At 31.2% G+C, this 72,089-nt stretch overlaps 3 protein-coding genes and 1 pseudogene across 3 annotated transcripts; 2 read left to right on the top strand and 2 right to left on the bottom strand.

Moving 5' to 3' along the window:
• The first annotated feature begins 13,878 nt into the window (after positions 1-13,878).
• Positions 13,879-15,215, top strand: LOC124943255. The gene is made up of 6 exons (XM_047483794.1): positions 13,879-13,972; positions 14,224-14,286; positions 14,521-14,699; positions 14,765-14,853; positions 14,965-15,073; positions 15,168-15,215. Exons 1-6 carry the CDS (start codon positions 13,879-13,881, stop codon positions 15,213-15,215), a joined length of 582 nt encoding a protein of 193 aa, XP_047339750.1.
• A 16,426-nt stretch (positions 15,216-31,641) lies between these two features.
• LOC124943254 (RNA-binding protein 39-like) lies at positions 31,642-33,015 on the top strand. Its single transcript, XM_047483793.1, has 7 exons — positions 31,642-31,768; positions 31,839-31,897; positions 31,968-32,082; positions 32,315-32,493; positions 32,565-32,653; positions 32,765-32,873; positions 32,968-33,015. Exons 1-7 carry the CDS (start codon positions 31,642-31,644, stop codon positions 33,013-33,015), a joined length of 726 nt encoding a protein of 241 aa, XP_047339749.1.
• Positions 33,016-33,954: 939 nt separating this feature from the next.
• LOC124943253 lies at positions 33,955-35,385 on the bottom strand (annotated as a pseudogene).
• A 2,061-nt stretch (positions 35,386-37,446) lies between these two features.
• Positions 37,447-40,106, bottom strand: LOC124943252 (pollen receptor-like kinase 4). Its single transcript, XM_047483792.1, has 2 exons — positions 38,129-40,106; positions 37,447-38,039 (listed from the first exon to the last, which is right to left on the bottom strand). The coding sequence occupies exons 1-2, from the start codon at positions 39,201-39,203 to the stop codon at positions 37,447-37,449; spliced, it is 1,668 nt and encodes a 555-aa protein (XP_047339748.1). The 5' UTR covers positions 39,204-40,106.
• Between the last annotated feature and the right edge of the window lie 31,983 nt (positions 40,107-72,089).

Here is a 72,089-nt window from a genome sequence, read left to right as displayed (position 1 = left end):
CTAGTCTATAGTAAATCACCCACTTACCCTTTTTGCCAACTAATCCAACACTAGCTGTTTCATTAAAAAACTGCAGGAATACTGACCATGACATTGTTAATGGGATGGGGTCAATGTACATGGCCATAATGTTCATGGGAACACATGCCTGTTCATCGGTTTTCCCTGTCGTGACAGCTTGAAGGGAAGTTTTTTTCATCGAGAAAGAGCTGCTGAAATGTATTCATCGTTCCCTTACGCGGTTGCTCAGGTAATGAGTATGTTTTGATTTGGATAATTGAAATTAGAATTAGAATTAAAATTAGAACTCCAATTTGAATTAGTTGTTTTTGAAAATCAGGTGGCAATAGAAATCCCTTACACAATGGCACAAGCCATAATATATGGTATAATAGTGTATGCAATGATGGGGTTTGAATGGACAATTGGCAAGTTCTTGCTCTACTTGTTCTTTTTCTTCTTCTCAATTCTCTACTTCATTTATTTCGGGATGATGGTTGGCGGTTAGTCCAAACCAAGGTGTATCAGCAACCCTTTGCAGCGTGTTCTTCACAATGTGGAATTTGTTCTCGGGGTTTTTCATTCCTTTATCGAGAGTACCCGAGTGGTGGAAATGGTACCAATGGGCGTGCCCCGTTTCTTGGAGTTTATAAGGTTTGTTTGTGTCTTAGTATGGAGAAATGTCGGAAGGGGGAGAGTTTTTGAGGAACTATTTTGGGTACAAGAGAGAATTTTTAGGACTTGTTTCTGTTGGGGTCATGGCTTTTGTTGTGTTTTTTCCTTCTGTTTTTGTAATATCTACTAAATTCTTGAATTTCCAAAGGAGATGGCCAATTGAGAATATGTATAAACGTTAGAGTGAAGCTTATTAGAAATTTGGAAGGTTTCAATAATCATGATCGGTTCGGTTATAGAAAGTTTTCTTTGATAAAATTATATAAAATATTTTTATATAATATATATTTAATTGTGTTTATTATTGTTCGGGAATGAAATATATCATTTTTGCTAGTATAATTTGGATGAGAAACCACACCAAAAATGACAATTGAGATAAAGAACCGCGTTTCTATGATAAAATTATATAAAATGTTTTTATATAATAGATATTTATTGTGTTTAGTATTAATGACCCCATTTTTTAAAATATATTAACACTATATTTTATAAAAACATGATTTTATCTTAAAAATTTTGATTGGTTAGAAGGATTTTATGAAACCAACAAAGATGGTAGTAAACAATCTTCAAAATAGAACAAAATGAGAATAGTAAGTCCACCCGCCTTAATTCTCCCTATTATCATCCTTAGGCGTACTCGCTTGAATGTAAATATATATTGTTTTTGCCATGTTCAATAATACTTGCAATATTTCATGTCAATTTGAGAATGTATTTTGTTCCCTTTTCAGTTCAGAGGTATTAAAATATATGGTGCAAATTCATGGGTTGTTTTGAATCGATCAATAAAAATCTTAGCAATAGCGAGTAGTTTAATGGTAAAAGTCGAAATAAGAGTCCAAAATGTCACGGTTCGATTTGAAATGGAATCGCTTTAAGTTGAGGTAAGGAGCCATGATATAAAAAATATATTATATAAATCTTAGATTGACATTTTAGTTTCCATGAACTTCCAAAATTTAGATCAACCAACACATGTAGATGATGATGCTTGTTAAGTCAAATATTTTATGTAATTAATAATTGGAAAGAATGTCAATTTTATCATTAAACTATAATGGAATATTTATGTTTATCAATGAACTAATTTTTGTTCGTTCATACCACTGTAGTTGAACTTAATATTCATTTATGTCATTACTCCACAAAATTTTTAACCCCGTTAAGTTTATGTTAAATGAGATGACAGGTGGGATTGACATATCATCTTTTTTAATTAATATATGGTAGGATTGACATGTAATCTTTATTAATTAATATATTATATATATTTATTTATTTATTTATAATTCTAAATAATAAAACATTTATAGAAGTGGTAATAATTTTACTCCTGCCATAATTAACTAAGCCCATTATTCTTCTAATTCTCTTATTCTTTTTCTTTTTTAATTTATGATATTATATGAATTTTTATTATTGTTATTTATGTATGTTTTTAATTTATTTTTTTGACTACTTAGTGAATTAGGGTAACAAAAAATGAGAAATGTAAAAGTGATTTATTTTATTATTTAAAAATATTAATAAAAATAAGTGTTGAAAATATATTAATTTAAAAAAAAATGAATTATTGTTAATGTCTCTCAAAATGTCTAAATTTTTTGGTTAATGAATCTAAAATATAAGCATTTTATTATTTAAAAATATGAATAAAAAAATATATAATATATATTAATTTTTAAAAAATGACATGTCAATCAAATGTGTCATTTTTTAACGGAAAACATAACAGATTTGGATGTTTTGTTAACAAATGATATATATGAACATTAAGATCAACTACAATGGTATGAGCGAACAAAAATTAGTTCAGTGATATACGTGAATATTTCATTATAGTTCAGTGATAAATTTGACATTCTTCTCATTAATAATTTCTCATGATTTATCTTCTAACCTATTTGAAAAAATAACATACACATTATCAAAATCCTTCGGATCGAACAGAATATTGAAAATGGTTGGTCATTCAAATCGAGAATTACTTCTAAATCGTAAAAATTAAATTTAAAATAATATAGTTATCAATTATTGTTATTTATACTCTTATGAATAAAATTAAAATAAATAAATTATAATAATAATAATAAATTATATTATATTATAGTTAATCCATTAAAATAATTAATTTATTTTTAAGAATTTATAAATATAAACTCACTTTAATTTTATAAAATTTTATTAAATCAATCAAAATAATTTTTAAACTCAAGAACTCCAATTTTGACAAATTATTATAATATATTATAGTTAATCCATTCAAATAATTAATTTATTTTTATAAATAATATTTTTAAGAATTTATCACTTTATTTTTCTAAAATTTTATTAAATTAGTCAAAATAATTTATAAACTACGAAACTCCTCAATTTTAACGTAGTTTTTATGTTATACTTTTTAAAGTTGATTTAAAGATTTGATAATAGATCCGGTTAAAATTGACTTAGTTTGAAGATTTTATTTTTGATAAGATACCATTTGGAGGTTTTATGATAGATAATTATTAAATAATCAAAGATCTGGAATTTTTTAATCTGAATTTCATATATCATCTAAATTCAAATGATTTCAAAATTTGTCAAATTCTATTTGTTTTTTTTTTTTGTCATTTAGGAAACAAAATCAAAACAAATTGAAACTCAATTTGAGGTAAATGCAAATTGCAACATAATTTTTGAATCTCTCAAGTCTCAATAATAATGAAAAATACACATAGCATTGAATTGGTTGCTAACATAAACTTTTCTCTAGTATTTTTTTTTTAATTTGTGCATTGTTCAATGTGAATCATAATTTGCTGGAATTAAAAAGTGTAAACTTGGTGGTTGAAGTTAAATATATATAAGATTTGCAAATAAATAAAGTCACATTGAGTTGTATTACTCAATATAATTTTTTTAATAAATATTCTGATAGGAATGGATGCAACAATAGAGACTAGGTCGGACTATTGTTGAACACTTACGATAAACTCTTCGATAATAATCATGTGAGTGATTAATATTTATTTTTATTCTTCGCAAACATTCACAAACTCTTGAAATGATTCAATTGCAGAACTGTTTGTTTAGATTTTAAGCATTAGACAAATGAATACAAATGACAGAAAGTAAAGAACACAGGGTTTGTTTATGGATGTTCGGAATAAACTCTCTTACGTCACCCTTCTTCCTCAACATGAAAGATATTCACTAGAAGGCTTTGATTTGTGTTGGGTCAAATTATTTTGACTAAGGGTCAAATCATTTTGACTAACAGTATTTTGATGATGAACTTGTGTAAAACTTAAATTAGAAGGAAACTAAGTCGTTTAAGTGTTTTTGTGCAGGTGCATCAAAAAATGCTAAGTTAGACTTAACCTGAATCAGGTTCATTAGACGTATTAATTAATAGATGTAGTTAGATGTGCAGTCTAAAATATACGTAGTTAGACGTATAGTCTAACAGATACGTAGTTAGACGTGTAGTCTAACGGATACGTAGTTAGACGTGCAGTCTAACCGACGTAGTTAGACGTGCAGTCTAACCGACGTAGTTAGACGTGCAGTCTAACAGCTACGTAGTTAGACGTGCAGTCTAACAGATACGTAGTTAGACGTGTAGTCTAACAAATACGTAGTTAGACGTGCAGTCTAACAGATACGTAGTTAGACGTGCACTCTAACAGATACGTAGTTAGACGTGCAGTCTAACAGATACGTAGTTAGACATACAGTCTAACAGATACGTAGTTAGCATCCGTCTACCAACGATCAACTAGCCGTACCCTACTCCTGCTCCACTAATCTGTGCAAATCAGTACGACAACAAGTTGCACCCAATGACTTGCGAACTTACAATCGTTTTTACGAATGACTTTCTTGCTATGTTTTGTACATCAAGAGAGAGATAGAATCAAATTATTGTCTAGTTGAGTGATATTCTTCAATATACTCTAAGTTGAATAGAGTCTGTTCTGTTCAACAGTGAGCTAGCTTTGAAACTGTATTTGATTCTAAGAAAAAGTATAGTGAATCCTTCCGGTGGTTGGAAGAAGGGGTGACGTAGGAGAGTTTTGCTCCCAATATCCATAAACAACCATTTGTGTCATTTACATTTTGTCATCTTCTCCTTCATCGGTTTGTCAAATCTGAGCAAACGTTTTCGTACTTGAATCGTTTCAAGAGTTTGCAAGGGTTTGTGAAGAATAGAAAGTGATATAAATCCCTAACATAATTTCTATCAAACTATTTTTTAAAAGTTGTCATCAATAGTTAGACCCCCGTCTCTATTGGTGTTTCCGATCCTTTCAATATGTATAGAACAACACCACACAAACCCAGTCAGAAACACATGACTTAATTGACCGCCTATTGTGAACTCCTAGCACAAACACTGTTGAACAGAACACCCTCTGTTCAACTTACAATACTAAAATTTCACACCGAAAGAACCGTGAATGAATTATAAAATAATATTCAGCTTAGCAAGCTTGTTCACGTATTGAGTATATATAGAGAGAGAAAGCTTCGTCTTTTGTCTTATGATTCCAGCAATTCGTCTGTACTTAGGCAGCTAATTATACTTGAAAAGTACCAACGGTCGAATCCTCCTTTTGGACACATGTCCTCTTTCCGTTGGATGTACTATCCATGAGGTACTAGGTAGTACAACAGACGTACATGGCAGTTGTTCATTTGTGGCGTACGTGGTAGTTGTTCATTTATTAAGCTCTACTTCCATCTGTCTAGAGAACCATCTGCTTTGCTTAGACGCCATCTACTCTGCTTAGATGCCATATGTTCATCTAAGACATCCATTTGCTCATCTGATCATCTTAGACACCATTTGCTCATCTTGGACGTCCATCTTCTTAGACGCCTCATCTTGGACGTTCATCTGATTTTCTTAGACGCCATCTACTCTTCTTAGATGCCATATGTTCATATGAGACGTCCATCTTCTCATCTTAGATGCCCCTATCTAACAGCCTTTAGACGCCCCCGTCTAACTACACGCTCAGCCTTTAGACGCCCTCGTCTAACTACGTGTTGACTTTGAGACGTCTGCTCACGCGCGTTGACTTTGAGTTGTGCCTGCAAATTAATAAAACTATAATTATTAATTTTGCGATTGGTAAAACTACGCGTTGACTTTGAGACGTATGTGTGACAAGTAAGCATACTTACCACTATACCACTTAAGATATTGATATCTAAATATATATTTATATATTTTTTATGACTAGCAATTATTGAACTTAGTTTTATCCATTTATTATCAAAAACCATTTCATCAATCATCGAAATCAAAATTGTTAAATTATTTTAAATCAATTAAAAATCTTAACCCAACATATTCCATTGATGAAGAAATAGATTCTCTAAAAAATACAATGAAGATGACCAATAAATACAACAAGGAAGGTGTTTGTGTAACAAGAAAAATTAACTATAGATTTTAAGATATAATTCTTGTTTTACATCTTGTAATGAATAAATTCTCTAAATGGTTATCTTCTTGTGGCATTTTGCCAATGTTATTATATTGTTCTATTTTATGAACAAAAATACCTTGTGGAGTTGATTTGCTGTTTCTGGTTGCATCTAGGAAGACCATGAACTTACAAATGAACAAAGCATGTTATACTTAAAACAACTTCATTTCTTACTACTTATATTTATTAATTCATTTTTTTCATCATATCTTACAACCTTCTTACAATCTATACTTAATGCATTCTTTCATCATATCTTACAACACTAACATGTCATTTTCTATGAAACTCAATCCTCCTACATATATCTTTCGCCATATAAGCAAACATTTGATTTAGATTTGTAGTTTCTATTTGAAGAAAACTTGAAACAAATAGTTTTTCGACACATACATTATATAAGACTACAATCTTCATTATGTTTTTTTTTAAATTTACTAATTACCCATCAAAACAACCATTTTTTCTCTTTTGAATTGTTTTATATTTTTGAATTTCTTCTTTTTCAGTATACATATCATATAAATATTAATTTCTTGAATTCGATTATTTTGAATTTTTTTTCATTAGGTGTTAATAATGAATAAAAAGGGCTGTTATCAAGAATTAATATTTCAAACTTAGACCTTCGACATGTTTGATCTTGGTTAAGAATGACAATTATAATTTGCACCTTCTTTATGTCGATCCATTTTTTCCTGATATATTTGTATTTCCGTCAGATAAGTATATAACATCACTAATATATTTATTTATTATTCATATTTTATAAGAGTTTTAAACTTATATTTTTATAATAATATGAATTTTTAATATATTACATTATATATTATATAAAAACATAATTTTATTATATAAAATTTTGATTTGTTAGAAAATATGGTAAAACAAGCATGCGCGGAAATTTTTCAAAACCGAACAAGACATATATGGTAGTAAAAACTATTCTAATAAAGCATAATGAGAATGGTAAGTCCCCGCCCTCAAATCGTCATATTATCATCCCTAGGGCTTGTTCACTTGAATGTATCGAGGTGATTCATGTTTTTTTTTTCAAGTTCAACAATACTCACAATATTTCGTGCCATTTCGATGGTATCTTTTGTTCCCTTTTCAGTTCAAATATATAATTAAATATATTGTGCAAATTCATAGGTTGTTTTAAAATTTATTTCAAAAAATTCTCAATCTTAACATTTTAGTTTCTATGAACTTCCAAAAATCCACATACACACAAGACTCACAAGGTGGTTAAGCCAAAGATTCATGTAATCTTATCAATTATCTTATACCTATTTGAAAAAATAAAAAATAGACATAAAACAAAATTGTTAAAATTAAGAGTTTTATTGAAAATTGTTGGTTATTTAGATCGAAAATTACTTTTAAATCGTAAAAGCTTAATTTAAAATAATATTTGTTATAAATTATTGTTATTTATATATAATTAAGAATATAATTAAAATAAATAAGAATTAAATTATAAAAAATATTATAGTTACACAATCAATTAAAATAATTAATTTATTTTTATTAAAATATTTGTTAAGATTTTATAAATATAAACTCACTTTTTTTTATAAAATTTTATTAAATCAAACAATTAAAATAATTTATAAATTCAAAAACTCCTAATATTTGACATAGTTTTATGTTGTACTTATTTACTAATAAAATATTACATTATGTTTAACATTAAATATATAACCATGTCGACTAAAAAAATAAAACAACTTGATATGTTGAATCACAAATATCAAATTAAATCTCACAATCATAACATCTATTAATCTTCAAAGTATTAAAAGCACATTCTTCCACAATAGATATGATCCTTAACCACCTCTATGATACATGTTTTATCTTTAAAGACTAATGATCAGATCATGACGTTTTACTGAGTTCTTCCGTGAGAATCCCAAGATTGACAATCAATGTATCACTACTTAGCCTAGTCTTCAATCGGCTAAACCATATGCCTTCAACATAGCTATTGATTAGTTCTTCATTTTCACGCATATTTGAAACCAAAACTTGTTCGGTTTCCTCGTGAGAAAATTCAAGTTCTTCAAAAGGTGGTGCTTGTTTTTGAGTTCCAGATTTCTGACTTGATATTTGTTGCATTTGCTTCTTGTAACCTATATAGATCTTTTATTGCTTTAGAATAAAATCAAAGAAAAGAGAGTCTTATAATATATATATATACAAAAATATAAAGAATTGAAAACAAAATAGTAAATCTTCGTACCTTTTGAAGAACTAGCTAACCAAGAAATCGTGCAAAGTTTTGGTTTCAAAATAACGTAAAAATGCAAACTAATCAATGCCATTGATGAAGGAAGCGAGACTAATTAACTATTCAAAGATTATGCTTAATGGCAATGAACTGATGGTCCATCTAGGATTCTCACCGAAGAACTTTATACAAACCACATGATTTAATATGTAGACATCGAAGAGGAGGAAATGAATGGGAGTTAAACTCCTAGACTATGAGATCAAAAATAAAATGAAAAAGAAACTGAAGAAGAACTTTCGATAGAAAAATACTGCCAATAATAAAACGATGCGACTACGGTGAGAAATGAGGGAATTGGGTGAGGGCGGCGCCCCCAACCTTAGGGTTATCTAGCATTATGTTCTTTATGCATTTATTTATAGATGAAATTTTGATAATTTTAAAAAGATATTTGTGTGACGCCCTAAAAAAAATATATATGTAATATGAATTAAGCCCATTTGTGACCGTATTTTAGAAAATAAGTCCATATATATATATATATATATATATACGAAGAGTGATAGAGAGGGGGAATTTGGTGAGGGAATGACTTGGCATCACCTTCATTGGTTTGGAAAATGTAAAAGTGGGAGGAAAGAGAGAAAAGAGAGAAATTATTTGATTTTTTAACGAATAAAATTATGCCAAGTCATTCCCTCACCAAATTTCTTCATCTAATCATTTATATATATATATATATATATATATATATATATATATATATATATATATATATATATATATATATATATATATATATATATATATATTTTAAAATAAAATTGAGAGACAAGTTCATCATACTCTGAATATGGGCATATATACGGGTTATCGGGTTACTAAGCCAATTGCAGCAACTTCTTTTCCCGTCGATGACAGTTACGAATTTTATGTGTTTTGACCATTGCTTGTGTTAGGATTTATGTACGATTTCCTCGCATTTAACAATTGCTTAACATTTCTATAAACAGTGTGAAGATTCTTTACAAAAATTCTATCCATACTTCAATTTAAGCTTCTTCAACATTTTTGAGATGGATAATATTATAATAGGCACAGCGTTATATATATATATATATATATATATATATATATATATATATATATATATATATATATATATATATATATATTTCTCGTATTGGCTATATATGTCTTCAGGAAAGTCTATCATTTATAAGAAGTTGGTCATTCTCATAAATCATTATAAAAAAAAGTTTATGAATGTATTAATAAAAAATATTAATATTATCTATATATATATATATATATATATATATATAATGATGCTTAAATTTTAAAGTGTCCGGATTGCTGGGTCGAGAGCTGTGGTTAATTTGGATATATATGTAAGAGTAAATGGAAACTTGAGTCGGATTGTGGGTTGACCCGTCCATAAACTTAAAACGGTTAAAAATAAAATTAAAAATGCTATTTGTATGTTTCGAACTTGCAACCTAACAAAAGAAGTACAACCCTTTAATCAACTAGGCTAACAACACTTTATATTTAAGATTTAATACAAAATTTGATGAACGCGAGACATTTTAACAATAAAAGTTCAAATTTTTAACTAACTAATCTATATATATAATGGTGTTTAATTTTTAAAGTGTCCGGATTGCCGGGTTGAGAACTGTGGTTAATTTGGATATATATGTGAAAGTAAATGAATACTTTGGTCGAAATGTGGGTTAACCCGCCCATAAAATTAAAAATGATATTTGTATGTTTGAACTTACAACCTAACAAAATAAGTACAACCTTTTATCAAGTGTGATTGAGATGTGGTTTGCCGAGGGATAATAGACTGATATCATTTGAAAGGGTTAAACAAATATGAATTAAATATTTGATTGACCAAAATGTGATGTCCCGATGCTAATTATTATAAAAATATGAATCAAATTTTTAATTGACAAAGTGAAAGTGTAAAGTCACAAGGTGAGAGATTTATTCGGAAAAAAAATATGTGAGAAAATAAGTTGTTTTACCGAAGTGAATAAAATATGGAATGAGAACGGTTATATTTTTTATTTTAATATATTATTCGTGATTTATTAAGAATTTTAAACATTGAATAGATATTATTATAATTTTGTAATTTATTTTGTTTTTATTCTTATACGGTGCATCGCACGAAAATTTTGCTAGTTTATATAAAATCAAGCATCCCTCAAATTATTTAGTAAATTAAAAAAAATAAAAACGGAAATTAATTATGCGTTATCATATATAGTGTATATATATATATATATTATTATTTATGTATATATAATAAAGAAAAAATTAAAAGTAATTAATTAGAAGAGAATATATATATATATATATATATTCTATCATAATTACATATTTATAATTACTAATTTATTTTTTCTATTATAATTATTAATTTATTTTTTCTAATTAGTTTTTATTTTATTTTATCTCTCATATAAATATATTCTTTTTCTTCCTTAATTTTATATATATATATATATTTTTAACACAAATTATAAAAAAAATATATTATCTTATTAATAAATAAATATTGATTTTATATTATTTTTATATATAAATATTTATAATATACCTAATGAAGAAAAATAATATATATATATATATGAAAGATAAAATAATAAAAATATTAATTAGGAAAGAAAAATTAATAATTATGAAAGGAGAGATAAATTAATAATTATTATAAGAGAGAATTTAAGTATTATTATTATTATGTATATTATAAATATTTATACATAAAAACTATATAAAAGACATAGATGTTGCAAACTTGCATTATGCTATTTTTTTATATAATGATATCTAAAAAAACTGTAATGAAGAAAAATTATTGAGGTAAAAATCTTTTACCATTTGATTTACAAAATTGTCACAAATATTTAACCTTTTTAATCTCGCCAAATTTACTAACTATTCTAAAAAAGTCTTTATAGAAATTTTAAAACCAAAACACTCAAAAAAAAAAAATATGAAAACCATGAGCCATATTAGAGCAATATATAAGTTATAAATATTTGCATGATTCTTCACTAAGGTAACGAAGATTAAAAACGTTGACTTATATTATAGGAGGAAAAATTATTGTAATCTCGTTAAATACGTTAAATCAAGTGACATATTAAAATGTAATCAAACACATGAAACTGATAATCTTTTAATGTTTTGTAATCTTCATACAATCATACCTCATAATAATGACAATTCAATAGAAAAGAAAAATGAATGATCTTAAATTTTACCATTTTAGTAATGTATTCAAGATTTACAGATGTGAATCGAATGAGTTCATTACAAAAAATATTTTATTGTCATCATATATTTCTCACTCCCTTATAAATTACAATTTAGTACAACACCTTATATTGTAGGAAAAACAATATATTTATATTATATAATTTTAGACCCATGGGACGATAATAATTTTGTCTAATTCAAGCTATTTTATAAATAAACTGAAGAAGAAAACCAAATAAAGATAATTTGATCCAAAATTTTTTTTTTTAATGATTTTACTAAGCAAAAACACATTTTATCAAATTCTTATATACAACCACTATTATCATTCTAGTCTTATATCACCATATCTCCTTTAATTTTTTATCCCCATATATATACCACCACCCATGACCATTGTTATATACCAACAATAATGATCATTGTCATTTTAGTCTTATACTAAGAAATTTTAATATCATATATATACCACCACCATTTTTAAATTCGCATTAGGAGAGATTCGAAATCATGGTCTCATATATGGAATGTGAACCCCGTATATATACCACCACCAATAACCATTATCATTTTAGTCTTATATCAAGATATTTTAATCTCATATATATATACTACCACCATTTTAAAATTCGTATTAGGAGAGATTCAAACTCATGGTCTTATATATGAAATGTAAACACTTTGATCGCTAGACCAATAATGATTGTTGATTTCAATTTAAAAGTTTATATATATATATATATATTTTAGTTATGTCTTAACCATTTGTTTTAAATATATGGTTATATATATAATATATAATTATATAAATTATAAAATAATTAATAAAAATATAAAATAAAGAAATATTAATAATAATAAACAATCTTTAATAAATATGAAATGTATTATATATATATATATATATATATATATATATAAAAGGAGAGAAAATAAAATAAAATTATATAAAAAATAAATTAATTATGAGAGAAAAAAAGATAAGAGAAAATAAAAAAAAATAAAAAAATTAGGAAAGAAAATTAATATATAAATGATGAGTGATAACATATAAAATAAATTAATTATTAGAAATACAAAATTAATTAATTATATATATATATATATATTGAGAAAAAAATACAAACGGAAATTAATTAAAAAATATATTATATATATACGAGAGATAAATGTATATTAAGCGTTATCATATATATATTATATATTTTACATGAGTTTCTCTTTCCTATCATAATTACATATTTATAATTACTAATTTTTTTTTATCATAATTATTAATTTATGTTTTAATTTTTATTTTATTTTATTTCTCATATAAATATTTTTTTCCTTAATTTTATATAAATATATTTTTTTAACACAAATTATATAAAATATATATTATCTTATTAATAAATAAATATTAATTTTTATATATAAATATTTATAATATACAAAGAAAAAAATATATACTTGAATGAAAGATAAAATAATAAAAATATTAATTAGAAATAAATGAATAATTATAAAAGGAAAGGTAAATTAGTAAATATGGAAGGAGAGATAAATTAGTAATTATTATAAGAGAGAATTTAATTATTATTATTATTATTAAAAATATTTATACATAAAAATAATATAAAAATAATTATATTAATAAGATAATATATATTTTATATAATTTGTGTTAAAAAAATATATTTATATAAAATTAAGGAAGAAAAAGAATATATATTTATATTAGAGAATAAAATAAAAAAACTAAATTGAAAAGATAAATTAATGATAGGAAAGATAAATTAGTAATTATGGAGGGAAATTTGATGAAATGGTCCTCATAAGTGCCTTAATTCTAAAAAAGGTCTTTGCAAAATGGGTCTTTTTGCACTGCGAAAAGTTTGAAATACCCTCGCGCGCCTGATTTATCGCTCATTTACGAGAAATTTCATTAACGCGTTTTAGATGAAAATGCGTGAATGAAATTTCTCGCATTTGATATTTTAGAAGTTATCATATTCTGTTTTCATATATTTTACACAATTCTCGTATATACGACTGAATGGACTACGAAAGAAGACAACTAGGGTTTCATATCGATCTACAATAGACTACGAAATAAGACGATTGAAGAATCTCTACGACTGCGATTCTACAAGGAATAGAAAGAGATAAATGAAACTCGTGGTAGGAATAGTGGTTTCAAACAAGATGCAGAAATCAGTAATGGTGGCGTTCGACATGCTCTTTCATCACAAACTCTACAATCGTTACATCAAGAGCACCTCTAAATTCATGGCTCGCGACAAGCAGAATCAGTGTAACATATATGTTCTTCAGTTAAGAACTATATATTTATTATTTTCTTTTATAGTTTTCCAAACTTGAAGATGTCAAGGCGACTGTAACTTTGAATGGGCAGTTAGAGATTGTCGGTAGGGTTATCAAGGTAAGCATCTACTAATAGGTAATGGATTATCTAAATATATATTTTGTTGTTTTTAGAGCTAACATCTCAGTATTTAATCCAAGTTTCATCAGTTACTGATCATGTTGGGGTGTAAAACTCAGGTGTCAAAGCAACTGATTTTGATGATGACGATGGTGGTGGTCTGGTGAGTTATGAAAGTGGTGGTAATTTATAGAAAATTGAAGTTACTATTACCAACTCATGCAGAAGCTTGATAGGAGTGGCACCGCAACAAGGTTTGTCTCTCTGTTTTTGTTGTATTCTGAAACATATTGTCTTGTTAAAAGAAGTTAATGTTGATTTCCATTGTGAAAATCTACATTTGTTATGTTTGCAAAAAATTATAATGATCTTGAAAATATTCTAATCACAATCTCTTTCAATTCTTGGTGTACCAGCGCTAAATGGAGTAGCTTCAGGTCAACATGGTGGTCAACATGTTGTTATCTTACCCTTACCTATGAATGGACATGCTGCCATTTATGCTGCACTTCTTCCAACAATTGTGGTGTCGGAGCCTATTGGAATGCCCAGTGAATGTCTCCTCTTGAAGAATATTTTTGATCCGACCATGGAAGTATTTTTTTTTTCAAATCACTTTTTTGTTCTGTTTTGAGACTTGATTTTACAACTATGTTGCAGATGGACCCAAAGTATGATTTGGAAATCAAAGATGATGTTGAGGCAGAATGTTCCAAATATGGTCCAATTCTACATATTTATGTTGACAAGTATGTTTATTGATGCATTTGATATCGGAAAAGAATATGCAGGAGTATTATTGAATTTAGTTTACTTTAAAACTTATTTGATGATCCCCAATTCACTGAATACATGAATAGTGTTGGTTATGTATTTCTTCGATTAGAAACCATTCAAGCTTCTGCAGCTGCTCAAGAAGCAATGCATAAGAGGTGGTTTGCACGCAAGATGATCTCAGTACTATTTTTGGTAAGCCTCTTTTTTTATCATGTTTTTATTGGTAATTTATTTAATCCTGCCAAGATAGTGTATGCCAAGTTGTTGTTGTTGACATTAATTTCAGATGAAAGCCATTGAAAAACTTGTCAAGGGGGGAAAGAAATTGACTTAGACGAACTTCAAGCAAGAGCAAATCAAGCTCAGATTCAGAAGGTATTATTTATCTATTTTGTGCGTCTGTTTCATGCTTTATTAAAAGACTCGAGAAAGAGGAGGAAGATGACTAATTGCTCTTTCTTTCTCAATATTACAAAATATCTAGACTCGAACTAGATATATCCTCTATAGCTGATGCCTTGTGAACCAGGAACTAACTTATATAGAAATTTGAAGGCTCTATTCATTCAAAATTTTCCTTGATTTTAATGCAGTGTAAGAATTTATTGTATCTATCTCAATTTATTTTTTACTTTACAAAGGAAAAGTTTATATTAGCATATTCTGAAATTTATACAGTATTGGTACTCTTCAAAAATTTATTTGCATAGAAAAAGATCTTTAAAACAAAATAATATGGTCTAAAAATCCTTCCAACTAATAAATATACAAAGATGCAAATACAACGGTAGAGTAATAATATGGAAAGAAGGCAATCAGAACGAGTGTGCTCAGGCACATGTATTCACAGACCATAAATCATTTGTGAACTCAATTGCTTGGGCTCCTCATGAATTCGGGTTGTGTCTGGTTTGAGATCTTCAGATGGAAACATCTCAATTTTCACTTCTAGATCCGACGGTGATTGGGATAATTCCATGATAGAGCATGCTCATCCTGTAGGAGTAACATCAGTTTCTTGCGTCCCTTTTGTTCAGAAGCTGGTGTCTGGTGGATGTGATAATACTATGAAAGTATAGAAGTTGACATCATCTGGATTATGGTTTTGATATGGACTAGTGTGGGGAAGGAAGTGTAAATGTAATTATAAAATCAAGTACATGTAACCCAATACAAATAATGTCCTAAAAGACATAAGGTCTTATAATTGAAAACACAATTGAATTGTGGATAAATACAATATTAAAGAACATATTGAAGAAATGTACATGCTTCATAATTTATTTCATTTTTCAGAACATTTTTAGCTATACACTCAAACGCAATTTCAACATTCAAGCCATCTTTTGCAGAAGTCTCAAAATAAGGTATGTTACCCTTAGAAGCGAACCATGCCCTTACTTTCTTGCCTAAAACCTGAAATTCAGAGAGCAATATGTATACAATGATCAGTAGCCAAAATAAGTCAGGATATATTTTAAGTTATTTTCTGATGTCAAAAAATGACTCAAACATATCACCCTGTTGTTTCCACCATCAACATCTAGTAACAAGTCTAGTAACAACAGAATTTTCTGGAATTAAAGTCCTATTATTTCTATATGCAATACTATCTTCTCCTATCAATTCAATCCTATCATTTCTATTATGAATATGCATATCGTTACAGTATGAATCCCCAATAGAACTATTCTCATATAATTCATCAGCATGTGGAAAAGAACTCATACCCGATGATGTATTTGGCATAGAATTAATAGGCGCATCTTCTCCATTGTTTAGGACTTCATCCATGATTTCTGGCTTCTGCTTCCTGGGATTGGTAAGAGATCTGCGAGTTCGTCTATCAGACCTAGCCTTGCTGCTTATCGACGGCCCCTTTAGCACCTTCTTAGATCATCAAGGCAGACTTGAAGGACGCCCCTTGCCCGAGTAACTACACTGGACGGGCACGTACCAATCATTGGAAAGATCAAGCGCAAACTGCTTAATCTTCAAAGGAGCCACAAAGGTTGGAATTCTGCAGCAAAGGGTGGGCGCAAACAGCACGATTGGAAACCAATCGCACCAGAACAAGGGCTTAAAGATAATTGCTCAAACAAGAAAGGGTTTAAGCAATTTTGGAACGGTCTGTAGCTACGAAAGCTTCCTCCAGACCGAACACTTGATTCAAACAGCGAGAAAGAAGTTCAATGGAGACCTACCTGCGCCTCGTGATGTGGTTTGATATCTCAACCGATCTCCGAACTAACCTGTAAACGAAAAGTGAGAAGAGGAGGGCGACTGACGCCGATTCGACGTCAAGTCTCTGCAAAAGGGGGTTTGACGAAATGCTCCGGTCAACGGTAAGAGAAGATGACCGCGACCGTTCCTTGCACAACAGAACACGTTCCAGAGGGCGCATGACAACCGATCGAAGGTGCTGGAGGATGGCGGCCGACTTCCGATGTAGAAGCGCGGTTGCGGCGATAATCCGTGTCGTTTGTGTTGTTCGTGCCGATCGTGCCGATCATGCCAATTGTACCGATTGTGCCGATCATGCCGACAACGACCTAAATATCATATTCAAAAACTATAATCGCGATTTCTCCCGATTCCTCCGTTCAAATTGAAATTCCTTCGGTCAGATTATAGGGGAGAAAGAGACGCACCTGCTGGAGAAATTTGAGATCATTCCGACGTCAGAAGCTCTAGCGCACAATTAGTGTTTTTGATCCAAGTCAAAAAGTGATCTAGCACAAGCCTCCGAAAAAAAACTGAGCGGAAAAACTGAATTATGTAACTTTCGGTTTTTCTTCAAAGGGAAAAACTGAAGGTATTGCAATTAAATTTCGGTTTTTCTTCAAAGTTAATTGCAAAACTTTGAAGAAAAACCGAAAGTTAATTGCAAAATTTTCGGTTTTTCTCTCGGGTATCTAAACCGAAAACTTTACAATATCTCTCGGTAAATACCCAATTGTTTTTAACGAAAGAGTCAATACCGAGGAATGGCGAGAGTCACCTAAACTTTCGGTATTGAGTCTATACCGAAAGATATAGGTTCAAAACCGAGAGTTTTTACTCTCGTTTTTTACCCCCTTTTCACCAATGATATATGTTTCATATATATCTGTTACGACTTGTTTCGTAAGATGTGTTTTGAGTTCAAGAATCAAGTTCTTGATCTATAAGACCGGTGGAAATTCTACAATCAAAGGGCAGCGGAAGATTTTCGATAGAGAATTTGGGGGGGAAGGGATAGAAGAATCAAGGGTGCGAAGAGAATTACTGTTGGTCTATACCAAACAGTCCATAATAATAATAATAGACGAATATGGGCGAAGTCACATCTTCATCATTCTATTCATGGGTCCTTGGGGAAGAAAGATCAGCCTTATATAGGTGATGTCTTGCCTCAAAATATTCGGTTACAACAATAACTAGAAAATAACAGAATTCAGTTTGTAAAGTAGAAAAAGAAAGCAAAACAAAATAATAATACAACAAAACAGAAATATGGCCCATGTGCACACTAAGACCGAGACCGGGTGCCGAGGAACGTTGCTGGAATTTATTCTAGGACCAAGGCCTTGATTTTAGACCCTAACATTATCTCCCCCTTCGAAATTCGTCGCCCTCGACGAAAAAAACCGTGGTCTGCCGAGTCTACCGAGCCTCTAATGCGCATGCTGAATATTTCAAAGAATTCGGTCGGACTTAAGCAAGTCCAGCAAGTGTCGGAGTCTTAGGACCGCATTTCTTAGAAGCCTTCGGTCTTCCTGCTCCACGACCAGTCCTTCCTTCGGCCCAGCACGCCAAGTGCAGCAAAAGGGCCATCTTTCTTCCGGGCATACTCTAGAATGTCTTCAAATAACCAAGCCCAGTCCTTTATCCAGACCAGCAACACATGCACAACAACATAGCCATGTCTTCCGACTACCTTCCTGGCTGGTGTTCGGTTGTTGGGTTGCTGGGTTAGCCCTTTGATTATTTTTTGAAAATTTTCAGCAACGTCTTCCAAAACAAGTGAAACACTTTGGCATTCGTTCTTGCTGTTTATTTGTACCGTGGCAGCAACATTATGATTTTCTAAGGCCTTTTCTAGCTGGCTGTCTTGTATTATGTTGACCCGCGACCGAGGGGCACCTTGCTGGACCGAGAAAGTGTGCAAGATAATGACACGTTCGTCCCTTGTCTCAAGCACCAAAGGTGGATCATAAAAATCTGATTCTTGGACGGGTTCTTGAACGCTTTCTTGGACTTCTTGATGATTAGGCGGGGCCATGAACAATCTGGATTTGCACCTATGATTGGGCTCCCAATTATCATTGCAAGTATAGCGCCGGTCTTCCTTGGGATCGGTTGTCCGGTTTGTGCTCGGCCAAACCGTGTTAACAATGCAAGGCGTGGGCAGCAGCGGCGGTTTGGTGCTGTACAAGGGCCTGCGACCGAATCGCAACAAGAGATCTTTCTTGAATTTATGCCACGTCAATGCTTCCATATGATTGCGATTCCGCAAATATGATTCATTCCACGTTCTTGCCTCTTTTGAGAAGTGAGTGCGGACAATGTCCAGCTTTGTGGCATCATTCGTCTTGCTCTCCCTAAATATTTTCTCGGCAAATAAGAGCCAGCCCTCCAAATCAGTCCCATCAAATTCAGGAATATCAATATTTGTGAGCCGGGTTGGAGGAAGGTAGCAAGAAGCAATATTATAGGGTCGGGTGTGGGGATCTTGGCCATTATTTAACGCACCTTTTTCAATGGCTGTCAAGCTTTTTCCAGCATCATACCTTCTGTCCATATTTTGCTGAAAAGTATTGTGAAAGGCAGCTTGTTCGGTCGAGTGCTGTTGTAGGGCAGCATTCATGGAGGCATATTGTTGGGTCAGCCCTTCGAGTAGGGTCTTAAGATCATCCATCTTTGCTGCTATCTGGTTTCTTTCATTTGAGAATCGTCTTGCTCTGATACCAAGAATGTTACGACTTGTTTCGTAAGATGTGTTTTGAGTTCAAGAATCAAGTTCTTGATCTATAAGACCGGTGGAAATTCTACAATCAAAGGGCAGCGGAAGATTTTCGATAGAGAATTTGGGGGGGAAGGGATAGAAGAATCAAGGGTGCGAAGAGAATTACTGTTGGTCTATACCAAACAGTCCATAATAATAATAATAGACGAATAGGGGCGAAGTCACATCTTCATCATTCTATTCATGGGTCCTTGGGGAAGAAAGATCAGCCTTATATAGGTGATGTCTTGCTCCAAAATATTCGGTTACAACAATAACTAGAAAATAACAGAATTCAGTTTGTAAAGTAGAAAAAGAAAGCAAAACAAAATAATAATACAACAAAACAGAAATATGGCCCATGTGTACACTAAGACCGAGACCGGGTGCCGAGGAACGTTGCTGGAATTTATTCTAGGACCGAGGCCTTGATTTTAGACCCTAACAATATCTTATAACCATTGTCTGTTTTGGTGTATGAGTAATTGAAGTTACTGTTTGAACTCAACGTTCGATCAATGGAAAATAGGATACTGGAAAGTTTGTAATATATTGGTAGGACTTTGATTTGATATTAGCTATTTCCATTACTTTAGATCCACAATATAAGTTTCAATTTGTGGAGTTTTGTTTCAAGAAATGTTACCCAGACAATAATTCTATTAATACCAGTAAGGTTCAAAACTAATTGATAACTCTTTTTAATGAGTGTGAAGATAAGTCTTCTGGTGCGCCTTCTTCATCCAAAGGGGGTCTTTCTAAAAAAAGGTTCATCGTTACATCATAATGTGGCACGTGGGTTGTTCACGGTAAAAATATATTATTTTTTAAAGGAATTGTTTTAGTTCTCTATTTATACCTTATTCGAATGATTAATATATTTACTGTTAACTTAATATAGGAGTTTGATTCTTTTGAGAGTGACATACTTGAAGTGAAATCAAAAGACGCAATTGGATAAGTACCAAGAGGAACTAAGGGTTGGTAGGATCTCCAATATTGAAATATTGAAGTTTTGGAAAGCTGAGCAATATCGATATCCACAGATTGTTGTTATGGATCGTGATGTGCTTGGCCTTCCGATATCCACAGTAGCAGCGGAGTCCGCATTTAGTATTGGAGGGAGAGTATTAGATCAATATCGAAGTAGTCTTAAACCAAATACCGTAGAGGTACTTATTTGCAATTGAGATTGGATTTACAATTTAAAAGGTTAGTTGATTCATTTATGTGTAATTCGTGTTTTTATATGAACTTATGTTTATAAGATTAAATTTTAGAATCTAGTGAAGTGAGGATTGAAAAATTTACTGAGGATATTACAAGAGTAAGCATTGATCAAGACACGTCTTCACTTGAAAATGCAAATAATGTTGGTAAGTTAAAATAGTTTTAGCCTTTTAGGATAGTTTTCAAATAAATTTAATTTTAAATGTGAATATTTGTTAGGAAATGTTTCTACATCCTAGTGGGATGAGAATGTTATATTACAAGTTACAACTTACAAGATGAAGATATCATATTTGAGACAACTCGATCGAGCTGGATGTAATACATTTCTTTGTGTAATGTTTCTTGTTATAACATTGATGCTTATTTTTGTTATGTACTTATGTGGAGACGGGAGAGCATTGTTTGTGTTAATGGGTGAATTTTTGTTAACGTGTATTTACGAGTCCGTGTACATGAATTTAAAGAAATTTTGTGTTTTTCGTGTCGAATCGTGTCGTGTATACATTGACCCAAAATTAGTTTCGTGTATAACGGGTCGTGTTGTGTCGACCCATTAATAAATAGTTTTTGTTTGGCTTAAAAGGGTAGACACAATAAGTTTAATGGGTCGTGTATGGGTTGACCTATAATGGATCGTGTACGATGAAGTACACGATACTAAACACGAGCCGTTACCCGAATTGCCACCCTAATTTGGATGGTATATTTTGTTCCCTTATCAGTTCAAAGATATAATTAAATATATGGTGCAAATTCATAGGTTGTTTTGAAATTTATTCCAATAAATTCTAAATCTTAACATTTTAGTTTATATGAACTCCCAACATTTAGATCCACATACACACAAGACTCTGAAGTTGTTAAGCCAAAGATTCATGTAATCTTATCAGTTATCTTATACCTTATTTGAAAAAATTAAAAATAGACCTGAAACAAAATTGTTAAAATTAAGAGTTGATTAAAAATGGTTGGTTATTCGAATAAAAAATATATTTTTAAATTGTAAAAGCTTAATTTAAAATAATATTTGTTATAAATTATTGTTATTTATATATAATTAATAATAGAATTAAAATAAATAAGAATTAAATTATAAAAAATATTATATTTACACAATCAATTAAAACAATTAATTTTATATTATTAAATTATTTGTTAAGAATTTATAAATATAAACTCACTTTATTTTTATAAAATTTTATTAAATCAAATAATTAAAATAATTTATAAATTCAGAAGCTCATAATATTTGACACAGTTTTATGTTGTACTTATTTACCAATAAAATATTGCATATGTTTAACATTAAATATATAACAATGTCAACTAAAAAATATAAATGCAACTTTATAGGTTCCATCACAAATATCAAAATAATTCTCAAAATAATAACATCTATTAATCTTCAAAGTATTAAGAGCACAATCTTCTACAATAGATATGATCCTTAACCACCCTATCATATATGTTCTATCTTTAAAGACTTATGATCAAATCATGAGGTTTTACTGAATTCTTCCGTGAGAATCCCAAGATTGACGATAAATGCATCACCACTTAGCCTAGTCTTCAATCAGTCAAACCATCTGCCTTCAACATAGCTATAGAATAGTTCGGCATTTTCACGTTGTTTTAAAACCAAGACTTTGTTCGGTTTCCTCGTGAGCAAATTCAAGTTCTTCTAAAAGTGGTTCTTGTTTTTTGAGTTTCAGATTTCTGACTTGATATTGATTGCCATTTCTTCTTATAATCTACATAGATCTTTTGTTGTTTTAGAATAAAATCTAAGGAAAGAGAGTTTTAGAATATATACAAAATACAAAGAATTCAAAACAAAATAGTAAATCATCGTACCTTTTGAAGTACTAGCTACCGAAGAAATCGAGCAAAATCCTGGTTTCAAAACAACGTAAATATGCAAGCTAATCAATGTCATTGATGAAGGAAGCGAGACTAATTAACTAATCAAAGATTAGGCTAGATGGCGATGAAATAATGGTCTATCTAGGAATCTCACCGAAGAACTTCTACAAACCACATGATTTAATATGTAGTCATCGAAGAACCTCTTCGATGAGATGAATGAAAAATAAACTCCTAGACTATGAGATAAAATATAAAATGAAATGAAACCGAAGAAGAAGAACTTTCTAGAGAAAAAAATGCCTAAAAGAAAACGATGCGACTACTGTGAGAAATGAGGGATTAGTGTGAGGGCGGCGCCCCCAACATTAGGGTAATTTTAGCATTATGTTCCTTATGCATTTATTTATAGATGAAATTTTGATAACAAGTAAATTGATATTTGTGTGACGCCCTACAAATATTTATTATATGAATTAAGCCCATTTGTGCTGATGTTTTAGGAATTAAGCCCATTATTATTATTATATATATATATATATTAAAATACAATTGGGAGACAAGTTCATGAGACGTTGAAAATGGGCCGATACACGGGTTATCAGGTCACTAAGCCGATTGCAGCAACTCTTTATCCCCATCATTGAAGATCCGAATTTTATGTGTTTTGACCATTGCTCGTGTTAGGATTTATGTAAAATTTCCTCCTCGCATTTAACAATTGCTTAACATTTCTATAAACAGTTTGAATATTCTTTACAAAAATCTATGCATACTTCATTTAAGCTTCTTCAAATTGGTTTTATATTTTGGAATTTTCTAGATGGAATCTATTGATTGAAATGTTTACAATCAAGGAAGTATTATACAATCAAAGAACTATCTCCAATTTTACAAAAGACAATTAAAAGAAATATTGTCTTTTCTTTAACTATAATTCAGTTTATGGTTTGAGATTTTGAAATACTTTGTTGGTTTTGTGTTAGAGTGAGTGTAATATTTCAATGGAAATGTAAGACTGATTTCAAAATTGTTTCTAATTTTTGTAATTTGTGTTAGGATAGTTCTAAATGCATTATTTAAGTTGATTTGAAGATTAATTTGATAATGCATTCAGTTAAAATTTACTTAATTTGAATATTTTATTTTTGATAAGATACGATTTGTATATTTTATGATAGATAATGATTAAATTATCTAATGATCTTAAATTTTGTAATTTGAATTTCATATATCATCTAGATTAAGTGATTTCAAAATTTGTCAAATTCTATATAGACTATGTGTCATTTGGGATTGTGTAAATTCAGCTGCACAAAAACAAAATCAAAATAGATTGAAACTCAATTTGAGTTAAATGCAAATTGCAAAAAAAAAAAAATTAAAATATTTTAATTTGTCCATAGTTCAATGTGAATAATAATCTTCTAGTATAAACTTGGTAGCTAAAGTTAAAAGTTTAGGGTTTCTAGTTTAAGATTTAGGGTTTAAATGTATAAAAGATTTGCAAACATTGTAAGTTTTATTATTCAATATAAAATTTGTAATAAATATTATAATGATGAAGAGATTATTCACTAAAAGTACAATGAGAGAGACCAATAAATAAAATGAAGAAGGTGTTGTCTAATAAGAAAAAATTAGCTAAAAGAATTTAAAATATAATGTTTGTTTTACTACTTGTAATAAATAATTCTTTAAATGGTTATCCTTTTATGCCAATGTTATTATATTGTTCTATTTTATAAACATAAGTTGATTTGTTGTTTCTTGTTGCATCTTGAAGGACCACAAATACAAATGAACAAAACAGGTTATACTTAATTAGAACAACTTTGTTTTAACAACTTATATTTACTTAATGCATTCCCCTATATCTTCATCCTTATGGTTTATATAACATATCTGAAACATTTGATTTAGATTGGTAGTTTTTGTATTTGAAAAAACAGATTCACAATACCTTTTGATAAATACATTATATAAGGCTAAAATCTTGATAAATATATTTTTTTGTAAATTTACTATTACCCTCAAAACAATCCATTTTTCTCTTTTGGATTGTTTTCTATTTTTGAATTTATTCTTTTTCAGTGTGGCTAGTGTATAGAGATTAATTTTATGAGATTAGTTCATTTTGGAAAAAAAAATGGAAGAATGACTACTATCATGAATTAATATATATTTTTAAATTTATTAAATATCTATAAATATAAAATTCATTTATGAGTTAGAAATTTAATTGGGTTGAATTGACGCTTAAAAGAATGATTAAATGTAAAAACTTTTCAAATATTAAGTTTTGGATAATATTACCAATTAAATTATATAAAATTCTATTTTAATATAATATTACTCATGGTTTATTTACTAATTTAAAAAATAAAATACTAAAAAAACACATAAACACATGTTGAGTTTATTTGCATTTTTTATAACTATATTAATTTTGACTATTTAGTGAAAATTGATATTTATCAAAAATATATATATATATATATATTAATAAAAAAAATTAATATAATTAATTAATTATTAAATATATAATGTTTCAATTTATATTTTTATAATAATAAATAAGTCTCAAATTTTCTTAATCATTTTAAAACTTAACATAATTAGTTAAATATATTTTTAAACATATATAATTTTTAAATATTTTATTAATTTATCTCAAGTTATTTTTTTTTTAAATTATTTTTTATGACTTTTTTTATTTAAATATTTTTATTTAATAATATATTAAAAAAATATATATATATATAATTATTATTTTGTATTAATAATAACATTTATTATTATTTTTATTTAATAAAAACAATTTTATAGTATAATACTTTGTGTAAAATTATACATATATAAAAGACAATTATAAATTAAAATAACAATTTTTTATTAAGAATTTAAAATATGTCAAAATATAACTTTTTTTTAATTTAATTATTTATTAATATATATTACATATTTATTATATTTTATGGATATATATATATATATAATTAATAATTTTAAAATATAAATATTAAAAGACAAAAAATAAATAAGTTAAATATATTTAAAAGAAAATTAATATTAATAATTTTTAAAATGAAATTATTTAATTTTTTATTTTAAAAATATTAATATTAGTTCCCTTAAATATTAATACTATTTTTTTATCAAACTTTCTACTAAATATTTTAACTTTTTTATTAATCAACCATTTCATTTCAAGTTTATTCATAAATTTAATCAATTTCTCGTCTAGTGATCTTATTTAAACCAACTTATCGAATTATATATTTTAACCACCAATCTATTTTTTTTCCACGTAACACTTCGAATATTTTTAATAAAGTTGAATTTATGTGTAAACATAAACAAATTTTTAATTGAAAGTAATCATAAATTTAGATAAATATTAAAATAAACATTCTCATGATCATTAAAATAAACAAATAACTACAAAATTAGGAAATAATGAGTATTATGATCCTTAATAGGGGATAATGAGTATTATGATCAATTTTACATACAAAATGTTAGAAACTTTATTTGTTGACCTAAAAGATATTATAATTTAACATATTAAAAACAAATAAGTGCATAATGTAGAACAAATTTTAAAACGAATAAAAAATAATTTAATATATAAGTTAAAATGACAATATTTTATTAGATGACTCAATGTTTAGTTTGAACAATTCATCTTCACAATTACACTTTAGGTTTAATTCGTCATTAAACCATAAAATGTATAAATACTTGCATGGATTCTTAATTAACCGGTGAAGATTTAAAAAATATGCAAAAATTATTTAAAAAATAATATGATCATTATTATGAGGTAACGAGCATTATAATCAATTTTAGATATAAAATGTCTAAACATTATTGATTGACCAAAAGATATTATAATTTAGCATATTAAAAATAAATATGTGCATAATGTCAAACAAATTTTAAAACGAATAAAAAATAATTTAATATATAAGTTAAAATGACAAAATTTTATTATATGACTCAACTTTTAGTTTGGACAAATCATCTTCATGATTACTTCTTATGATAATTCGTTGTGAAGCCATAAAATGTGTATAAATTATTTAAAAAATAATAATGGAAAAAATTGTATTTGTTACCTTTAATTCAATGTTTAGGAGTTTCGACATGAAAGTAGTTAGACTTTTGTGTTCACTTTTGTGATATTAGTAATGAAAAGATTTGATTTTTAAGAGTAAAAACTAATATAAATTCATTAACTATCAACATTTTTGAGATGCATAATATCATAACAGGCACAACAGTTATATATATATATATATATATATATATATATATATATATATATATATATATATATATATATATATATATATATATATATTCTCGTATTGGCTAGATATGTCTTCAGAAAAGTCTATAATTTATGAGAAGTTGGCCATCCTCATAAATCATTATAAAAAAAAGTTTATGATTGTATTAATAAAAAATAATACTAATATTATATATATATATATAATAATGCTTAAATTTTAAAGTGTCCGAATTGATGGGTCGAGAGCTGTGGTTAATTTGGATATATGTGAGAGTAAATGGATACTTGAGTCCCATTGTGGGTTGACCCGTCCATAAACTTAAAACGGTTAAAAATAAAATAAAAAATGCTATTTGTATGTTTTGAACTTGCAACATAACAAAAGAAATACAACCCTTTAATCAACTAGGCTAACAACACTTTATATTTAAGATTTAATACAAAATTCGATGAACGCGGGACATTTTAACAATAAAAGTTTAAATTTTTAACTAACTAATCTATATATATAATGGTCTTTAATTTTTAAAGTGTCCGGATTACCGGGTTAAGAACTGTGGTTAATTTGGATATATATGTGAAAGTAAATGAATACTTTGGTCGGATTGTGGGTTAACCCGCCCATAAAATTAAAAATGATATTTGTATGTTTGGAACTTACAACCTAACAAAATAAGTACAACCTTTTACCATGTGTGATTGAGATGTGGTTTGCCGAGGGATAATAGAATGGTATCATTTGAAAGTGGTTAAACAAATATGAATTAAATATTTGATTGACCAAAGTGTGAGGTCACGATGCTAATTATTAAAAAATATGAATCAAATTTTTAATTGACATAGTGAAAGTGTAAAGTCACGAGATGAGATTCATTCGGAAAAAAATATGTGAGAAAATAAGTTATTTTATTGAAGTGAATAAAATGTGAAATGAGAACGGTTATATTTTTATTTTAATATATTATTCTTGATTTATTAAGAATTTTAAACATTGAATAAATATTGTTATAATTTTGTAATTTATTTTGTTTTTATTCTTATACGGTGCATCGCACGAAAATTTTGCTAGTTTATATAAAATCAAGCATCCCTCAAATTATTTAGTAAATTAAAAAAAATAAAAACGGAAATTAATTATGCGTTATCATATATAGTGTATATATATTATTATTTATATATATATATATATATATATATATATTTTCCTATCATAATTACATATTTATAATTACTAATTTATTTTTTCATCATAAATATTAATTTATCTTTTTTAATTAGTTTTTATTTTATTTTATCTCTCATATAAATATATTCTAAAAAATATATATTATCTTATTAATAAATAAATATTGATTTTTATATTATTTTTATGTATAAATATTTATAATATACTTAATGAAGAAACAATATATATATATATATATATATATATATATATATATATATATATATATATATATAATAAAAATATTAATTAGGAAAGAGAAATGAATAATTATGAAATGAGAGATAAATTAATAATTATTATAAGAGAGAATTTAATTATTATTATTATTTATATTATAAATATTTATACATAAAAATTATGTAAAAGACATAGATGTTGCAAACTTGCATTATGCTATTTTTTTTTATATAATGATATATAAAAAAACTGTAATTAAGAAAAATTATTGACGTAAAAGTTTTTTATCATTTTTTTTTACAAAATTATCAAAACATTTTAAGCTTTTTAATCTTGCCAAATTTACTAACTCTTCTAAAAAAGTCTTTATAGAAATTTTAAAATCAAAACACTCAAAAAAAATATGAAAACCATGAGCCATATTAGAGCAATATATAAGGTATAAATATTTGCATGATTCTTCACTAAAGTAACGAAGATTGAAAACGTTGACTTATATTATAAGAGAAAAAAATAATTGTAATCTCGTTAAATACGTTAAATCAAGTGACATATTAAAATGTAATCAAACACATGAAACTGATAATCTTTTAATGTTTTGTAATCTTCATACAATCATACCTCATAATAATGATAAATCAATAGAAAAGAAAAATGAATGATCTTAAATTATACCATTTTAGTAATGTATTCAAGATTTACGGATGTGAATCGAATGAGTTCATTGCAAAAAATATTTCACCGTCATAATATATTTCTCACTCCCTTATAAATTACAATTTAGTACAACATCTTATATTGTAGGAAAAACAATATTTTTATATTATATAATTTTAGACCCGTGGGACGATAATAATTTTGTCTAGTTCAAGCTATTTTATAAATAAACTGAAGAAGAAAACCAAATAAAGATAATTCGATCCAATTTTTTTTTTAATGATTTTACTAAGCAAAAACACATTTTATCAATTTCTTATGTACAACCACTATTATCATTCTAGTCTTATATCATTATATCTCCTTTAATTTTTTATCCTCATATATATACCACCACCCATGACCATTGTTATATACCAACAATAATGATCATTGTCATTTTAGTCTTATACTAAGAAATTTTAATCTCATATATATACCACCACCATTTTTAAATTCGCATTAGGAGAGATTCGAATTCATGGTCTCATATATGGGATGTGAACCCCGTATATATACCACCACCAATAAGCATTATCATTTTAGTCTTATATCAAGATATTTTAATCTCATATATATACTACCACCATTTTCAAATTGAAAGATTCAAACTCATGGTCTTATATATGAAATGTAAACACTTTGATCGCTAGACCAATAATGATGGTTGATTTCAATTTAAAATTTTATATATATATATATATATATATATATATATATATATATATATATATATATTTTAGTTATGTCTTAACCATTTGTTTTAAATATGTGGTTATATATATAATATATAATTATATAAATTATAAAATAATTAATATAAATTATAAAATAATTAATAAAAATATAAAATAAAGAAATATTAATAATAATAAACAATCTTTAATAAATATGAAATGTATTATATATATATATATATAATATATATAATATATATATATATATAATATATATATATATATATATATATATATATATATATATATATATATATATATATATAAAAGATGAGAGAAAATATAATTATATAAAAATAAATTAATTACGAGAGAAAATAAAAATAAATAAGAAAGAAAATTAATATATAAATGATGAGTCATAACATATAAAATATATTAATTATTAGAAATATAAAATTAATTATATATATATATATATATATATGAAAAAAATACAAACGAAAATTAATTAAAAAATATTATATATATATATATATATATATATATATATATATATATATATATATATATATATATTACATGAGTTTCTCTTTCCAATCATAATTACATATTTATAATTATTAATTTTTTTTTATCATAATTATTAATTTATCTTTTAATTTTTATTTTATTTTATTTCTCATATAAATATTTTTTTCCTTTAATTTTATATAAATATATTTTTTTAACACAAATTATATAAAATATATATTATCTTATTAAAAAATAAATATTGATTTTTATATATAAATATTTATAATATACAAAGAAAAAAATATGTACATGAATGAAAGATAAAATAATAAAAATATTAATTAGAAAAAAATTAGTAATTATGGAAGGAAAGATAAATTAGTAATTATAAAAGGAGAGATAAATTAGTAATTATTATAGGAGAGAATTTAATTATTATTATTATTAAAAAATTTTATACATAAAAATAATATAAAAATAATATAAAAATAATAATTTTTTTATTAATAAGATAATATATGTTTTATATAATTTGTGTTAAAAAAATATATTTATATAAAATTAGGAAGAAAAAGAATATATATTAATATTAGAGAATAAAATAAAAAACTAAATTGAAAAGATAAATTAATGATAGGAAAGATAAATTAGTAATTATGGAGGGAAATTGGATGAAATGGCTCTCAATTAGTGCCTTAATTCCAAAAAAGGCTCGCGTCTGCTAATATTTACAAAATGGGTCTTTTTGCCCTGCGAAAAGTCTGAAATACCCTCGCACGCCTGATTTATCGCTCATTTACGAGAAATTTCATTAACGCATTTTCATCTAAAATGCGTGAGTTGATTAACACGTTTTAGATGAAAATGCGTGAATGAAATTTCTCGCATTTGATATTTTAGAAGTTATCATATTTTGTTTTCATATATTTTACACAATTCTCGTATATACGACTGAATAAACTACGAAAGAAGACAACTAGGGTTTCATATCGATCTACAATAGACTACGAAATAAGAAGATTGAAGAATCTCTACGACTGCGATTCTACAAGGAATAGAAAGAGATAAATGAAACTCGTGGTAGGAATGGTGGTTTCAAACAAGATGCAGAAATCAGTAATGGTGGTTGTCGACATGCTCTTTCATCATAAACTCTACAATCGTTACATCAAGAGCACCTCCAAATTCATGGCTCACGACGAGCAGAATGAGTGTAACATATATGTTCTTCAGTTAAGAACTATATATTTATTCTTTTCTTTTATAGTTTTCCAAACTTTAAGATGTCAAGGTGACTGTAACTTTGAATGGGCAGTTAGAGATTGCCGGTAGGGTTATCAAGGTAAGCATCTATTAATAGGCAATGGATTATTTAAATATATATTTTGTTGTTTTCTGAGCTAACATCTCAGTATTTAATCCAAGTTTCATCAGTTACTGATCATGTTGGGGTGCAAGACTCAGGTGCCAAAGAGGATGATTTTGATGATGACGATGGTGGTGGTCTGGTGAGTTATGAAAGTGGTGGTAATTTATAAAAAAATGAAGTTACTATTACCAACTCATGCAGAAGCTTGATAGGAATGGCACCGCAACAAGGTTTGTCTCTGTTTTTGTTGTATTCTGAAACATATTGTCTTGTTAAAAGAAGTTAATGTTGATTTCCATTGTGAAAATCTACATTTGTTATGTTTGCAAAAAATTATAATGATCTTGAAAATATTCTGATCACAATCTCTTCCAATTCTTGGTGTACCAGCGCTAAATGGAGTAGCTTTAGGTCAACAGGCTGGTCAACAGGTTGTTACCTTACCCTTACCTATGATTGGACAAGCTGCCATTTCTGTTGCACTTATTCCAACAATTGTGGTGTCAGAGCCTATTGGAATCCCCAGTGAATGTCTCCTCTTGAAGAATATGTTTGATCCGACAATGGAGGTATTTTTCTTTTTTTTTTCAAATCACTTTTTTGTTATGTTTTGAGACTTGATTTTACAACTATGTTGCAGATGGACCCAAAGTATGATTTGGAAATCAAAGATGATGTTCAGGTAGAATGTTCCAAATATGGTCCAGTTCTGCATATTTATGTTGACAAGTGTGCTTATTGATGCATTTGATATTGGAAAAGAATATGCAGCAATATTATTGAATTTAGTTTACTTTAAAACTTATTTGATGATCCCCAATTCACTGAATACATGAATAGTGCTGGTTATGTATTTCTTCGATTCGAAACCATTCAAGCTTCTGCAGCTGCTCAAGCAGCAATGCATAAGAGGTGGTTTGCACGCAAGATGATCTTAGTAGTATTTTTGGTAAGCCTTTTTTTTTATCCTGTTTTTATTGGTAATTTATTTAATCCTTCCAAGATAGTGTATGCCAAGTTGTTGTTGTTGACATTAATTTCAGATGAAAGCCATTGAAAAACTTGTCAAGGGGGGAAAGAAATTGACTTAGACAAACTTCAAGCAAGAGCAAATCAAGCTCAGATTTAGAAGGTATTATTTATCTATTTTGTGCGTCTGTTTCATGCTTTATTAAAAGACTCGAGGAAGAGGAGGAGGATGACTAATTGCTCTTTCTTTCTCAGTACTACAAAATATCTAGACTCGAACTGGGGATATCCTCTATAGTTGATGCCATTGTAAGTAGAATTGCTGCTCGCGATGCCTTGTGAACTAGGAACTAACTTATATAGAAATTTGAAGGCTCTATTCATTCAAAATTTTCTTTGATTTTAATGCAGTGTAAGAATTTATTGTTTCTGTCTCAGTTTATTTTTTACTTTACAAATGAAAAGTTTGTATTAGCATATTCTGAAATTTATACAGTATTGGTACTCTTCAAAAATTTATTTGCAAAGAAAAAGATCTTTAAAACAAAATAATATGGTCTAAAAATCCTTTCAACTGATAAATATACAAAGATGCAGATACAACGGTAGAGTAATAATATGGAAAGAAGGCAATTAGAACGAGTGGGCTCAGGCACATGTATTCACAGACCATAAATCATCTCTGAACTCAATTGCTTAGGCTCCTAATGAATTCGGATTGTGTCTGGTTTGAGATCTTCAGATGGAAACATCTCAATTTTCACTTCTAGATCCGACGGTGGTTGGGATAATTCCATGATAGAGCATGCTCATCCTTTAGGAGTAACATCAGTTTCTTGCGCCCCTTTTATTCAGAAGCTGGTGTCTGGTGGATGTGATAATACTATGAAAGAATAGAAGTTGACATCATCTGGATTATGGTTGTGATATGGACTAGTGTGGGGAAGGAAGGTGTAAATGTAATTATAAAATCAAGTACATGTAACCCAATACAAATAATGTCCTAAAAGACATAAGGTCTTATAATTGAAAACACAATTGAATTGTGGATAAATGCAATATTAAAGAACACATTGAAGAAATGTACATGCTTCATAATTTATCTCATTTTCCAGAACATTTTTAGCTATACACTCAAACGCAACTTCAACATTCAAGCCATCTTTTACAGAAGTCTCAAAATAAGGTATGTTACCCTTAGAAGCGAACCATGCCCTTGCTTTCTTCCCTAAAACCTGAAATTCAGAGAGCAGTATGTATACAATGATTTGTATCCAAAATAAGTCAGGAAATATTTTAAGTTAAATGATTCAAACATACCACCCTGTTGTTGCCACCATCAACATCTACCTTGTTTCCTAGGACCACAAATGGAAAGTTCTCAGGGTCATGTGGGCTAGCCTAAAAGACCCCAAAAAATGAACAAAATAGTTAGTTTAGTAAATTTATGAATTTTGTAACCAAAATAGTTAGTACATGAAGCAAAAACGACTTCATCACATTAACATCATAGACGAGAACACAACAATCAGCCCCTCGATAAAAAGTCACGCCAAGTCTTTGGAACCTTTCTTGTCCTACTGTGTTCCATATCTGTAGTGATTGATTACTATACTAAGAATATTGAGAAATTAAATGTATAACAACTTGTGTAATAAAAATTGGAAGTAGAAGTGAGACATTTAGTCCATCATCAAACTGACATTTCCATGTTTAACTTATTAAAAAAAGAAAAATGAATAGAAATTATCATCTAGCCATTATATCAAGTATATAGGACCATATTGGCATATTCAACATAAACATTTTGTTCATTGCAAATCATTAGGTGTTTGAATCCCGTTGTTAAACCCTAAAGAAAATGACACGAAATTTAACCTCATTATCCTTTTGTGGCCACCAAATACATTCTTTTAATGTGTTTTAGGATCTTGAAAAAAAGAATCTAGTGTTGACATTACATACCAATTAAATAATCCAATCAAAATCTAATAGTGAAGAAAGCTGACCTGCAAAGTGAAGGCTCTGCCTTCAAACTTCAAACTGCTGAACTTCTTTAGTAAGGAAATCAGCTCCAATGGTAGCCTTATACTGATTGTTAAACTTACGATTCACATACCTACAGAGTCGAAGCAATAAATAAAACACTGGACAAAGAAATACATCCAAGAACTTCAACAAAAGAAATCATCATCAGAATGTAGGGCTCCACGTGATTCTTATTGATTCATCAATGACGTCTTCCCGACCTACCAGAAGAAGATGAAAGATATATCCATGTCAGCAAATCCAAACCTCGAACCTTAATATACAAACGAAATCAAAAGTTGAAATTATACAGACGGGCATGTTTTGACAAAATTCAGAAAGTAAATGTTTCAGATCTACAAGCAGTCAACATGATATCTCAAGTAAATGATTCGAATGGTTGAAATTGTAGGTGTTTTTAGGTCTTACCCGCTGTTGCCGAGAATTATAACCTTGAGAAGCATACGCCACTACCACCACTATCGATTTCTGCATCTTGTTTGAAACCACCATTCCTACCACATGTTTCATTTCTCTCTTTCTATTCCTTGTAGAATCGCAGTCGCCAGGGGCAGAGCCACGCATGGGCTAGGGTGGGCTCCAGACCCACCTAAATTAAAATATTAAAATAAAACATTATATATATATATTTTTGACATGACTCTTAGCCCAGTTGGCTATGTAACTAAACTATGAACATGAGGTTAGGTGATCAAACCCTAGCCTCACCTTTAATTATATTATTATTTATTTTAAAATTATATTTATATAATAATAGTGTTTTATATTTCTTAATTTTAAACTATTTCAAAAATTTATAAGAAAGTATAAATTAATATTAATAAACAAGTTAAAATAGTTAAATTGGTTTGATTCGGTATTTAAATAAAGAATTTGATATCCCTGCTCAAAACCTAACAAATCTCCTAGAATTGATGTTGATGTAAGTTCTCTTAATTTGATCCAGCATTACGTATTCCGATATAGAAATATCTTTTTAATCAAATGGATGAAATTAGACGAGCTTATATCAAAATGGGGTCATATCAACCTATTAAGGATGAGTACCCGCCGACCAAATTTGGAAATCAAAATCGACGGTTCCAAAGTCATTAGTTTAAGAAAATTACTTGGTTAGAATATTCTCCTTTGAAAGATGCTGCTTTTTGTTTCCCATGTTTCTTGTTTGAACATAAGCAACCCCAAAAACCTACATTTACAATAGATGAATTCAAATATTGAAAGCGAGTTAATGATGGAATAGATGCTCTTTTGTTATGCATATAGGATATAATATTTCACCACATAATAAGGCAATTGAATATCTTGATAATCTAATGAATATCCTTGTCATATTGACAAAGTACTAAATGCATAGTCTTTAGATGAAAAACAAAATAACAGATTACGGCTTACAGTAACTATTGAAAACACTCGGTGGCTCACTTTGCAAGCGTGTGCATTGAGAGGGCATGACGAGTCTCCATCTTCTAATAATCGTAAAATTTTATTGAAAAAAAAAGCGCAGCATAGAAAGTTAAATCTGAGATACAAGTTGGAGTCAGCCCCACGTAATTTTTCATCCTGGCTCCGCCCCTAGCAGTCGTAGAGATTCATCAATCGTCTTCTTTCGTAGTCTAATGTAAATTGATATGAAACTCTAGTCGTCTTCTTTCGTAGTCTATTCAATCGTATATGCAAGAATTGTGTAAAATATATGAAAACGAAATATAATAACTTCTAAAACATCAAATGCGAGAAATATCAAATGCGAGAAATACCAAATGCGAGAAATATCAAATGCCAGAAATATATCATTCAAGCATTTTCATTTAAAACGCGTTAATCAATTTACACATTTTAAATGAAAATGTGTGAATGACATTTCTCGTAAATGAGCGGTAAATCAGGCGTGCAATGGGTATTTCTGACTTTTCGTAGGACAAAAAGTCCCATTTTGCAAACATTAGCAGGCGCGTGCCTTTTTTAGAATTATGGCACTTATGAGGGTCATTTCATCAAATTTCCCATTATGGATATGTAATTATAATAGAAGAGAGAAACTCATATAAAATGTATAGAGAATATGTGAACGCGTATATCATGTCACCTAGATTTTTTTATTAATCTTTATTATATATATATATATATATATATATATATATATATATATATATATATATATATATATATATATATATATATATATCCAATACTAACCTAAAATAATAAAAGTAATAGAATATTAAACAAAAGAATTTCCATTTTACATCAAATACTAAACTATTGCTAAGTTAAAGCTAACTAACTAATAATAAACCTAATTACATATCCATATATATCATATCAACAACAAAAAAAAACATATAACTGAATTCCATTAATTTAAATATATATATATAGTAATCCAAAATATAATTAACTTAGAATCTGATAATAAAATAGTAATACTAATAAAAAAAAAACATACAAATAATAATAATTAACAAAAACTCCATCTTACTTTAAAATTTTCAAAAATGTTTTCATCTTCCTCTATCTTTGATTTCTTCAATCTTTAGAATCACATCCTTCAATTCCGACCTTTTTCCGGCGTCCGTTTCACAACAATTTGCTCCGATAATCAGAAGTTTCATCATCTCCTTCTCTTCCTCCGCCGTCGCCTTCATATCTGGATCGAACAATTTCGCCGTCGAATTCTCCGATTGTCTCTTTATCGAGCTAACCCAGTTTGTCAACTCTGCATGATGATTTCCACTCTTTCCTTGCGTCATGTTATTCGCCGGAAACTTTCCTGTTAATATCTCTAGTATAAGTATCCCTAAGCTCCAAACGTCGGTTTGTTTCGTGATTCGGCCGTGTTCTGCGTATTCCGGTGACTTGTATGCTACTAATAGATGCGGTGCTTGATCTGGATTAACCGCAGGGACGAGTGCGTAATCCATTAACATCGGTTCGAATGAATCGTTTAGGAGTACGTTTGATGATTTCAGATGGCCGTGAGCGACGGATAAACTTGGTAGTTCTGCATGGAGGTAAGCTAATCCTTTAGCCATTCCTTTTACGATTTTCAGTCGTGTCGGCCAGTTTAGTCCTGGCTGTTCTTCGTTATGATTGCCTGCATAATGATGATGTAAAAGCTTGTAAACCCTAATTAGGGTTTAGGTTTATGATTTAGGGTTTGAAGTTATGATTATGAATAGATACCGTAAAGATGACGGGCGACGCTGCCGTTTTGGAAGTAATCGAAAACTAGAAGTTTTTCTTCTTTTCTGTAATAGTAAGCAACTAATGGTAGTAAATTGGGATGTTGAAGCCGTCCGATTCTTCTCATATGTTCGTGAAACTCTTCTCTACTGATGGCAGTCATTTGTTTGAATCTCTTCACCACTACAGCTTGTCCATCCATTAGCAATGCCTTGTACGATGATCCAAAATTGCCGCTACCAAGAACCTCAGCCGATGCCCTAAGTAGATCTTGTAAATCGAATCTTGTTCGATCGTCTTTTAAGAATGATAATTTCCCAGCTTGTTCTGCCTTTCTGCTGTTAGCTGATCCTCCTCTGCCGCTGCCGCCTCTGCTCATTCCTCCTGATACTGAACCGCTGTCTCCGTATGAATTCCCTCCTGTTCCGACCACTGCCACTGTGCTGCTTGCTCTTCCGCTTTTCTTGCTGCTGTAGGATGATGAATCTACTTTGCCTAATGTTGGCGTTCGATCCTTTTTCTTTTGATGTAGGACGGCGATTATTAAGAGAAGGAACCCTAGTGCCAAGAGACAGATGAAGACAATGAGTGCTATTTTCCATTTTGGAGTGGCTCCACATACCAATTCTAATGGTTTCCCACATAAATCATTGTTTCCTGTAAAGCAGGAGACATGCATAGAGGCTATAGAAGGAGGAATTGGACCCTCCAAATGGTTGTATGAAACATTTACAAGGGTAAGACTCTTCTGCTGTAAATTAGGTATCCGACCAGTAAACTGATTCCCTTCAATCCTCAGCTCCGTTAGCTTCGGCAACTGAATAACAGATGTGGGAACAGGACCCACAAAGCTATTATGGGAAAGCACCAATTTTTTCATGGAACCCATCCCAACGAAGGCATTGTCAGGTATTTGGCCTGAAAACTTGTTCCTATTGACAAACAAAGACTTCAACGACCCAAGCCTTCCAAATTCCGGCAAGGGTCCATCGAGGCTGTTGTTATCAAGCCTGATTGTTCTCAGTCGGGGTAAACCCAAGAGCGTATCTATATCAACCTTTCCGGATAATCCCATGTGTGGGAGCTGTATTCCCCAAACTTCCCCGTCATAGCAAAGGATGCCTTTCCAGCTTGCCACGCTTCGTGTCTTCTTGTTACCCGACGAATATGAGCACGGGTTAGGACCTGATCATAGTGAAAAAATCAAATCTTTTTGTTTAGTTCAAATGATATAATCATTTTGTTGAATTTGTTTACCTCCATCGGATTTCCAGCTGTCGAGTTGTGTGCCAATGTTAGTTAGGCCAGACTTGAACGTCATAAGAGTATCTAAGGTGCTGGGAGCAGCAGCCCGCACCTCTATTTTAGCTTGATCTGTTGTTACAGTTGTTAATAATATGGTGGTGGCCGACAGCAGAAGAACACGCAACAGGCGCACAAGCAAGGCTTGCTTGTGCGCGCCCATTAAAGGATAGAGCTGCGGTCTAAAACAACAACACACACCACCAAGAAGAAGAAGAAGAAGGCTTCCAGGCCTCAATGATCATAAGTGGTATATTGAAAATTGATTTGATAATTAATAAATGTACTACCAGATGAGGATGAAGATGATGATGGTATGATGAAGATGATCATTGTGGATCGATTATGAATATCAGAATTGTTGGATTTTGATTTGGGTTCCTTTCTCTATCTTCTGTTGATCTTAATTCCTCAAACTCAATGCATGCCAATTAGGAAAAAAGGAGAAAAAACAACCCGGGAATGGTTATGGAAGGGGGGTTAAAGAGAGATTGAGATCATTGGGAGATAAGAGAGATTCAGAAATCTAAGGATGGCCTTTGATTCTTTCAATGGTTTGTTTATTGCTTTTATTTCAAACCCCATTATCAAACTATTTTACTTAATTGGACAATTAAAAGAAAAAAACACTTCTCTCCAATCTATAATTAAATACCCTCTCCTAGCTTCTCTCCATATATAAATATATAAAAATTTAATATAAAATACAAATAGAAAGCACTAAACTCATAGTTTGTATGCATTTTACCATCGCCGTCTATTGAGTCAAGGATGTTTGTACTATTTTTCCTTTAAGATTTAAGAACAAATAGTTGACTAAGAACAATTTTATTTTGAGGGGGTGTGTCGGGCTAATTAGGTTGTGCTAGGTTACCCATTCATTAGTTTTTCTTTTAAATTAAGAATTTGCTTGTAAGTTGTTGAAAAGTTAGTTTGTGGAGATCGTGTATTGCTTTGATTGAGGGTTGAGATCTTGATCTATGGAAGAAAGCTCATAATCTTTCGATTTTGAAAGTTTCTCTTTGGACTCATCAAGTGAGGGAGTTGCTAGGAGATCGATTTAGATGTGTGAACGTGATAAAAATGATCTTCCATGACATCTCTTAGGCACAAGTTAAAAATAAAAATAACGTTATTAACTCGATATTTATTGTGAGTGTTACGAGGGTATATTTTTACAATTGCATCATACCAATGATAGATGACATCAGTTTTGACTTTATAAGGGTTGATAAGAAATGTGTATTGGAAATTCGTTTATACGTTGATGAGGTGGAGGCGACTATCATTGATAGTGGTAGTGATAAGGTCTCGACAATTTTAATATGAGTTTTTAGAAAAGTTGACCGTTTCTTAAGGTTAATATCATGACGATTTTGAAATATTTATTGATTCTTATCTTGGATAAAATATGAAATTATACACTCATTCGTTTCGTGAGATGGACAAGACTATGAACTTGAATCTCATTCATTAGTTTTTTTTATGTTATTTTATAAGATCGTTTTAAAATATTTGGCAAACAGAATGCACGGGATTAAGGGTACGATTATCTCTTACATCTATCTAGAAGGAATTTATCAATGGTCGACAAATTTTCGATGCGGAGTTGATTGTCAATTAGTGTATTGATTTCCCTCTCGTCGCCTAAATGATCTCCTTCTCAAAAGAGAGAAAGCTCACGCGCAAAGGAAAGAGTTGACCCCGAGATTCTAGGTTGATCTCTCGTATCACCACTCAAAGTATCGATTTGTTATTCCACATTGACAAGCTCGCATGTAAATCAATAGATGTATAAATGATGTTGCGTACCACCTCAAAACAATAGGGTTATGTGTTCATGAATAGAACCAATGCACATCCATTTTTCGCCTTTATTTGTTTTAGTTTTGAATTTTTACTTTTTAGAAGAAAAAAACTATTATAGGTGTAAAAATATATTTTTTAAAATTGACCAAAAATTTATTTAATATTAAACATAGACTACTACCAAACAAAGTCATTAAAAAAGTTGTAACGCCAAAAATCGACCATATAGAAAAAAGTTTTCGATTTGATAATCGACTCGACTCATAACTTATCTTCTTCTTGAATCTCGAGTTAGACAAAAAACCAAAATAGTAGGCGCAATTAGTGCTCATTAATAATATGATTTAAATTTACAAATTAAAAAAAATATGATTTTACACCTTATTTATTTATGATAAATAAAAAACAACGAGATTATAACGAAAACAATGTCACGAATCCGACGTATGCCGCCACGTTTGAATGAGAGAGATATTAAAAATTAATCTCTAAATTCATTAACCACTCATTATCGTCAAATTGTCTTCCTCTTTCAATTTTCTCCGGCAAAAATCGTCTCCAAACCCAAAACCCTATATTTATTCATTGCGTGAAATCAAAGAATGCAAATACTTTCGTTGAAATTGTTGAGTTATGAAGCCTACACTTATAATAAACTCTACATTGTTAATTAGAGTTTATTGGGTTTTCTTTTTTTTGGTTTTGGGCTTGGGCCTGACCAAAATTATTTAGGTTTATTACCTGAATGTTTACCCTATAAATATGTAATTATTAAGGGTTTACATTGGTGAGACAGAATTCTAGAGAGATAAAGTGTGAGGCAAAAACTCTGTATTCCTTCTTCTTCTTCATAGTAAATCTGGTGGTGGCTGAAGTGGATGTAGCTCAATTTGAGTGAACCACTATAAATCTGTGTTTCTTGTGTTCTTCTTTCTTGTGTTTTTACAGATTGTTTTCAAGCTGGTAGGATTTGGGAGATACAAATCCTAACAACTGGTATCAAAGCAGCTAGGCTAGATCTGAGCATTGGAAACAATGGCAAGTGAGAACAGTATAGGACATGGAATTGGAAGATTTGATGGGACAGATTATGCCTTCTAGAGAATGCAGATTGAAGATTATCTCTATGGAAAGAAGCTTCATGTTCCTTTGAGTGAGAAACCAGAGAAGATGGATGAAGCTGAATGGAAACTCCTTGATAGACAGGTTTTGGGAGTTGTCCGATTGACGCTAGCCAAGACAGTTGCTCACAATGTAGCAAAGGAGAAGACCACCATGGGTCTGATGAAAGCTCTTTCTGATATTTATGAGAAACCATCTGCTAACAACAAGGTACACTTAATGAAAAGACTCTTTTACTTAAGAATGGTTGATGGTACTTCTGTCACTACTCATTTGAATGAATTCAATACAATTGTGAATCAATTGCTATCTGTTGAGATTGATTTTGGGGATGAAGTTAGTGCCCTGATTTTGTTAGCATCTCTACCAAATAGCTGGGAACCTATGAGGGCAGAAATTAGTAATTCAGTTGGAAATGCTAAACTGAAATTTGTTGAAGTTAGAGATCGTATTCTTGCTGAAGAGATTCGTAAAATTGATTCTGGTGAAACATTCAAAGGTTCTGCTCTGAATGTGGAAAACAGGGGAAGAGGTAATGATAGAAATTTCAACCGAGGTAAGAGCAGATCTATGTCAAGGAGCAGGAGGAGTCAGTCCAAGTCTGGGCGGACATTTGAGTGCTGGAATTGTGGTAAACTGGGTCATTTAAAGAGAAACTACAAAGCACCGAAGAAAAATGGTGATGATAAAAATGATGCAGCCAACGTTGTTACAGAATCTGTCACTGATGCATTACTTCTGTCTGTTGATAGCCCGATAGATTCATGAGTTTTGGACTCAGGAGCGTCTTTCCACACCGCTGCTCACAAAGAATTAATGGAGAACTATGTGGCTGGAAACTGTGGGAAAGTTTATCTCGCAGATGGTGAGCCATTGGATATTGTTGGCATTTGTGACATCGAATTGAAAATGGCAAATGGTTCTGTTTGGAAGATTACTAAGGTGAGACACATTCCAGGTTTAATGCGCAATCTGATTTCTGTTACACAACTTGATGAAGAAGGTCACAATTTCAGTTGTGGAAATGGTGCGTCGAAGGTGACTAAAGGAGCAATTGTTGTTGCTCGAGGTCACAAAACTGGAACGTTATACACAACTTCAACTTGCAGAGAAACAGTTGCTGCTGTAGTTGATGACTCGAAGAACAGTGAGTTGTGGCATTGCAGGTTGGGCCATATGAGTGAAAAAGGGATGAAAATTCTTTTGAAGAATGGACAGATTCCAGAACTGAAGTCTGTTGAACATCAATTGTGCGAAAACTGCATTCTTGGAAAACAAAAACGGGTGAGTTTCTTAAAAACTGGGAAGGAGTTCAAGAAAGAAAGACTAGAGTTGGTACACACTAATGTGTGGGGACCTGCACCTGTTTCTTCTATTGGCGGATCATACTACTATGTGACTTTTATAGATGATTCAACAAAAAAAGTATGGTTTTACTTTATGAAGCACAAGTCTGAAGTATTTGCTATTTTCAAGAAGTGGAAGGCTTTGGTTGAAAATGAAACAAATCAGAAAGTTAAGTGCTTGAGATCCGACAACGGAGTTGAATATATCAATTCAGATTTCAAAGAGTATTGTGTTGAGAATGGGATCAGTATGGTGAAGACTGTTCCCCGAACGCCTCAAGAGAATGGAGTAGCTGAAAGAATGAATCGAACATTGAACGAGCGTGCTAGAAGCATGAGATTGCATGCAGGGCTGCCTAAAACCTTCTGGGCAGAAGCTATTAATACTGCTTCCTATTTGATAAACAGGGGACCCTCTGTTCCTCTTGAATTCAGAATTCCTGAAGAAGCTTGGAGCAATAAAAAGGTAAACCTTTCTTATTTGAAAGTGTTTGGTTGTTTATCATATGTTCATATTAATGAATGTGATAGGAGCAAACTTGATCCAAAGTCTAATAAATATTTTTTCATTGGTTATGGTGATATCGAGTTTGGTTATCGTTTCTGGGATAATCAAAATCGGAAGATCATTCGTAGCAGAAATGTTATCTTCAATAAACAGGTTCTCTACAAAGATTGTGTTGGGAAGACATCAGGTGGTGATTCCAAGTTGGAAGAGACTGGTACAGTCGATTTGAGAGAATTTTCAGTTGAATATATACCGGTTGTCGAAGAAGAACAATGTGTTGTTGAAGTTGAAATCGTTGAGAACGTGGCCCCAGAGGTAAATCAGCAAACACCAGTTATACAGTTGAGAAGATCATCAAGGAATCGAAAACCAGTTGAGAGGTGGTCTCCATCTCTAAACTATATCTTGTTGACAGATAGAGGGGAACCTGAATGCTATGAGGAAGCAATACAATCTGATGAATCGGTTAAGTGGGAGTCTGCAATGAAAGATGAGATGGACTCTTTGATGTTGAATCAGACTTGGGAGCTCACTGAGCTACCAAAGGGAAAGAAAGCACTTCACAACAAATGGATCTTCAGGATTAAAGAAGAACATGATAAAACTATGAGGTACAAGGCAAGGTTGGTTGTGAAAGGATTTCAACAGAAAGAAGGTATTGACTACAATGAAATCTTCTCTCCAGTAGTTAAATTGATGACAATTAGAACTATTCTGAGTTTGGTTGTGAAAGAAGACCTTCATCTTCAACAAATGGATGTCAAAACTGCTTTTCTTCATGGTGATCTAGATGAAGAAATTTATATGCGACAACCAGAAGGATTTGAAATCAAAGGAAAAGATGAGCTTGTGTGTAAGCTTTAGAAGAGTCTGTATGGTTTGAAACAGGCTCCAAGGCAATGGTACAAGAAGTTTGATAGCTTCATGAAAAGTAACAATTTTTTGAGGTGTGAAGCTGATCATTGCTGCTATATCAAGAGGTTTGATAAATCGTACATTATTCTTCTTCTCTACGTTGATGACATGTTGATTGCTGGAGCAAGCTTATATGAGATTAACAAGCTTAAGAAAGAGTTGTCTGAAAAGTTTGCAATGAAAGATTTGGGTGCTGCAAAACAAATCATTGGGATGAGAATTTTCAGGGATGAAGAAGTTCTCAAGCTTTCACAAGAAGAATATGTAAAGAAAGTTCTTAGCAGGTTCAACTTGTATGATGCAAAACCAGTTACTAGCCCCTTAGCTAGTCACTTCAGACTATCTAAAGATCAGTCGCCTTCAACAGAGGAGGAGAAAAATTACATGGCAACTGTTCCGTATGCCTCTTCCATTGGTTGTATTATGTATGCGATGGTTTGCACAAGACCAGACTTAGCACATGCAGTGGGAGTTGTTAGCAGATTCATGAGCAATCCGGGTAGACAACATTGGGAAGCAGTAAAGTGGATACTACAATACTTAAGAGGAAGTACGAGTCTCGATTTGTGTTTTCGAAAGTCTAATATGGGTTTAGAAGGATATGTTGATGCTGACAATGGTGGTGATGTTGATAGTAGGAAGAGCACAACAGGGTACATTTATACTCTGGGAGGTACTTTAATCAGTTGGGTATCAAAATTGCAGAAGATTGTTGCTCTTTCTAGTTGTGAAGCAGAGTATGTTGCTGTGACAGAAGCTTCTAAGGAGATGATGTGGTTACAACCCTTTTTGCGAGAATTGGGTCAAGACTACGAGGAAAGTGTGTTGCGATGCGACAGTCAGAGTGCCATTCATTTGGCAAAGAATCCTGTTTATCATGGCAGGACGAAGCATATATAGGTTCGTTATCATTTCATCCGGTCAGCTTTAGAAGATGGAGTATTAGCTCTTGAGAAGATTCCCGGGAGTGAGAATCCAGCTGATATGTTGACGAAAGCTGTGACAAATGAGAAACTGAAGTTGTGTGCAACTTCAGTTGGTCTTCTTCGTTAAGACACCGAATGGAAAGCCACTACCGATCGAGAGATGATGAAGTTAGTCTCCAAGTGGGAGATTGTTGAGTTATGGAGCCTACAATTATAATAAACTCTACATTGTTAATTAGAGTTTATTGGGTTTTCTTTTTTTTGGTTTTGGGCTTGGGCCTAACCAAATTTATTTAGGTTTATTACCTGAATGTTTACCTTATAAATATGTGATTATTAAGGGTTTACATTGGTGAGACAGAATTCTAGAGAGATAAAGTGTGAGGCAAAAACTCTGTATTCCTTCTTCTTCTTCATAGTAAATCTGGTGGTGGCTGAAGTGGATGTAGCTCAATTTGAGTGAACCACTATAAATCTGTGTGTTCTTGTGTTCTTCTTTCTTGTGTTTTTACAGATTGTTTTCAAGCTGGTAGGATTTGGGAGATACAAATCCTAACAGAAATGGTATATTTTTCAGGTGTATTTATACATAAGACTTTTTTTTGTATAGATAACAAATTTCTTAAGGTTTCATGTTCAGGAATACAATAAAGACAATGTCGTAGAAGATGAATTATTATACAAATCGTCCATTAAAATCGAAATATACCGTTTTTATTACTTTTATAGTTTGATGGATAGATTCTGTCCGTTCAATTTTTTTTCTATTAAAAAATATTTAGCTTTTTCAGTTAATAATGTCATGTGCATTTTTTTTCTGTTAAAAAAAATATTTAGTTTTTTCAGTTAATAATGTCATGTGAGCACCTTATAAGGCCATCTGCAGTAATTTTTTGTTTAAAAAATATTTAACTTTTTTAGCTAACATTGTAATGTGTAACGTGCAACGCATAATATGTGCAACGCATTATCATTCCATGTGCAACACTTTTTTTATTACAAAAAATATTCAATTTTTTCAGTTAATAATGTCATGTGCAACGCCTTATAAGGTCATGTTGAGTGCCTTATAAGGTCACGTGTATCACCTTTTTTGTGTAAAAAAGTTTGACTTTGTTAAACCTTCTAGACTAACTTGGAATGAGCATTTCGTAAACAAATTCCAAATGTTGGAATAATAATTTTCTCTTAAGAAGAACTTTGCTAATTCTATAAATCATATGTCCAATCAACTAGATTCGACATTTGCAAAGTAGAGGCAAAAAATGGTGAAGATGGCAAACAAAAATACTACACCATTGCTTATGTCAAAAGTGGTATGAAACTATCAAGGTCGAAAAATATTTTACAACATAGACCTCCAATAAAGTTAAGATTAATGTAATTATTCAAAATAAAGGGGAATTTATGATAATAAGTGTATGTCTTAAGCATAACCATACATTAAGCCCTGAGAAGACACAACATATTAGATACTACAAAGTATTAGACGCAAACACAAATACAAGATTGGAATTAAACGATGAAGTTGTAATAACTTTGGTCAAGAGGTTTCAATCGATTGTAGTGGAAGATGGATGGTATCATAAATTGTCTTTTGATGAGAGAACATGCGTAAATTTTATTACAGAAGCTCGAAGGTTGAGGTTAGGAAATGGGGATGGTGAAGGACTTAATAATTATTTCTTAAAAATGAAAAGTACAAATTTTAATTTTTTCTACTTGGTTGATTTAGATGAGAAATCCCAAATTAGAAACATGTTTTGGGAAGATGGAATTTGGATAACTACCTATGAGTATTTCTCTGATGTTATCACTTTTGATATAACTTATTTCACTATTCGCTATTCGCTATGACATGCCCTTTACTCCATTTTTCAGGGTCAATCATTATGGTTAATCAAATTTACTCGGATGTGGTCTATTATCAAGTGAAGATTCAGAGTCTTTCATTTGGTTGTTCGCAACTTGATTGACATGTATGGTTGATCGATCTCCAAATGTCATAGTTATAGATCAATGTTGATGCATAGAAAATTCAATTCATTAGGTATTTCCTAAAACTCATCATTGTTTTTATTTGTGCTATATCATGAAGAAACTTCTTAAAAAATTAGGTAATCATGCTAAATACAAACTAATAAAGAATAGACTGAAAAACATTGTATATAACTCAATTACTATTCAACAATGCGAAGACGAATGAATTAGACTAATAGAATATTTTTAATTGAGAGATAATGACTGGTTGTATTCTTTATTATTGGAAAGATCTAAATGGATACATGTTTATGTTAAATGTCACTTTTGGGCAGTGATGTCCACATCTCAACAAAGTGAAAGTATAAACGCTTTTTTGATGACTTTGTGCACTTCAAATCATGCTTTCAATAATTCGTTGAGCAATGTGATAAAACTTTGTTGAAAAATATTGAGAAATTTTTTTTTGGATTTTTAATCATGTAATTCTGCCATATCATTTGTCAGTGGTTATGCTTTTGAAAAACAATTTCAAAATTTCTACACTCAAGACATATTTACATTGTTACAACAAAAAGTTACAGGGATAATGTTTTGTGATATCTTTGTATTGAAAGAGGAAATGACAACTTTTAAGAGATAATGGAGAACATTAAGAGATATTTTTATAAGGTGCAATATACCGAACTGAACTGCAATGTTAAATGTCAATGTCGAATGTTTGAGTTTAAAAGTATTTTATGTAGACATATCATTGATGTTTTTAGAAAAATGAAGGATAATGAGATAACATTGTGTTTTTATCATGCACTAGTGGCATAAATATATTAAGTGTGAGTATTAAACTATCATCATATGATTCAGATATGTTTGTAGTAGAAAAAAAACTTTACAATAATCTAACTCCATTGATGCAAGATATTCAACACCTTGAAGAAAAATCTGAAGACAATTGTTCGGTTTTTGCTGACAATATAAAAGCCTTGAAGGGACAATTTATGTCTATGGAATATAATCATGGAAGATCTAACAAAGACATATAAGTATATCCATCAATATGAATTTTGATACTCTCCTATGAAAGTAAGAGCTCGAGGTTGGCCACCAACTAAACAGAAACAATCTTTCATTGAGAAAATTGTGAGGAAGTCAACATCGAGATCCCGAAAAAAAGTTTGACTGCATTATTCTATATCTTAATTATTTTCCATGTGATTAATGTTTTGTTTAATAAAAGTTTTGTAATTTTTTTTTGTTTTAGCTTACAACTTCAATGCCAACAGCAACTCCACAACCTTGGAATGAAATTTTGAGCATGCCTAACAATCTCAACTTTCGTAGATGAGTCAAAAACAAATGCACAAACATACGTGAATTTCTACTACCACATTCACATCACAGAAGATTATGATGTTTATTTGTGAACATTGTAAAAACATTGTAAAGATTTGAGAGTTTTTTTTATATAAATAATAACATGTTTAGTGCAAGTGAATGTCATGTGCATCGCCCTATAAGGCCATATTCATTAAAAAAACATATAGATTATTAGACTGAAACATTCTTTAAAAAAACATATAGATTATTCAACTAAAACATTCATTTATATAAATAATAACATATGAATTATGAAACTAAAACTTTCATTTATGTAAATAATAACATGTTTAATGCAAGTGAATGTCATGTGCAGCGCCTTATAAGGCCATGTGCAATGCCCTCTAAGACATGTGTAACGCCTTATAAGATCATGTCATAAGGTCGTTGGACTATGCACTCCACGACCCTATCCAGGTAGCACAACTATCCAGGTAACACAACTAAAAACATATATATTCAATATGTTAGAATATGGGAAAAAATATTTAACAAAGATTAATTACCAATAAAATTGTATGTAGTCCAAAGAAATGAGTCTTTTCATTTGTCTACCACTTAGCGTAGGCATCAACCATTCCTTTAATGGTGAACTAGTACCAGTTCAATTTTGGGATATTATCAATATCTATTAACGATTTCAAGATTTTAAACCTGCAATACAAAAATTGGGTTAGAAGTATAAATCTATGATTCTTTGGAATGTCAGTTTTGGGATTCACTATATGTATACCTAGACTGCAAACATTGCGAGGTTCATAGAAAGCTGCTGATAACATAAACTACAAAGTCTATCTTAAAATTATTGTCAATTGCTCAGTTCTCTAGGATCTTGTGCTATTTTATTTGTTTTTGGAGCACCAATGTTCTAGAGGATTCCCCATCTTCTCCTCAACTCCATCAAATTTTGTTCATATTCGGGGTCCTTTAAGTCGTTTCCAATTAACTCGGTGATTTCGATCTCTCTATAGGGATGTCTAGTATGCACTGAACATCATCTTCATCTATTTGAATTTCTTCGTCATTCTTTAGGATGTGTGCACTCTCTCTGCAGTCGAATGACCTGATGATGTATCGAGAGAATTTCATGAGGAATTTTAAGTGCCAAGTGTCATAATCTCACCAAAGTCTATGTCCTTCACAACCTCTTTTTGTTCGTCTAATAGTTGTCGAACGAGATTATAAATGGTCATTGGTGAGGTCCTAGTAATAAAGATGTTTTTACTAAATTTTTGTCTGGGGGAGCTGCACACTCTTCAGATTTAACATCAGTTGTCTCTAGTATTGTCATTGTTGTCAAGGAAACACGACTCCTTCGATATACTCTACAAAAATAAAAGATAAATGAACCGCGCTTAAAGAAAACATATACAAAACAGAAAGAAAAAATGTTGCACATGGCCTTATAAGGCGTTGTACATGACATTGTTAACTGAAAAAGCTAAATATTTTTTTAATAGAAAAATGTGTTGCAAATGGACTTATAAGGCGTTGTACATGGACTTATCAGGCATTGCAAATGGACTTATTAGGCGTTGCACATGACATTGTTAATTGGAAAAGTAAAATAATGTTTTTAACAGAAAAATGTGATGCACATAGTCTTATAAGGCGCTATAGTCTTATAAGGCGCTGTACATGATCTTATAAGGCACTGTAAATGAAATTGTTAACTAAAAAAGCTAATATTTTTTTACAGAAAAAATATAGTGCACATTATCTTATAAGGCGGTGTACATTTTATTGTTAACTGAAAAAGCTGATACATACAACATACATCTACAAAACTAAAAATCTAGAAATAACATACATTGGAAAGTTTTCGACATGGGATGAAGTTTTAGGAACGATATCATCCTGAAAAGTAAGAGAACTTGTTATTTTTACGATAGAAAAATAGGGTTACGAATAGTAAAAGATAAATAGTGTTTAAAGAGTTATCATTTTCGAACGACAAAGAGACAAACAATGATCTAGGATTTTACCTAGGAAAGTTGAAGAAGAGACCTAGAGAACGACGATATAGAGTTTCTACAAAATGAAATTGTCGAAGAAGATGTACCGTTTCTAAAGAAGAAAAAGATGTACCATTTCTCTACATGATGAAAATCTCTGAAAAAGATGAAAATCGCCGAAGAAGAAGAACAAAAAGAGTCGGGCAGAGGCATGAAAATAAAATAAAAAGGTGTCAATGTGGCAGACCATGTAGATGTGTGGTCTTACTTTCGTTATGGGAATAATGTCATTTTTATTTACAAAGTTGGATGGAGATGTCAAATTTATTTATAAATTTATAAAATTCTATTTATGTATATATAAACTTGTCCAAATGTGTCAAAATTATTTAGAATAACGTAATGCTTCAAACGGTGTTAAGTTTTTATCCACGTAAATATTTATTTTATTTTATTTTAACCTATTTTTTTCATTTCAAACATTTTTTCTTTACATTTAATACATAAAAAGTAAATAAATTAAAAAATTTCCTTCTCTCTTCACCTTCACCGATCAATGTTCTTCTCATTAGAAATTTCTATCTCCAAAATCTCATCCACCATTTCTCAGACCCACTTTGCCGCCTCTCTTCAAATTTCACTCTATGTTCTTCACAATTGATATCAAAGCAACATACTATATATTTAATGTGAAACATCAAGACTAGAAATTCTAGAGTTTACTAGGTTTTTGAATCAGAACATTGAGTTTTTAGCAGTTAAATGTGATATGGCACCTGCGATGGTTAGAATTTTGAAAAATGAAACAGAGATTCTAAAAACGGTTATTGAGATTATAGCTTTGATTATAATCGAAGTTGTAGTTAATAAGCTGCATAAATTGGTATTTAAAACATATAATGGTTGTTTGTCCTTGTTTCTGATTGTTCTTCATAAAGGAAAAACTAGTTCGAAGATCGCTTCAGCTAGGGTTTTAGAATACATTTAGTTAAATGAGGTTTATTTTAGATATTATATTGTTTGATCGAAACTGATCCATCTGATGATCAGATCAGATCATCACGAAACAAGTTGTATGCCTGATAGCAATATCAAAATTTATGAATGATCTAGTTAAAAAAGGGATAGAAAAAACAGCCGACGACATTCTTTGAAGATTGAGATTCGTTTTTTGAGATCTTGAAGGTGATTAAATTGGTTGCGGTGACGTGTACTGGTGAAGAGAGGGGATGCAGATGATGGTGGGCCGCCTGCTAGTGAAGAGATGGGATGAATATGAATGGTAGGTTAGGTCGGGACAGTGAAAAGAAAGAAATTAGTGATTTAATTTTATATATTAAATAGAAAGAGAAGGTCTTTTTTAAATATAAAAAATAGGTTAAAAATATATATATATATAATAAATATCCACGTGGATAAAACTTAACGCCGTTTTAAGCATTCCATTATGTTAAGTAATTTTGACACATTTTGACAAGTTTATATACATGAATATAATTTTACAACTTTGTAAATAAATTTGACACCCCTTTCAACTTTATAAATAAAATTGACATTCTTCCCATCTCCTTATTTATTATGTTATAATAATGCGTCTAAAGATGAATGCAATCATAAAATTTGACTAGCTTGTATTAACATGTTCCTAAACCATAAAGTCTAACTTATATTGTCAATCCTAAAACTAAAAAATGAAAGAAAAATAATATATACATGGGAGTGATTGACTATACTCAAAAGGGTACCTAACAAAATGTCCAAAAGTTAGTTTAAATCACAGAAAATACAAAGAAGTCCTTGTCAATTTTTTAATTTTTATTGGAAATATTATTTTTAAGTGTTTTATATTTATGTTTTTTTGAATTTTTAAAACTAAATTTAGGCATTTCAAAGAAGAAAATTGAAAAACTACTAAAATACACAAAAACAAACAAGCTCAGGCTAACGAGTGACCAACTAGACCCACGTACGTTAGATTTTGGCTCGGGCAGAGAACCAACATGTGGTCAACTAAGCGGACGGGGATGGTCAACAAGTGCGGGTGAGGGCGTAGATGACTCTGGTGTAAGTATTAAATAAAAGGGAGGATCCCTTGAATCAAACCCCAATCGAAAATCTATATAGGTCGTGGCTTTCTTGGTCGAAGGGTAAGTCACGGTCGGAGGTTTTCTTTTTCTCGGTTAGGCGCTTAATTCCTTGGTGGCCCTATCAAAATCCTCGGCCAGATAGCCAAAAACATTGGTCAAATATTTTCTTCATCTTACGGTCGGATGACAAGCTAGTTTTTACGGATGATAACTAGTTTTCTTGGTATAAAACCATACCACGATCGAGAATCTCGGGTGTTCACCGAGCTAGGCGATAACAAAATTTTCAGGAATTTTTTTTGTCTTCCCAATCACGATTCAATCCCTACTCGATTCTAGTCCAACATATAACACAAAATACAAGTTTCATATTATAATCCAAACATGAAGCTAAGCAAGAACATTCAAACTTATATTTTCCAAACAACTCAATATGATGTTTTTTAAACATATTTGAAACATGTCTGCAAGGTTTAGAAAATCCTATGTACACATATGCTCAAAATAAAACATGGAAATCGAAACTATAAATTATTGAATTTGGGCGTTTAGTTTTAGTTGGTTTTAACCATTCATATCAATCGACATTCATTACATAACACATTTAAAGTTGAACTACATCATCATATTGAACAATGAAAAGCTAAATCATTAAAATGACATTTTTTTCAAGTTCGTAATTTTGAAAAATCGAAGTGTTACATGATGAACGAAGAAGTATAAACACTTACATTCTAATGAAGTTCATGAATAAGCTCGAACACTCCCTCTAGTAAACAAACACCTCTAGCTCGAAAACTCATTATGTAAGTTTAAGTTTTAAAATGTAGAATTTGTGTTATTTGCCCCTCCTTCTCTCTGGAACTCTTTATCCGTTCATTGTGATCTATAAAAGTGTTAAAGTCATCCCGCATCGATTTGCTAGCCCAACAGCCGTAATTTCCTGATATTTTGTGATTTGGCCGAAAGTTCATTTGGCAAATTGGCGTTAACCGATCCTTGATTTTGTGCAAAGGCTTAAGGGAAATGATCATATTCATTTTTTATCATTCTTTTTATTAACCATTAAAAATATTTGAGAAATGAAAAAAATGTTTTTTCCAAAAAAAGTTAAAACCTTGTTGCACCCTGGGCTCCAATCGCGAAAGGGAATTTCACGATCGTTGACCGTGTCTCGGGGTGTGTTTGACCCTTCCGTCCTATTGAGAAGACCCTTGGGCGGATGGCCGCATTGACCTTGGGCCTAAATGCCTTGTTGCGCCTAGTCCATGAAGTAGTTAAGTCCTTATTGAGAGTGGATTTACAATATTACTGTATGGTTTATTCAAGTACAAGGAAATAGTATATTCAATAAAAGAAAACTACATCTTTTGGTGTATAATCTTGATATTAGAAAGTAAGATTAAGACAAAAGGAAATTAGATTTTTGTTATAAAATAAAATTAGGAAATATGGTAAAAATATTTTAAAAGTTCTTTGAGAGTTTTAGAAAAGATATTAATATTGACATAATTAGAAAAGATATTAATATTGATATAATTGGGTTTAATTAAAGGTGTAGTTAGACACTTTAGAAAATCAAGTTTTTGTCTCGAGAGCATTGTTTCCTTGTGAGTTGCGTATGAGCTTTCATTATGAGAATTATTATAATACTCCTTTAACATTTTTCATAATAGAGTTGAGAGTCTTTTGTTCTTCGAAAGTGAATGAATGCATGTTTTGGTTGAACCACTATAAATTTTGTGTATGTGTTCTTTAGTTGTTTTCTTTCATTTATGCAATTATTCGGTGTTATTGTTGTTTTGAATTAAAGGAAATTCATCTCCTAGTATCCCAACAGTCCTTGTGCGAGCTGAGTCATTTGGGCATGGCTCTTACATGGGCTGAGTCATTTTTTGATGTTCTATATTTGTCGCTTATTATGGTGTTCCAATGGTTGCGCGTCGACCACTTTTTCGATCGACACATTTTTTCCTATTTTTATATCTACAAAGCACATACATAAGCCCATTTAATTTATTCATATATTTGCACATCTTTTAGGTTTCATTTAAAATAGTTTAAAATTTAATTATTTTGAAATTCGATTATTTATTTTAATCTCGGTATATAAATATTTTTTTAAATTATCCGTTAGCTTGGAATTATTTAAAATTATAAAATCAGGGTGTAAAAAATTAGTATATACATTTCAAGAGCACTCCGACTTTTATGTCAATTTACATGATGTCTTTGTTTGTCCTTTCAAAATGTGTGGTCATAAAGATGGAGAAAATTATGTATAAATTACTATTTGTATTATCAAATTCTTTATTTTTATATTTAATAAATTGAGATTAGGGGGCTAGGAATCTAGTATCTCAAGATGTTCATTAGAGTTTTATTATCTAAATGGTATAATAGATTTACAGTAGGAGCAAGTTAATACTTGGGCTAAATTGATCATATGCATGTATGATCAAGACATGTTTGGTTAATTCATCAAGAAGTCTTATAGTCTCGGGAGATACCATATTTAAAGTAATATACGCAATGTGGAAGAGCTTTTGGATGATTCGCTTTTTCACTATGGATGATGGAATATTCAATTAGTTTTGGGGATGCCACTTAATGTGATAATAATTGTTTGAAGAATGTTTTTCCTATCTTGCTTTTTATTACTATTTGTAGAGATGATTGGGTCAAAGTTATGTTTGACATTCAATCTATTACTTTTACTTTTACTAGCAAGATTAGATACATATATTAAGTATGGAAGAATAGTATTATATGTGAGACTTTGTCCATCGTTAGTAATAATGCTTAACCCTGATGTTTGGGATACTATGTGGCAGCAGAAATGGGATAATTTCAATATTATACATGGTTACAATTTGTTCATTAAGAATAGATCGATCGAGTTTTATTGAAAAATATTATGAGAGTCTAAAGCAATATCAATTTTCTTTTTTTTATGGTAATTCACTTTATTATTCTGGCTGATGATATATATGTGTGGAAGGGAACATTATTAACTTTGTTATATCAGTTATGAAGTGGAGACAATATCCCATTTTTTATTGTCAAGATGTGAAAAATATCTATTTGGAACATTTTGTGAAATTGATCGGAAGCGTGAATCGAGACGTTTAAACGAGATGAAATTTAAAAGAAGAGACTTTATATATATTATTATTTTTAATGATCTGGATAAAAATAAATAAAAGAACATTAAATAACCAAGTAAGTTATATATAACTAATGAGTAATGATATTGAGAGCGACGCTGAGGCAACGACCCCCACCTGATAGCCACGTGGAAAAATAAGGCACGGTGGGAAAAAAATTATCATGTAAAAGGTTAAAGAGAGGAGATTATAAAGAAAGTCATGGTCGGGACAGAATGCTCCCGAACATTGCCACATTCCCTTATAACTTAATTTTCTCTAAGTTTTTATATTTATAATTTTCTCTCTAACTTTTAAATGATATTTTTTTCCACCATGACTTATTTTTTCCACGTGGCTATTAGGTGGGGTCGTTAGAGAGTCGTTTTCTCTATCACTGTTCATAAACATTTCACAATTCTATTATTTTGGCAATCTAAACAGTTAGACTGAAAAAATCAATTGAATTGGTTGGACACCTTATAACTTTTTTGGAATACCTTGAAATCAATTAACTCATTATTAATTATTTAAATACGCTATGTTTAAATGATTTTGCTTAACTTTCTATGAATTATTGAAAAGAAAAAAAGTTTAATAAAAGAAAGAAAATAATTACATGACACAAATTTTAGTAAAGGTGAAGTTGTTATAAATTATGAGATCAAATATAATAAAAAATAAGAGAAAAAAATTGTTATATGAGGAGGTTGAGCACAAACTAGCAAATTTGTTAGGATTGCTAACAAAGAAGTTGTCAATAATAAGAATTTTTCAATATTAAAATTGAGAAAGTTATTGATAAAATAAGATTATACAACTTAAAGTTCCATGAAAAGAAAAGATAAACTATCTGAGTTTAAGATCTATCCTGAAAATTTGGAGCTATAAGATAGATTTCTTCTAGAAATTTGATAGTAGAATTTTAGTTGAAGTAAGATATTCGACTTTGTTTAGTCTTGTTATAAGTAGTATTATACATTATGTTAACATGTAAATTTGTAATAAACATCTTTAAAATAGTTTGTTTCATGGTGGTCATGCGATTTCCTAGAATATAGTGTTTTTTTGTAAAACATGCAAATATATATAAATAATGAGAGCTGAAAATTATCAATTTAAAAAAATAAATAAATCAACCAAGCACGCATTAATGCACGTGACTCTTCGTCTGCCCTAACCTTAATCTCAATCATTCACTAACCACATTGTCCCTCTCTCACTACTTTCTCTTCTCTAAAACCCTAGTTCGTCGCCGTCATTTCTTCTTCGTCTGGCTGTGAAAGTTCTCAGTTCTTTCATCAAATCTCTTCTTGTCATCAGTTGTTCTCTATCTTGCCGTGGAAGCCCATCGTCGTCTATTCTTTTCCCGCCTCGCTTCCTCTTGTATTTACTCCGTATTCTCCAATATCAAATATCTTCTTGTTGTCTATTCTCTCGCCGCCTAATATCAACATCAATGGATTCTCCCACCGATATCAACATCACCTCTACCGTCCCCCCTTCCGCATTGTTAGATTTGATGAAAACCTCGACACCACCGTTGTAACGATCCCGAACACATAAAAGACGAAGACCAGCTGTGTTGACAATCAAGATGTTGGAAGGTATATATATGTAGCGTAATTGATAGATTTATGAAGAATGAGTGGTAGATATATTGAGCATATTACTTAGTTATAGGAGCGTAATTGGTAGATATATGAAGCGTTAGTGGTAGATATATGGAGAGTATTACTTAGTTATATGGAGCTTAAGTGGTAGATATATGATATTTATGTGGTATATATATGGAGCTTAAGTGGTAGATATATGAAGCATAAGTGATATATATATGGAGCGTATTACTTAGTTATATGGAGCTTAACTGGTATATATATGGAGTGTAATTGGTAGATAAATGGTAGATATATACAACGTATTACTTAGTTATATGGAGCTTAAGTGGTAGATATATGATGTTTAAGTTATATATATATATATATATATATATATATATATGTGTGTGGAACTTAAGTGGTAGATATATGATGTTTAAGTGATATATATATATATATATATATATATATATATATATATATATATATATATATATATATATATATATATATGGAGCTTAAGTGGTAGATATCTTGAGTGCATTACTTAGTTATATTTTTTATTTGCATGCAGATTTTTCTTCAGATTGGTAGTCATCACCATTTTTACTTTGTTATTTTCAACCTCATTCGAAGCAATGAGAAATGTAAATACAAAGTGAATGTCATAGACAATCGGTGTCTCCCAAAAGGTATAAAATTTGAAAATAAGTACGAAAAAATTAACCTTACTATCGAGCGGTTTGTCCACTTTCTTCGTTCAAAGGGTGTACCATTGCCGACATTCTCCCCACATTGAATCCTGTATTGCTGAAATTGAAGTGAAGTGACAGGATATTAAAAACGTAACTAATTGTGGAATTTTTACCATGAGGCACATGGAGACTTTCAATGGTGAATCGAAAGATTGGAATTTATGGGCGAATCCAAAAGATGTTGCCAATAATATGCATTGTTTGAGGATTCGTTATATCACCAAATTGTTAAAAATCCCGCCTTAACACCCACGATAATGAACGAGCCATTTTGAATTTATATTTTCCAAGTTCTAGTTAAACTATTTAAAATGTTTATTCATTAGTTTAAAATATTTATACATTCGTTTATAATATTTATTCAATATTTAGAATGTTTATAACCGTATATTTATCAAATATAATCGTGCATTGAGCTTAATATATCAGTGTATTGAACTCAACATAATGTTGTATTGAGCTCAATATAACTGTGTATTGACCTCAATATAAGGGTATATTGAACTCAATATAACTGTGTATTCACCTCAATATAAAGGTGTATTGAGCTCAATATAACATTGTATTAAGCTCAATATAAAAGTGTATTGAGCTCAATATAATGCTAAATTATGCTCAGTATAACGCTGAAAGAAGCTCAATATAACGCTTAATTATGCTCAGTATAACGCTGAAATAAGCTCAATATAACATTAAAATAAACTCAATATAACGCTGAAATAAGCTCAATATAACGTTCAAATAAGCTCAATATAAATCTATAACATAAACACATTATAACATAACTACAATAATGTGGTAAAAGAGAATTGAGTGGAGACTATTGTTTGTAGTATCATAGTCGGATTATTTATTTGAGTAGAGACTATTGTTTGTGGTATAATAGCCAGACCATTGAATTGTTGCGCATAAGCTGGTTCATCCCACATTTTTTTCTATAACAAAATTTAACGAGGCAATTAACTAAATATAATGAGGCAATACGTTCAATATAACGAGGTAATGAGCTCTATAAAACGAGGCAATTAGCTCAATATAATGAAGCAACAAGCATAATATAACGAGTTAATTAACTAAATATAATGAGGCAATAAACGAGGCAATCAGCTCAATATAGCGAATCAACAAACACAATATAACGAGTCAATTAACTAAATATAATGAGATAATACACTCAATATAACTAGGCAATGAGTTATATATAACGAGGCAATGAGTTTAATATAACTAATCAACTAGCACAATATAACGAGTCAATGAGGTAAAAACTATTCTTTGTTGAATGTTTGGACTTGTTAATTACTTATTAATTAAGCTGTATTGAGATCAATATATCTGTGTATTTAACTCAATATAAATGTGTGTTGAGCTCAATATAAAGGTGTATTGAGCTCAATATATCCTTGTATTGAGCTCAATATATTTGTGTATTGAGCACAATATAACTGTGTCAATATAAAGTTGTATTGATCACAAGATAACTACGCCGAGTAGAAGATAACGATGAAAGAAACATAGTATCAAAATACAATAGTTATTTGGAATTAGATGTCCACCGTTGGTAGGGTTCTCCGGAGCAGCCACTGTCGATATGTATTTATATGGAGTTATATCCTGATCATTGTCGATAGGGTTCTCTGGATTAGCCGAATCTGTTCTAGGGTTTATAACGTGAAATTGGTCGTCATTAGAGAGGATAGAGAAAAGAGAGAGAAGTTTTTACTTTTTCACTTTTAACTTTTACTTGTCTTTTATATAATAAAAAAATTACAGCATGACAAAACCCTCTTTACAGCCATGGGGATTTGTTGTACGCTGGGAGGCCCATAATCGATCTTCCATATATATATATATATATATATATATATATATATATATATATATATATATATATATATATATATATATATATATATATATATATATATATATATATATATATATATAAAATTCTTAATTTGAATTTTTCGGGTCGAGAGAGAGTTGTGGTTAATTTGGATATATATGTGAGAGTAAATGAATACTTAGGTCGGATCGTAGGTTGACCCTCCCATAAACTTGAAACGGTTAAAAATAAAATTAAAAATGCTATATTTATATAATATATTGAGAAAAAATAGGATATAATAATAATATTATATATATCATTATTTTTTTATTTAATATTAGGAAAAGAGATTTAATTGTTTTTATTATACTTTTTGTATGAGTATAAAATATTTATATTATATATATAGTTATTCAAAATATAACTTACAAAATTATATATACATACACAAAATTATTGAATTATTTCAACAATTATAAGTGATTCAGCGATTAAAGTGTTAACATTTCATACTTAAGATTAGGGTTTGAATCTCTCTAAAAGTAATTATTATATGTGGGTGTGCGAACATTGGTAGGTCTGTGAATGTTTAAGATGCACCTTGAACACCGCAAAATTCTTTTATAGAGGGTAAACAAAAGTCGAAAGGCATAGTCTAGTGCTTAAGTATGGAGGGAATTGAGAATTATTAGTGTTAATAATACATCATTCAAAAGATAATTTAGATGATATATATGGGTGTAAAAGATTTTAGTAATGCATTGTTTTTCTTTTTTATATTAAAATTATTGATTATATATATATATATATATATATAATATAATAAATATTTTTAATTTAATTTATAATGTTCATATATATATATATATATATTAAAAAATATATAAACTAGAAAAAATTGTTAAGCATAATTAATTTAAGAAAATATTATTTATTTAAAGACAGAGTCGCCAATTAATTTAAAAAAAAATCAATAAAAACAATTTACGAGTACAAACGTACTTTATACCAGAGTTTCTTTTTTTGGTTCGAAGTTTGGTGATACTCGCGAAAGAACTTTCGCACTTCATGCTTCGTACTCGTCCGAAGATGGTCTCTACTTATAAAGTTGGTTTTTAAAAATCGCTTGTATCACATTTTAGTTTTAACCAATTATTCTTCTGGTCCTAGTCATGCTTTTAGGTTTTAGCACTATTTAAAATATTGAAACAACAATATTTAAATGCTGGTACCTTTTGCGGATGATAACTAAAGTCAAAATACCTTGGATTGAAGAACACTCTTTGATGTTTATGGAAACTTTCTAGATGCACAGATCCAAACTTCCAAGCCTTAAATAAACATTTCAAAAAATCTAAAAGCTTCAAGCTTTAATGACGGATTTAGAATTTCTTCGATTTAAGAGGGTTGTGTTGGTTGGTTAGCTTCGAAATGAACTCAAGGGAGATATTTATACTGTCCCAAGGTCGGTTGAAGCTTCTAGTGGCTTAAATCAGTCTAAAGTCATTAATAGCTTTTGATTATTCTTGGCAAGTGGTTGCTAGAATAGGATGTGACAAGGCCTATAACTATAAGGAGAATGGTCACACTTGTAAGGTAGTCATTTTGGCTTTTGAACGGGTCAAAACCATCGACCAATGGCCAAGTTCCAAAAAGGGAAGATCAACATGAATCTTCAACCTTATCTAGACGACGGTTGCGATGAAGACAAATATCGGTGCTCAAAACAACGTCATTTAGTGCACGTCCACCATTTTGTTGGCTTTCCATCTAAGCATCATTGCGTCTAGACGTTTTCGGTTAACGGGGTTGATGTCCTGTTAGTTGATCTAGTGCCTTGCGCGCGCGCTTCTCCTCGGTTACAATTGGTTACGCGGAGCATCTTGGCGTGTTGGATTAGATTCAAGCGTAAATTTGATGGATGCAGTTTCTGCTGCACTAGATTCGTCTATTTTCGGCTACACTCAATTACAAATATATATTTTTTATTCTTATTTAAAAGTTTAAGGGTTTATTTGAAATCGATTTTTCTTTCATCCTTTTGGCTTTAATTTTGATCTTTTTAAATACATAAAAAATTAAAATAAACATGACAAATATTTTACCAATTTATATATTTTTTTATTATTTTTAGGATTTAAATAAATAATTCTTTTAGGTGAATCGGATACAAAATTCACTCTTAATTATTAATCTTTGTCCTTTATTTTTTTTTTTAATTATTTTGAGATATTATGGGTACAACATTTATCCCAAATAATTTTATTTTTTAGTTTGGCCTTAACCCATAATTAATTTGATTAATTAACACATTAATTAATCATAATTAATTGTTTTGAATACGTTTTGGCCATGGGATTAATTATTTTGATCTTATTTATGTAAAAATAATTCAAAATAATTATTTTAAAATTATAAATTGAAATGTAGATTTTTAGTGCTTACAGAGTGCCCCTCTCGAATCGAGTTTGAATACAATAAACTGGTTTTGAAAACATTGATTCGAGTCTGGCATCTAGCACTAAGTTATCTTGTCCAATTTATAATGAGGAAGTTTAGGAAAGATGGAACCTATAGTGTGTTGCAATGGGAGTGACAAGCTGATGCAATATGTAGCAATTGTCGAGGTATTTTTAAGCGTTGCTTTAGGGAAATCCCTTTCTTGGTGTTTGTTAGGATCGAGATCACCGAAGGAGACTAGGGTCTCACTAGGGTAAATGCTTACTCACACGCCGGTTGATAATAACCCTGTTAGAGGTTAATATCGGTCTTTATATTTCGCAAGTTGTCACAAACTCTTGAACCGAGTTCAAGCACGGAAGTGTTTATTTCAACTTAAAGCAATGCAAGCATGGTTTAGACAGCAATAAGAGGACACAAAGTAGAAAAAAACACAACACTGAATTTATAGATGTTCGGAGATAAAGCTCTTATGTCACCCCTTCTTCTCAAACTTTGAGAATGATATTCACTCAAAATATTCAGACTGTTTACAATGCTTACATCAAACACCTGAGGTTATTTACTGCTCTTTTTCAACTTCTTACTAAGTTCACTCTATTGAATAGAAACAAATTATGTCAACTTACAATACTCACCACTCACACATAATAGATGAAATTATAATACACTTGAATTTCTAACACACACTAGTTTGAAAGCTTGAGCAATTCGATGGCAATATGTGAACGTGAGCAGGTTTGAAAGCTTGAGAAAATGTTATCGCAGGTTGTACAAAAGGTCAAAAGGTTTTTCAAAAGATAGTTCCAAGGTTGTTAATCCGGTTGAGCCTTGTTCTCTTAAATAGAGAATATGATAACAGTCATATTCTTCTTCAACGAATATATTTCCTTGATGGTACTTCGTTTCTTGAATCTGATTGGTTGAGGATCGATATGGTACAACTTTGGGATATCCTCTAATATTGTTTGATAATAAGTCAATATGGCATTAATTTGATAATGATTTCCGAGGAGCAGATCAGCATGTAGATTTGTCTTCTACTGATTTGGCTTGTCTGGAGTAATGTGATAAATATCTGCTCCAAGTGAACTATATTGGACTTATACCGAAATGGTAGCCTGAGTTCATTTAGCAGGCTTCAGCTTCCCAAGAGGTTTCATCAGACTTGTATTAAAATGTGAATAATACAGTCTGGTCATATGAAGGCTCCCTTCTGTAATTACTGAAATTGTTCTGCTTAGAACTAAAAAGGAAATTGTCGGCGACGGTTAGTGTAAGGTTGTCTTAGTATAAAACTGGTTCCTCTTCTTGAATTTGATTGGTCAAACTACCGATCGGATTATCGATTTCGCCCTTTGTGAATAACCGGTCAAACTAATGTTAGACTGATATTACCGGTTGTGCTTCTTGGAGTAAAAAACGGTCATTCTACTGATTCTGTATAATATCAGATAGCCTATCGGGCAAACTACCGATTGTGTCGTCTTTTATGAACCGAAGATACTACTGGTTAGACTAGTAGTCGGTTTATCGGTTCCGCTTTATAACACAAAACCGATAGGTAAAGCCATTTTTCACTACCGAACCGATTCACTACCGGTTCCTCTTCTTGTATAAATAGCCGAACATACAGCCGATCAGATAATGCCGATTTACACCATCTTTATAAAACCGATTAGACAAAATACCGGTTGTGGTTCTTTAAGTAAATGATTGAACGGATAACTGATCATACTACCAGTTTGTGCTTCATTGATAGAATACTTAAGATATTACCGGTCAACTAGTTGAGCGGTAAAACAAATTTCTATTACCGAACCGAACAGATAACTGGTTGCTTCTCTTTGATAGATAACCGAACATAATACCGATTTGCGCCGTTTTTATAGAACCAAAAATATGAAATATCGGTTGCAGTTTTAGCTAATTTTGCATTTGTCCTTTAAGAAAAAACCGAACTTCTTTGCTTTCTAGTTTTTCTTTTTATCCTGCACAAAAAGATGAATTTGGTTAAGTTCTTTAGATGATTAATTACTTACTAATTAATTATCTAATTTTTCTAACCATTTCTCACTTTTTTATTATTTAATCTAAATATTCAAAACCCTGTAATCGTTGGCCGCTTAAGTTAATTTAATTTCTAACAATTTCTCCCTCTTTGATATTTTAGAATTAATTATTAAAGCCAGTTTGCATTTATGAAAATTATTTCTTGCAATTTCTCCCTTTTTGCTTGTTTTATCTTTTAAAATTATCAAAACCAGTATTTAAAAAGAGTTTATCATGAAGTATTCCTGTTTAATAAACATGATAAATAGAGTTATTAAAGCATAAACCAGATGTTTCAATCCCAAAGGTACAGAAAGTAAAGACATAGTAAGTAAAAGATAAATAGAAGGGTAGGATTTAGTGTCTCCCTCTTTTGATCTTTGAGAGCGGTTGAGAGAAATCATCTTCTACCCATTGACCGCTAGTGTTAGTTTCAGCATTGTGATCAGCCGAGCTCCCGCCACCTCTTTGTATTCTTCGGTTTGACCGAGCTGGGGTCTTATAATTATACGTCTTCGAATTAGTGGTATTTCATCATCTTCTTCCGGTATCTCATCATCCTCCAGTTTTTCAGCATTCGGCTTTTCGTTTTTCGGTCTCTAGTTGCGCATTCATCGGTTTTTCAGTTTCCACTGCCTCAGACTTCTTGGATATCTTCCGTTTAACCGCCTTACTCTTTTTAGCGTTAGGAGCTGGCACAGTTGTTTCATTGGCATTGAGTTCCTCCTCAAGACGACGAACAACCTCTTCATTTGCCTTTTTAGCGGCCTTTGCATTCACATCTTATTCTTCTTGGATACGACGAGCCGCTTTTTCATGCTCTCTTAGTTTCTTAGTATCGACAACACTTTGAGACTTAACCAGTTCATAGAGTTGTGATGAAATGACTTCAACGGCTGAGAGTGTTTTGTTGATGACGAGAGTTATCTATCCCAATCCATGCCTTACCTTTGCCAATTCTTGATTGTGAGACCTTGATGAGGAAGCTCGCTCTTTGTTGGATTCAGCTATTTGAGCTTCAATAGATGCTTGCCATGGGGCTAGGATGTTTCGGAGTATCTGCTTAGTGTCCACCCTTGGGATTTTTTCAGAGGTTGAACCAAGAGAGCGAGATTGAATAGGTAATACACCGTGAGAGTTGACTTGAATAGATCGTTATGTGCAGGCCGGTCTTTCAATGATGTTATCCCTTGTCTTGTTAGTGTGATCAGAAGACTTACCCAATGAAGATTTGGAAGGATTTGCAATCTTTTTTCCCGCAAGTGGTGGGTTGAAGTTGGCGGTATCTTGTCCATCCTCATTTTCCTCTTCATTAGAGGTTGACTTCAGCGAACCAGATTCCATTTTATCCTCCAGCTATTTCTTCATACTTCTGTTTTCCAAATCCTAGTTACTTTTATTTAACGCACGAGACTTGAACATCATAAACGTCAAATAATTCTCGTTCCTCGGAGGGAGTCCAGGTAGGCTTAGACGATTGACCCTTTTCAAATGATGGCTTCATGATTTCAGGAGTTTGAATTTCTCCTTGAATAATAGGCCCCACATCAAACGCTGTAGATTTCAGTATTTCTTCAACCGTTATGGGCACTTCATTAACTGGTATAGGCACTGGTATAGGTACTGATAGGATTGGCGTAATCAATAGAGACGGGGGTCTAGCGATTGATAACGACTTCGGAAAAACGATTTGATAAAAATCTTGTTAAGTATTTAAATCACTTTCTATTATGCACAAACTCTTGCTAACTCTTGAACGACTCAAGTGCGGAAATGTTTTCTTGAGTTTGAAGCTACGAACCAAGAATGAAAAGATGACAAAAAAAACAACACAACAATTTGTTTATGGATGTTCGGAGTTAACTCTCCTACGTCACCCCTTCTTCCAACCACCAGAGGGATTCACTAAGCTTTCAACGAATCAAATACAATCCCACGACTAGCTCACTATTGAACAGAATAGACTCTGTTCAACTTACAATATGAAGAATATTACTCAGCTAATACAATGCTTTGATTCTAACTCTCTCTTGATTAATACACAGTAAAAGCAAGAAAGAAGCTAATAGGTAGAATAATCTGAGTATCGATAGATCGATGATTCTTCCATTGTCCTTGAGGATCTTTAAATAGGAACAGGTATCAACGGTCGAATCTTCGTAATGATACGTGGTGAGCTTCCATTGGAACGCCTCCATAGAACACAATAGACTCTGAGCACTAAGATCGTGGCCATACCAATATGGTAGTGCGCCAAATATTCTTCAAGGATATTCCTGCAAAAACAAGTACTGGGAAGAATATTTGCTTACGTGGCATTAATCAATTGGTTGCAACTGTCTGTCGTACTAATCTTCGCAGGAAAGTGGAGCAGGAGTAGCATACAGCTAGTTGATCGTGGGTAGATGGGTGCTAGCTTCAAGCAACTACTTAAGCCTAGAATTAGACGTATTTCACTTAGACGACCTCGTCTAATGAAATTAGACGCCCCGTCTAATGGTATCATCCATTAGACCACCTGGTCTATTGGGATTAGACTTCACGTCTAATTACAATTCACTTCAGACTAATCTGAAAGAGTTAGACTACACGTTTAACTCTCATTCGTTAGACTGCACGTCTAACTGTATATCCCTTTAGACTAATCTAAAGGAGTTAGACTACACGTCTAACTCTCATTAGTTAGACTGCACGTTTAACTGTATATCCCTTCAGACTAATTTGAAGGAGTTAGACTACACGTCTAACTCTCACTAGTTAGACTGCACGTCTAACTGTATATCCCTTAAGACTAATCTGAAGGAGTTAGACTACACGTCTAACTCTCAATAGTTTGACAGCACGTCTAACTCCGCTAGTTAGACTGCACGTCTAACTCCGCTAGCGAGACTACACGTCTAACTCTCACTAGTTAGACTGCACGTCTAACTCCGCTGGTTAGACTATATGTCTAACTCCGCTGGTTAGACTGCACGTCTAACTCCACTAGTTAGACTGCACGTCTAACTCCGTTGGTTATAATGCACGTCTAATTCCGTGTGTTAGACTGCACGTCTAACTCCGTGTGTTAGACTGCATGTCTAACTCCGTGCATTTAATTCCAAATCGGTCTAATGAACCTCATTAAGACCAAGTCTAATGTAATCTGTTTTCGATACACCTGCACCAAAAACAATTAGACGTATAAATAGAGTTTCATATACATTCATCATCAAAATTCCAATAGTCAAACTAATTTCACACTTAGTCAAAATAATTTGACCCAACAATTTCCCCCTTTTTGATGATGATGTTTAAAACTTTGCATAGATAACAAATTAGACATTCATCATATAGATAAAAAGTAAAACTTGTTCAACCGTCTTACATAAACACTTTTTAAAACCACCAATATTTAGAAGACATGTTTTAGAAAGCCAAAAACATAAACTGACATAAGAATAGTTTAAGGAGGAGAGATTATTGGCCTTCCCTTTTCACTCGAGGATCAATTGGGTAGGTGAATCCTTCATTGCTCATCCCTTCACCAATCAGCAGGTTCTGGAATGGAGGAAGACCGCGTCCATCACGACCACTTCCACCTCCGCCTCTTTTAGTTGGCCTTGGGTTTTCATCATTTGTTGGCATTTGCTTAGATCTGGTGTTGGTTTCTACACCATCACCTCTTCTGTCTCTAACAGCATTGCCCTGAGTGATGGTATTCTGCTCTTTCTCAACATCAGCTTTCACATTCTCTTCAGCTTGAAATTTCCTTGCGATAGAATCAGTATACTCTAGTCTTTCAGCATCTGTTCTTCTCATACTGCCTTGAATTTCAACCAGCTGATTTTGAATCAAGCCCATTGCTTCCATAATCTCTCTTTGATTATCAAGATTGATCCGTTGTTCAAGGCTCATCATTTCGGATTGTCGACTGAAGAGTTTCTTTTCAAACCTTCCAAAATTCGTATTGGAGACTTCAACCTCGTACGTGTTTTTCTTCAATGTTAGCTCCAACTCATTATGGGTTTTAACAAGATCAACAAAATTCTTCTTGTCTTCCTTATGGGCTTTCATAATTTTTGTCATATTGGATTGCATAACTGCCATATTCTTTTGGAGCATTGTTAGCAAGGTTGACATCGACTTCATGAGCTTTGTTCCGTCAACTGAAGATCCTTCATTAGATGAATTATCTTGCGAATCTTCTGTCATGGTCTGAATTGGACTGAAGTTGGTATGAACTTGTATGGACTGCTCAGGTTCATCCTCCTCTAATCCACCATCAGATTTATTTTGTTGTTCTTCTTCTAACTCCTTCTCTGCCCTGTTAATCCTTTCGAGCAAGTTCCCTGAATTGTGATAAGGATTAAGAATGTTCTCAAAAACATTAGCAGTATTGATATTGGGAAATGGTAGAGGCTTGCAAGTTTGAGCATTTTGATCTTGTTCCCCCTCAGATGAGGAACTGCTCTCAGCTTCTTTGTCTTTTGAGGGTTCCCCCTCTGATTTGACAATCTCAGGCTGACTGACTTCAGCTTCTTTTTCTTGAGATCCCTCTATTATGACAACAGGGGATTTCACCACCTCTTCTTCATGAGTTACAAGAGCTTGAATAGGCTCTTCAACAACATCTCTTTCTTTCGATATAAGAGCTTGAACAGGCTCTTGATCATCATTATTTTCAAGAGCTTGAGAAGGCTCTTGAATCACTTCTTCTTCTTCTCTAGAAGGGTTCGACTGAATAGGTTCTTCGGCTTGCTCAATAGAAGGTTGAGCTTTAAACGATTTTCTTCTGTAGAAAAACTTCCAAGTTCAATCAGATGAGTAGCAGCTTTCTCATCTTTATCTATAGCAGCATCATCAAATAAGTCCATTTGTTCATCTTCGTCTGAGGAACTACCGAATGGGCTAGCTCTTGAGAAACTTGCTCCATCAACGTACCGAGTAACCACTGAGACATAATCCTCCATGATCTCATCCAATCTCTTCAAACCTTTTGCTTCTGCTTCAGCACCTCTTTCAATGGGATTGAAGTTGGCTCTTCTTGCCTCGAGAATAGGAAGGAGAGCTCTTCCTCTCAGGTTTGCTTCCACCAGATCTATTCTCTTAAGGGTTTCATACACTTTTGAAGTCTTAGCCCACTTCAAGACCTTTTTCTCATTTTTGACTAGCTGCGACCATTGACTGATTATCCCCTTACCTTTGATGACTCCAGTGTACTTGATAAACATTTTGTTCAGAACCCAGATATCGAAGATCTCAATCTTTTCAGCAGCAGTAGTTTTGGCCTGATCCATCATTAGGTCAACAATACATGTTGCCTCCGAAACTTCTTCATCAATGTTTGAAACAATATCATTCCCTTTTCCGATCACTTCGGTGGGCATTAGAAAGGGTCGTGGTTCTCCAAAGACAATTTCAGCGGATTGTCTTACAAAACACATGATTTCATGAGTAGTCAATGGTTTTACAAAAAGTCCTGGTGCGGGTTCGGTTAGAACTATCTTTCCACCCACTAGTGACTCCGTTGGAACAAGGTTTGGAACGTGAGGCATCTTCATTAGCATAGACTTAACCTTTTCAGGTTCACCACTGGTAGTAGAGGCAGGAGCAGCGCCTTGTTATGGTTCAGTACGTTCTGTAGCACCCGCGGCTATAAGATCAGGTTGATGAACAGGAGACACAATCGTGTTCAGAATTTCAGTAGTTGGACCAACTGGCTCAACAGTTGGCCCGGTAGCAGATTCCTTTTCAGGAATAAAAACATATTTTTCTTGTTCCATCTCAGGAACATTAAATTTTGGCACATCGGCCTAGGATTGGGAAGAGGTTACCTTTGATGACGCTTTCATCGACTTAGACGCACGGGGCGCCTTTGACTTTTCACCTTTAGAGACAGATGACCTTGATGATCTCTGCATCTAACTGGTAGCCGGAGACAGAGGAGACATAGGAATTGTAGCAATTTCGATTAGACCTTGCCTGACTCTGGAATCAACAATTCCCGAATCCTTCTTCGATGAGTTCTTAAGGCTGGTAGAGCTAGCTTCAGACTCGTTCACAGTCTTGATTCGTTTGACTACTGTAGACAGGACAGAGGCCGCTGGATGTTTTGATTGGGTAACAGACCTTCCTGCTATCTATTGACTTGAGGCTCCAGAAAGAGACTCTTTGTTATTCTTAATTCTGACTAAGGTGTTAGCGAATGTGAAAATAGTATACACCCTGGTCGGGTTGATTGGTTCAGAATCCTCCATCGGGACCCCCAAATAATCCAATAGACGACTTATCTGAGCAGCAAAGTTTATGCTCTCCTTGTTCTCCTGGTTAATTGAAAAGAAAAGGTTCTGGAACAGCGTTAAGGCCCAGTTGACCTGAATCCCCTTTGAGATGGCAGACATATAGTCAAACCGATCTTGACTGTAGAGATTAAAATGACCTTGCCTTCCCCTGAAGCGCTTTCGCCACCACATCATTCAGCAAAATGAATTGTGGTTTTAGAGCCTTCTTACTCCCATTAAGTCGAATCGCCGAGCCGTCAGCAGAAAAGACCGTCTTCATTTCCTCTGTCACCGCCGCTGACAGATGTCGGTTGAACGTATGCCCTTTTGACGAAAGTTCAAAGAACTCCGCATATATCGCCTCGTTGAAGGAGATTTCTGTTCCATTTACAGTTTCTACAATAGAATCATCCACCATTGTTGCATACTTGAAGAACTCCCTCACTTCCTTCTCGTGGAAGATAAAAGGCCCTTCCAGATACTTTCCCAGACTGGAATACTCGAGGGATCTGAACATTTTGACCACCTCTTG

The sequence above is a fragment of the Impatiens glandulifera genome, chromosome 6 (genome assembly GCF_907164915.1).
Source record: "Impatiens glandulifera chromosome 6, dImpGla2.1, whole genome shotgun sequence".
NCBI lineage: Eukaryota > Viridiplantae > Streptophyta > Magnoliopsida > Ericales > Balsaminaceae > Impatiens > Impatiens glandulifera.
Note: the sequence above shows the minus strand (reverse complement) of the source record. Positions and strands in the feature narration are given on the sequence as shown.

Excerpts from the sequence above, each read along its gene's own strand:
- LOC124943255 (XM_047483794.1), top strand. The coding sequence starts at position 13,879 with ATGGTGGCGTTCGACATGCTCTTTCATCACAAACTCTACAATCGTTAC. Across the intron at positions 14,287-14,520 it reads GGTGAGTTATGAAAGTGGTG|CGCTAAATGGAGTAGCTTCA; the intron begins GTAATTTATAGA and ends TTGGTGTACCAG. Across the intron at positions 15,074-15,167 it reads TGATCTCAGTACTATTTTTG|ATGAAAGCCATTGAAAAACT; the intron begins GTAAGCCTCTTT and ends CATTAATTTCAG.
- LOC124943254 (XM_047483793.1), top strand. The coding sequence starts at position 31,642 with ATGGTGGTTTCAAACAAGATGCAGAAATCAGTAATGGTGGTTGTCGAC. Across the intron at positions 31,769-31,838 it reads TCACGACGAGCAGAATGAGT|ATGTCAAGGTGACTGTAACT; the intron begins GTAACATATATG and ends CCAAACTTTAAG. Across the intron at positions 32,874-32,967 it reads TGATCTTAGTAGTATTTTTG|ATGAAAGCCATTGAAAAACT; the intron begins GTAAGCCTTTTT and ends CATTAATTTCAG.
- LOC124943252 (XM_047483792.1), bottom strand. The coding sequence starts at position 39,203 with ATGGGATTATCCGGAAAGGTTGATATAGATACGCTCTTGGGTTTACCC. Across the intron at positions 38,040-38,128 it reads CGTCGCCCGTCATCTTTACG|GCAATCATAACGAAGAACAG; the intron begins GTATCTATTCAT and ends ATCATTATGCAG.